We start from the raw sequence: 72,089 nt of genomic DNA, 5'->3' as shown, positions 1-72,089 counted from the left end.
TTGTTGGAGGATAGCTCAAAGTGAGATTTAAAGGATGGATAAGGGTGGGTGGATGTGGTACCTGGATGGGAGCCAGAGGAAGATCACTGCCAAAAGCACATTGAATGTCCTTGCCAGCTACAAATCCCATCTTCCTGAGAGTGGAAATGTCACATCACCCACACTGTAGCTCTAGCCAGGCTACTTTCTGGCCTTCACAAGAGTAACACCTTGGCTGTGTCTGCAGCCAGCCTGTGTCCACCTAGAGCCATGCCAGGTTGCTCCCCTAGCCCATGTTCTTCCACTGTCCAGTTGCCATGTGAGGACAACTGTAGACCAGTGGGACACCTGCATTCCTATCAGAGTGATTTCTAGGGGATGGATTGTGTTCCCTCCTGTTGCCGATGGGTTTTAGTGCTGGACAAGTTCACTATGGATTCAATGAGGCTGAAAAAATGACAGTGGAATGTTTTTGGGTTAAAAGGGTTTATACCCAACTTTATTCCCATTGTCTTGCCAATGGATTTCAGCCTCAGGCAAGTTCACTATGGATTCAGTGAGACTGAGGAATGACAATGGAACATTCTTGGGGTGAAAGGGTTTATTACCTGGCTTATTCTTCTGGCGATAGGTCGAGCACTAGAATTACATCTGCATCCAATAGTCTGCAGGTCTGTGATCCTCCTTTGTCTCTGCTTCCACCCAGAACACTGGGCAGAACTCGCTATATATAGTGACTCAGTCAATAATAGTCCATTGCCTATGGGTGTGGAAGCAGTAGCCTAGTAGCAGGTCAGTTACATCAAGTAGTTTAGGTTCAGGTGAGGACCCTGGCCAGAGGAACCCTCACTTTATCCACACCCATGGTGGCAGGGCAAGCACTAGAATCCCATCCACTCAGAGCAAGTTGGCATGCAGCAAGCTGGTGTCTGTCCCTGCAGCCATCTCAGTTTCTGTCCTCAGTGCTGCCACCACTCCAGTCTCTGCTCTCCTGCAGCCTTGAAGCTGCGCAGCTGTGCAGCCCAGAGCACTGGGAAGAGCTCTTTACATAGAGTCAGTAACAATGTATTGCCCATACATGTGTAGTAAGCAAACCAACCAGGGCCAGGTGAGAATCCTCGGCATAAGAACCTTCACTTTCTCCACTCCTCTCCTTATTCTCAGAATAAGACATGCTGCAGTCTTAATTCCTGGTAACTGAAAACTTATTTGGAAATAGGGTCTTTGCAGTTGATTAAATTAAGATGAGATCATTACAGTGGGGCTTAATCCAATATGACTGTTGTCCATGTAAAAAGAGGAAATTTGGACACACACAGGGAGAATGCTGTGTGAAGACACAGAAACACACAGAGAAAGAAGAATAGCTATGTGAATGTAGGGAAAATGAAAGTGCCTGTGGCCAGGATCCTCACCTGACCCTAATCTACATGATGATGTGATTGGCCTACTGCATAGGCTAAGGCTTACATACCCGTTGGCAATGAGCCATTATTGTCGGGTGTTACTATATAAAGAGCTTTACCTAGTGCTCTGCCTGGAGGCAGAGACAGAGACAGATTGGAAACACCCCAGAGGCAGATGTGATTCCAGCGCTCGACCTGCCACCCTGAGAATAAAGCTTGATATAAACCCTTTTGCATCTAACATTCTGTTGTGATTATTTGGTCTCACCAAATATAGAGTGAACTTGCCTGGGGGTAATCCCCTCAGGCAAGACAGTGAGGATCAAGGCAGAAACTGGAGTGATGGGGCCATAAGCCAAGGGATGCCTGGGGCCACCAGAAGCTGGAAGAGGCAAGGAAGGATCCTCCTCTAGAGCCTTTAGAGGGAGTGTAGTCCTACTAACACCTTGATTTTAGATGTCTAGTCTCCAGAACTGTGAGACAATTTTTGTTGTTTTTAGCCATCCAATTTACAGTATTTTGTTATGGCAACCCTAGGAAATTAATACAGTGATGTTGCCATCCACAGAGCTTCTTTAGGGATCTAAATGAGCATCCTGGGAGGATGGTTGCAGGGTACTACCCTGCCCTAGATCAAGAGTCAATTAAGATGAGGTCATTATGGTGGGGCTTAATCCAACATGACTGTTGTCCATGTAGAAAGAGGAAATTTGGACACACACAGAGAGAATGCTGTGTGAAGACACAGAAACACACAGAGAAGGAAGAAGACAGCTATACGAATACAGGGAAAATGAGAGTGCCTATGGCCAGGATCCTCTGCTGTGGGTGGAATGGAATGTAGAGGGCAAAAGTGGACATTCGGACATTGGATGCCTGAGTAGCAGTCATGGATTCATTAGACACTAAGGAGGCAACATGGACAGAATTTGATGATTCATATGGCAGAAGAAGATGGAGGTATCAAGGGTAACCCCGTTTTGGGTGTAAGGACCTGGTGATAGCAAAAGCAGAGAGGGTCATGTGGTTTCTTTCTGCCTACCCTCACCAAGGAAATTCATTATATTCTCAAAACTCTTTGGGCTCTTCTCTCTCATTTGATGGGTAATTTAAAATGAAAAATGCTTTCTCATTAGAGAAGGCATTACTCAGACTGACAAGTTGAAAAAACAACTAAGGTCACATCAGCTCCTTTCTGTCTTTGTCATCCCCTTCCCTAGTCTGTAGTTCTCAAAGGAGGCCAGGCAGGGTTGTTGTGAGGCAGAATTCTAAGAAAAACCCCCCACCGCTGTAGGATCTCCTCCCTTCTACAGTGGGTGGGCCTGACCTAATCAGGTGTTCCCTTTAAAGACAGTCTAGAAGTCAGAGATATTCTGCTGCTGGCCTTGAAGAAGCAAGCCATCAGGAATCCTATAGCTGCAAGGTACTGAATTCACCCAACAACATAAACTTGGAAAAAGACCTTGAGCCTCAGATGAGAACCCCCAACCCCAGTCAATATCTTAATTTCAACCTTGTGGGACCCTGAACAGAGGACCCAGTCAGGCAGAACCACACTCCTGACTGGAAACTCTGAGATAACAAGTGGGTATTGTCTAAAGTCTCTAAGTTTGTGGGAATTTGCTATGTAGCAATAGCTAACTAGTGTGGTGGTGATCCTGACTTCCCCCAGCTGGATTTAAAAAATGGCTTCAGCCCTTCTTTATCTTTTTCCTGTCACATTACACCCACCCATGAAATGTACTCGATGTGGTTGAGGTGTTGTGGTAATAATAACAGCAGATGCTGGAATGTTTGGTTGACGGTGTGACCGACCAGCAAGCAGTGAACGCTTAATAAGACCCCAATGGAATTCCTTTCCTCTAGGATGAAAGCGGACTTTTCACTCCTCTATCTTCTGCTGGTGAGTGTGGGTCTGGATATTCAGGAGGGGTGACAAAGACCACAGAAGAGAGAAGCGGCTTGCCATTCAGGGACCCAGAAGTTGAAGAAGGAGAAATGGTTGACTGTGCCTAAGGGAATACTTTCAGCTGTGGACCTTCTGGCCTTCATGGTGGAGTGGGGAAGCTTATAAAGCACAATGGGCCTGAGAATCCAGACATCCCTTTGTGGGCAAGGCAATGCTCCACGTGCAGAGCCTGATCTGGGCCTCTGGCAAGCTTTCCTCTGGTGTTGGTCTGTTTATCCAGAAAGCAGAGCTTGAGACAAGATGCAAGAAGTTTATTTAGAGGTGATCCCAGGAAGTAGGAGTGAAGAAGCAGGAAGAGTGAGACAGACGGGAAGCCAGCTGCCATAGTGCCTTCCCGCAGTGTCACCACCATCAGGAATGTGATCGTGCAAGCGCTTCTGTGAAGTCTACAGAGTGCCTGCTGGAAGAGCCCAATGGGGAGTCTGGACACCGGGCATTGATATGCTGACTTCTGCCCTGGGGGGGGGATCATCCCCAAGGTTGTTAACTCCCCCACCCTTCCAGGCTGTTCCTTCAGGTTTCCATGGCTTCAGAGGCAACTCTGAAGTAGAAAAATGGAGGGACACATAAAGTAGGAGGGAGCACATTCACAGGAACTGGCCTCCTGAGCCTCACAGAAGTCAGAGGGGCACCATGGGGATGTGACACAGGGTACAGAAAGCATCTGCTACATCTAAGACAGTGAGGGAAACCCGGCAGCCAAGCAGTTAGTGAGCCTTGTCAATCTAGTTAGTGAAAATTCACAATTTTAGGAGTTTCACAGAGCTCACCCCTAAGTGCACTTAGGGACCACCAAATTTCAGAATTGAAATGTGGAACTAATCTAGAAGAAAAGTGGGATTTACTTCCATGTTTCACTGTTAGAGGAGCTATCTTGATGCCACCAAATTCTGACAGACTTCTTTGTGAAGGCCTCTGGGAAAGTCAGACACCACTGAAAGGTGCTGTGCCCACAGTGCATGGCCCTGTAGTCCAGAGAGAGCTCCAGCTGTGGCCAGAGAAATCATTTCACTGTGTTTCTCAGAGGTGGGGGTTAGGCACAGCCCTAGGAGGAAGTAGACTCCAGATTGGATGGTCCTAGAGACTTTAATGAAAGGAAAACTCACAGAGATGTGGAAAGGGTTATGGGAACTAACACAGAATGGTGAGACACCCAGAGACTAACAGCAGGAATCAAGAAACAAGAACAAGAGAAATAATCAGTTATTTGAACCCAGTGGGACCCAGAGCTACAAAGGAAGAGCCACAGAAAAGAGGCCATTCAATGGGTGTTCGTGTTTTCTCTTATTGCTGCTATAACAAATTGCCTAAATTTAGTGGTTTAAAACAACGGAAATTCACTATCTTACAGTTCTGGAGTCTGAGATGAATCCTACAGGGCTAAAATCAAGGTGTCAGGAATGCTGTATTTCCTTGGGAGGCTCTAGGGGAGAAACCATTTCCTGGCCTTTTCCAGCTTCTCAAGGCCACCCACATTCCCTGGCTCATGGCCCCTTCCCTGCATTACTGCAGACTCTGCTTCTGTCCTCACATCTACTACTGATTCTGATATTCCTGCCTCCCTCTTCTAACATGACCCTTGTGGTTACTGTGGGTCTATCCAGATAATCCAGGACCATCTCCCTTCATTCTCAACATCCTTAAATTAATCACATCTGCTCATCTGAAAATGCAGGCTGGAGTGAGATCAAGAAGGACTTGCATGCAAGCTAAGACCTTATGATGGCTTCCTATCCATAACTGGAAGCCATGCAAGTTTTTCAGCAGGTGAGAGTGGAATGATTAATGTTCGTTTTATCAGGCTTCAGCAGGGCGACCAGGTACAGTTAAAAGTCTTGGTCAGTTCATTTCCAAGTGTTCCTAGAGTCCAAGATTCCACATGACAGCAGGCTTAGTGCAGGAAGAGGGTGTGCGACACCTTTTCCTTTATCCAGAGCATCAGCTTGCATCAGTTTGACACCTTGGGGTTTTGTACAAAACTCTTTTGATGGAAGTGCTCTGCTTTAAGATTAGTTAGATCCCACTGTGATAGGAGAAAAGGGATGAGGGCCTTAGTTAAATTTGCCAGTGAAGCTAATGAGCAAGCTGAGGCCATATCTGAGCCCCTCTTCTGTGATTGGTTGGTGCCAGACTGGACATGGGGGAATGAAAGAGAGGATTCGAACATGACAGGTGTTCTGGTCCTGGTTAGTTAGGTCTGGCTTTAGGGACAGGGGCTTGTTTAATTCTGGCGTTAGGACTCCGGTTCCCACAGGAGTGGGTACTGTGACATCCATCCATTGCATTTGGCTCATTGAAAGTCAGAGGCCTGTTGCCTCTGGGGAATGCTTTGGTGTTAGAGACATTAGATCATGCATTCATTTGTTTATTTGATAAACATACCTTGAGCACTGCTAGGGTCTGAGGACTCAAAATATGTCAGACACAGTCCTTGCTCTGAAAGGATTCACAGCCTAGGTTATTATGGTCTGCAGCAAGAAAGCAAGCAGCGGGGGAGGTTGTGAGTGCTCCTGAAAGGAGCTGCAGCCCCAGACAGCCTGGTTGCCAGGGGTGAGGCCACCCACTCCCCTTTGTCAGGGTTTCCAATCCTCCCCAGTCCTCTCTAGTCCTTGCCAGTCCTCAGCAGTCCTCCCCCTGCAGCAGTGGCGGCTCTCAGCTCCCTTCACAATGAGGAGGGCTGGGAAGAAGCCAAGCCCTGTCCTTGCCCGAGGCAGGGAATGTGCTCGCTCAGCTGGGACTCAAACCCAAGACAATCGTGGGCTTGTGGGAAGCTTGCCGGGAAGACTCAAGAAGGGTTTCTCTTTTCTTTCTCTTTAGCCTTTGAGAGCCACTCTAAAAATGTTTGCTACTATATTAGAGTTCTCAAATTAGTCCGTATTTGAGAAAGTGGAAAAGAGGAAAAATAAAATATGTAGATTTTTGTTATGGCCCCAGATGACCAATGAAAATGGCCTCAAATTTTAAAGTAGCACAATCTAAATTGCAGACGCTCAATCAGATGGAAGGTCCCCAGCAAGTGAGAAGGGCTATTTAGCAAACCAAGCAAAGGTTTTGTAAGCTTCAGGGCAAGAGACTTACAAAGAACCCACAAAAATTGAACAATTAAGCTGCCCCCCCACCCCTTTTCAGCACAAGTCTCTTCACACCGTGAATGATTGGAAGGCTGCATGCTTTTGGATTGCCCTGGTGAAGATTTAGTTTCCAGCTCAAGAAAATCCATGTCAGAAAATCGTCCTTCAGCATTCTCAGAGGATAAATAAAAATTGCTACTGAAAGAGTCCAATTTTGGTTTTTCAAAATATATGTGCAAATAGACATAAAAAAGATGGGAATGATATAATCAAAATATTATAAATTGTAATTTAGATTGAGGGATTATAAGGATTTCTATTTCCTTTGTTGAGCTTTTTAATTTTCTTGCCAATTAACATTTTTTGTGTGATTATAAAAAATGGTGTTTTGGGGGGTAAGAATGCCTGTGAAAGTCAGTTTCCTTATCTGTAAAAAGGGGATAATCGTGCTTCACCTAAGATTTGTGGGAATTCAATGACAGGGCGTAGACTGCTCCTGTCATAGACCCTGAATCACGGGAGACAACTAATAGATCAGTAACTATGCTGTGGTAGCATCAATCTGTGGTAAGCATTTTTAAATTACCTTGTTTTTTAAACTAAAGCACAGAGCACAAGTTTTACACAAATGTGGCAGGCTAATTTATTAAGAAATGAATTTTCAGCTTGCTCTTTCTGCTTTAGGCATTTCTCCTTGTCCTCAGCCCCCTGTGGGAAGGTCAGTGAGGTCCTCCTTTGCCTCAGAAGCTCTGTGTGGAATGTTCAGAATGAGAGTTGCCTGTCTTAGGACATGGGATGGGAAGTGCAACGCTAGTCTAGTGTTTCCCAGAAATGTAGAGCCACTAAAAAGAATTGCCCCTACAAATTATGCATCTGTGTGTGTGTCTAGGGTTAGCTATGGGGAGAGAGGAGGAGGCGTGAGGCAATGGAAGAGGATATTTGGAGTTCAAGGATTTTAAGAGAGAAAAATCCCCCTTAAGAGGGAGGAGAGATAAAGACTGAGACTCTGACGAAACTGACTGGGTTCTCGCACGTCCTGTTTGTGGTGGGGACCCTGAGCCTTGTTCCCACACACAGTGACTGAGTAGGATCAGGTCCTCCAACAAAAGGGCTCTGGAATAGCAAGTATGGTGATGTCTGTAATTCACCCTAGATGATTTCAGCATAGACCATGCAACTTTACATCTGTGATATTTAAGCTTCAACTCTAGGGCCATCAGTTGCCAATTGGAGACTCCCCACTCCAGGAGTCCTCAGCTGACATTAGATCAGAAAAGCCACCTTCTGGGGGAGGATTCTCCTAGCCCACCATCAGTAGATTTCAATCACCACTTGAGGCTTTCCCAATTAGTATATAATGAGAAATGGGTTTCATTGGTGGAATTAGTGACCTGCGAGAGGAATGCCAGAAATGGGCTTTCTTACCACCTATAGCAGAAACTGATGGCATGCCACTCATGTCCCCTCACCTTTGCACTTGGGGGCACACACGAGCTCACTGCCAAGTGCCAGCAGCTGCACTGCCTGGCCTATGGCTTCCTGTAATCACTGGAGCCCACTTTGCTGCCTGTGGGATTAATTAATTAATTAATTCCTCTTAGGAGCCCTCAATTAGTGATTAACCAGAATTGGTGCATAAATATCCCAGCTCCCTTGCCCCTTGAACGGGATAACTCTGGGGCCTGTGTTCCACACTGGCTCTCAGGATTTTTCCTACAGATTTAAGCTCTAGTGACTCACAGTGGTAACTGGCTTGACAATAGTTTTTACTTTTACTGGCTGGCCTTTCTTCCTGAAGCTCACTTATCCATTTCCCATAAAAAAGAGTTAATAAATGACCATGCAAGTGGCAGAATTTGTTCAAAGACTTGCTTTCTGTTGGTGAGGTTACAAGAAGAGTAGCTAATGCTTCCCCATCTCAAAGTTTCTGGTGGCTACCACTGCCTACCAAAAAGAGTGTAAGAGCTGTGCATGTTGGCATAGATTGCTTTGGAATTGCAAGAAAACAGGTTACTGAACACCAAGATATATACATATATATATATATATGTATCAGTAGTGACCAGTGAGCCCTGAACATACTCCAGGGTCCTTCCTCAAATGTCATCTGTATAAAGTTCTCAGACCTTTCACACAGCCTTGGGAAGAGTGCAGGTAGAATTAGTAGTAACTGAGATTGAATTTCCCATCAGCTCAGAGCACATTAGTTAAATTTAGTAAAATAAAAGTTTATTTCACTTCTTGCACCCAAATTTGTAAATTAGAACTCATACTTACATACATTGACAGTTTACATTGTCCATGTTCTTCTACAGTTAACCAAACCAATACTGTGTCCTTAGTCACTGGATTTTCTAAAATGTTCATTGACTTAACCTGTTCTTGAATTCTTCCCACCTCCACTCAAGACCAAGTGTCTGTGATCTCTGTCTGGGACCCTGCCACACTTTCTAACTGGTTCCCTTTATCACTCATTCTTGCAACCCTCCACCCCATAATCTATCCTCCTCAGTTGCACCAGAGCAGTCTTTCAAAACCAGCTCTGAGCATGTGACACACCCCGTCTTCGTCCATTTGGGCAGCTATAACAGAATACCATAGAGTGGGTGGCTTACAGACATCAGACACTTATTTTTCACCATGCTGGTGGCTGGGACGTCCAAAATCAAAGTGTTGGCAGATCCAGTGTTGGGTGAGAGCCCACGCCCTTGTTCACAGATGGCCACCTTTTGGCTGTATCCTCATGTGGTAGAAGGGATGAGGGGCACTCTCAGGCCTCTTTTATGATCTCATGCATGAGGGCTCACCCTCATGACCCAATCACCTCCCAAAGGCCCACCTCTTCATACCATCACCTTGGGACTAAGATTTCAGTATAGGAATTTTGAGCAGGCATAAACATTCAGCCTATAGCAGCCTCCAAGTTCTTCTCATTACTGTAAGGGAAATCCTTACAACCAAATCCTGTAAAATGCTTCCTCATGTGGCCCCTAATGACCTCTCCTGGCATCTCTCAGCACTCCCTCTAGGCACCGCCTAGGCCCTAGACACATCATCCATCCTCCATACTCATAATGTGGCATAGACTTTTCCAACTTCTGGATTTTTGCCTGAGCTAGCCCCCTATCTGAGTAGATCTCACCTGTCTTGCCAACCCTTTCATCTAGTTACTCTTCCTTCAGTTATCAGCCCAAAGCCTCCTCCTCAGGAAAACTAGTCCCTAGCCTATCACCACCCCCAGCTCGGGTCAGCGCTCCTGGTCACTGTGATAGGGTGGAAAATGTCCCTTCAAAAAATATCCACATCCTAATTCCTGGAGCCTCTAAATGTTGGCCAAGACTTTTCAGATGTGATTAAATTAAGGATCTTGAAATGCAGAGATTATCCTGGATTATCCAGGTGGGCTCTAAATGCCATCAGTGTCCTTGTAACAGAGAGCCAGAGAAAGATTTGATACACAGAGAAGGAGGCCATGCGAAGACAGAGCAGAAAGATTTGAAGATGCCGGCCTTGAAGCCCGGAGGGATGTGGACACCAGCCAAAGAATGATAGCAGCCACCAAAGCTGGAAGAGACAGGAACGGATTCTGCCCCAGATCCTCCAGAGGGAGCATGGTCCGCTGATCTTATTTTGGACTCTGGGACTCTAGAACTGAAAGAGAACAGATTTCTTTGTTTTGAGCCACCACATTGCTGGCAATTTGTTAAGCAGCCTTGGGAAACTAGTATATTCACATAGCGGGCATCACAGTTTGTTGTTATATATTGGTGCTGTGACTTGGTTGATGTCTGTCTATGCCCTAGACCAAGGGTTATTAATCTGGAATCCATGACTACAGAATCCAGAAGATCCATTGATTTGGGAAAGAGAGAAATCACATATCTATTTTCACTAAAATGTAGCTTTTCCTTTCTTAGGTATGTAGACAATAAAGCATAGTGGTATTAGCTGTACCTGCGACTATGTCATGGAGAAAAATCACAGGTATTTGCATAATACAGTTTTTGCAAGCAAGCATCTTAATGTGTTCTGTTGACGGAGCATTACCTCAAAATTTGTTACACTCACCATTGCATGTTGTTATTTAATGAAACACATGTATGATAATAACACAAATGTGTTTTTAAAAGGAATTTTGGTAACTACTGCAATATACTTTGTTTCTGTCAGAACATTTTTACATTTTATGTGCTTAAAAATATTATTCTGAGAAAGGGTCCACAAGATCTCAGTAGATGTTAAATGGCATGAGAAAGAGAGCTAAGAGCCCTGCACTGGACCCCATCTCCAGAAAGACTGAGATGAGGTGTGTTTTGCTCACTGTCATACCCTGAGCATCTAGAAGAGTACCTGCTACAATGGATAAACAAATGAATTAGTGAATGAATCATCAAAAACCTGTATAAATAGAACAGAGAAAGGAAATAAAACACTAAGAATTGGTCTTTCTACTAAGAAGTCAGCACACAGAGAAGAACAATCTAGAGCTCCCACAGAGAGGCTTGTTCAGTACTTTAGCCAGAAGTGCAGAACAGTTTGCTTGTTTTGAAGAAATGTAGCCTCTTTGACCAAGCCAGTAATTTCTCATGGACCTAGGAAAGGAAAAAAACCATTAGCCTAGTCAGCCAGTGTTCCAACTATCTATCGCTGCATAACAATCACCCAAATATAATGGCATAAACAACGGCCATTTTGTTGTGCTCATGAATTCTGTGGGTTAGGACATAGCAGGGATGGCTGTCCCTGCTCGACAATGTCCTTGCTTCACAATGTGCCTCAGGTAAGAAGACTTTTAATGGCTGGCCGAATCCAAGGCTAGCTTCTGGAATCATCTGGAGACTTCTTCATTTACATACTTCATACTTGGGCCAAGATGATTCCAAGGCTAGGCTTCTCTGGGATGGTTGGCCAAAGCATCACACATGCCCTCTCCCCGTGGCTTGGGCTCCTCTCAACATGACAGCTAGGTTCTGAAAGGCAGCATCCTGAGAGAGAGTGTTCAGAGAACAACCATTTCAAGAGACCATAGAGGAAGCTGCACAGCATTTCATGACCAAGCCTCAGAAGTCACACACGTACTTCCACCATAGTCTATTGGGCAAAGCAGTCACAAGTCAGCCTGGATTCCAGAGGAGGGAACCCAGACTCCCATCTGTAAATAAGAAAAGTGTCAAAGAATTTAAAGCTTTCTTTTTTAAACCACTGCAGCCAGGTTGGGGTAAGAGGTGTCAAAGGTAAATCATCTATGCATTTGAAATCCTACAGGAACTTCCCTTGAATGAGCTGAACCTTCATCGAATGCAGATGAAGCTCCGGATGTTTGATATCGACTCAGTTCAGGAATGATTCATGTGATTGTTGCTGCCACATCCAGAGGATGAAATGGAAGGGAAGACAGCTGAAATATTAATCTATGGAGGCCTGTCTTTTCATGGGGTCTTATAAATTATACAAAGCGAGTCACTGGTTCTAAGTGGATTAGCTGCCCATCATGTAGGCAAGGTCATGACCCATGCTCTAGTTAAGGAAGATTGTTTCCCTCCAGTTTAAATGATAATATATCTAGAGAAACTTTGAACTCAGATGCAAGCAGGCAAGCTAAGCTGAAATTTCTTATCATGAAACCAAATAAATTTCTTCTCTTTGAGGTGAAGCAATAGTTCCTTAAACTCTAAAGGAAGTAGGAACTGGAAAATAAGCCAAAACTTAAGTGAGTTTCCATCCATAGAATTTAAATTTAACTAGTTGTCCAAATCCTTCCAGGAGCCTGGATTCAGTGTCTTCATGGTGGTGTATCCTGGTCTTTGAAAGTTATTAGATGATTAGCATAATGTTATTAGCATAATGATGATTTTCATAAGTATTTGATCATATATTATATCTGAAAATTTCCTTTAAATTTTTAGAGGAATCTTAATAGCTATTATCTCATTTTATCATCATAATCACACCATAAGATGGGAAAAGCTAGAAAGTCCATCTTAAAGATAAAGGCTTCTTCACTTACATAAAGAAAATGAGGCATTAAGAGGTTTAACAAATTGTCCTAGTTAGCCAACAACATCTTGGCAGACCAGACCCTAGAATCAATGTTCCCAGCCTAGTTCCCAGTTAACCAGATATATTAAATCTGCAATTGCTTCTGTGGTGTTTGAGTGAACACCAGCTCCATAATAGTTATGCTCATGGTTCCTACCCGGACACAAATCCCTAGAGATCACAGACCAAGAGCTGAGAAAGAGAAGGCTAGAATTCCTTCGCACTCAGCTTGCCTCCCAGTGTCCTCTCGCCATACTCTAAAGCTTTTGGGCCCATGGCTCTTTAGAACTCCTTTCAACTATCATAAAAGGCACCAAAGAAATATTCCTTCCAGCCGCTGAATTTATAAAACTAAGGGTGATCTCAGACGTCCCCCTGCACACTGCCCCTTTAAAACTCACAATTAAACTGAGGTCAATGCCCCCTTCTTAGAGTTCTTCAGTTAGTTGCTGGCACCATACAGTCATCTTGTGCATCATTTCAATCCTTGTCTCTCTCCATCCTCCATGTCTAACTCATCATCAGATCCGCCCTAGTGTTTATAAACCTGTCTCTCAGCCACGGGTGTCCTGGTAAATGTTTAACAACTGACTCCACCAGAAACAAAACAAAACAAAATACACACAGCCACTTCAGATTTGTAGCATTTGCCAATTTCTCTGGTGTAAATACCTTCATGCCACTGATTTCAAACCACCGATATGATGTGACTGAACATGGAGTTGGGAAGAGATGGACACAATCCACTTTTGCAAGTCGGTTCAGCCAGCTGTAGCATACCACCAGCTCATCCCTTCTCTCCTCTAACTCCTTGCTATAATTTAGTGATTTTCATTCACACTCAATCACTTTCCAGTAGGATTTATGCAGTAACTTCCCAGCTAGTCTGTCTCTGGTCTTGTAATTCCATCACAACTACCACCCATTTCCCACCTATTTACCATTCAGTAGCCAAAAGAACTTTCCAAAACCACACATCTGACCATGTCTCCCTGCTGCTTGAGGCCCAAGTTTGGTGCCTTTGTCCAATGGAAATCCCAAGATCCAAGGAAGACACCCAAGTTCCTTCAAGGTCTAGAGCAGTGGTATTCAATGCTCTGCACATTAGAATCACCTGAAGAGTCTGTATTTAAATTTTTTATATTTTATTCATCACGAAGTTTTTACACTACTTTTGAATTTTTTAAAGTATTGCATTGCAATATTACTTTGATTACTCAGTTTTTTGGTGTCCCATTAAATTTTTCACCCACTGGTTTCCCTCTAGTCCAGGGCTACCTTGTCAACTGGAAAGTTTTTTTAAATCCCCGTGTCAATGTAGCAACCCACGTTTATTACAGCAGAATCTCAGACGCCAGTATTTTTAAAGCTCCCTGGTCGATTCTAATTCCACTTTGAGAATGACTGGTATAACTTTTCTAGCTTCTTGGCTTCATTTCTTGTCATGTACACCAACATTCTGCAATGTGGCCACACTAAACTGCATGTAGATCCTGGAACACACCACACAGCTTCACACCTCCAAGCACCACTTGCAATATTCTTGTTCCCTTTGCTACCTACCAAAGCATTATTCTACAATGTTTTCCTGGGCTTCTCCCACCCAACATTGTTGATCACCCACTGTATTAGTCATCTATTGCTGTGTAAGAAATTACCCCCCAAAGCAGCAGCTTAAAGCAACATGCATTTCTTATCTTTCAATGTCTGTAGGTCAGGAGTCTGGGCATGGCTCAGCTGGGTCCTCTGCTTCAGAATCTTTCATGAGGTGTCAGTCAGGCCTCATCTGCAATGAGGCCCCTGTCTGTTAGGGGACTCCTCTGAAAGCTCATCTCTCTTCCTTCCCCTTCATTCCTTCTTAAGATCAAGTTTATTGACAGTTATTTGCCTCTCTTCTCTCAACTCCTCTCCTGCCCTTCTCTGCTCTGCTCTATGTGGCTCAGGATTGCAAGCCTGCAAAAACAATTTCCTGGACTCCTTTGCTAGCTGGCTTCCAAGCTGGTTTTTCTAATGGGAAGAAGTGGTAGGTGACTGGGAAGTTGAGAAGGAGACAGAACATGCTTTTCTTTTTTCTACTTAGAGTGGCATCTTTATCAGCAGTGGGTAGTTCCAGGCTCCATTGACTGGTGATTCCAGAGGGGTCTCTGGAGTTTCAGCAATGGCTCTATTCCAGCAAATGCTCCAGCCGTGTCAGTGGTGAGCAGGCCCCTGGGCTTTGGTGACATGTCTCTTGCCCTCTGCTGCTCAGTCTAGGGGTGTCTGTGACTTCCTGCAGGTAGTTACTAATCTCTGTTTGGGATGGCTAGAAGCTGATGCTAACAGGGAGTTTGGCACATAGGATATCTCTGAAGGACTGACATCTGTGGGAGGGAGCAGGGGCCAGCAAGATTGGGTAGAGGGGTAAGTGAAACTGTGATGCTGGTCCAACCAAGCTTTAGCCAATCCCACAGGGAGATCAGGAATAGATAGGGCTCTTCAGAGTTGTCTGACAGTGAGTGGGCCACCATGGTGCTTCTGGAGGGTATGGCCTTGGGCAAGTGCTCTCAGCAGCTGAGGTGACCCTGAAGAGGACTGGCAGCTGGAAGCAGTTTACTCCTAGCACACAACTCTTCCGGCAGCTGGGGCAACAAGTCTGTCCTTGAGGGGTGTTCTGATTGGAGCAGCGTGGTGCCCACCACACATCTCCCATGCCCATCCAACACTTTTGAAAACAATTCCATGTATCCAATATCCTGTTTTGAAAGACCTAGAGTGCCTTGTGCTGTCTTGTCTATACATGCACTGATACAAAGGGCATAGCACCATCTATGAGATGAAATGACCATGATCCAAGGGCAGTTGCTACCAGAGAGGAGGGACAAAGGAAAACTGCTCTTGTAGTGATGGGAGGAGGAATCTCATTAAGAGGGAGAAGGGCCAGAGGTCAGATGCCAGCTTGCTCACTGCCCTCACACACCTACAAGGGTCAATCATGGGGAGGGCAGCAGTGGAGGGAACTAGAAACACCAAGAGAGATTTGGAGAGTTCCAAGCGCAGAGCGGGCCTGGTGCTCCCCGCTTCCTAAAAAAAGTTGCAAGCCCCTCAGACTGAGCCCCGTACTCAGCATGATGCTGGTGCGCTGGGGTCCTCCAGAGGTGATAACTTTAAGTTGGAAGCAGGAGCGAGAAGGGAGAGAGAAAGACACATTGAACCGGCCAGCCCCCTTTAGGAGTTGTCCCAGATGGTCTACACAGTGACTGGAAAATGTGGTTTTGATTTGGCCATATTGTCATGGCAAACAAAATAGCATTTGTTTATCAGGAAGAAGGGGAGAATGGATACTTGGTAGGCAATTGGCAGGCGTTGCCACAGATAGTGATGGTAAATTGGCAAATCTTGAGTATATTCTTTCTTGACAAAATTAAAAGGTGACATCTTTATGGCAGTCTCTTGATTTTTAAAACACTGTATTGGTCTATGAAATCCAAAATCCAAACCCAGCAGTCTCAGTCATTTTGCTACAGAAGCTTGGACTGGGATACGTGACTCTTTGATAAAAATGAACAAATGTGGCAAACTCATGCAGGCTGAACTGCTGATGGGAGAAGAGTCCAGGAGACCCACCCACCATCCACGTGGCCTTACCTCCTGCTTCTCCGAAGCAACCATGCTTTAACTGTGGCCTTTGGGGACACTTCTGCTGTTCCAAAAAGAGGTCCTTTGGCCTCCTGGGGTTCTCCAGACTTCTGCCCCACCTGCTGCCTCCTTGCTCACTTTGCCCCATATTCCAGTCATCCTGAGTGGGCCGTCCTTTCTGGTATTCATCTGACATCTTGCCCCCAAGCCCTTCCATGAGCTGGGACTGCTGCCAGTTGTAGTTTCTGCCAATTTTCTATGGCCATGTGGGAAAATTCCTGCCATATCTCCAGGCTCAACTCAAATGCCACCTCCTCCACAAAAGTTTCTGAGCTCCCTCCAGCTTGACATAACCCCTCTTCTCTGAATATCCAGAGAACTTCACTGGTACCTCTATGAAAACAAGTATTGTATTTAATCCATATTATGGTTATTTAGGTATGTGTTTGATTGTTTTAAGTGAGCATCTTTGTCTTATTTATCTTTGTCAGCTCAGAACTTTGACTAGTATCTGGTACATAGAAGATACTCAAAACATGTTTGTTGAAAGAATAAATCAATAACAAATGCAGAATGCGTAGATACTAACATTAATGGATGCAGAGTGAATGGATGAACATACAATAAAAGAAGTGGAAAATGAATGAAGACACAAAGAAAACAAAAGGATCACTGAATGAATGAATGAATGATCCTGTAGCTGACTGCAGCTGACCGTCCGCTGTCCTAGGTGTTGACGGCCCCCAGGAGGCAGAACTCACAGACTCAGCAGTCCTCACACCTTCTCTTTGTCAGATTTTCCCTGCCAGGCACCCTCCCTTGGCATTGCTCACAATCTTTGCTATCTCAGAGTTGGCTTGTGTCCTCCTCCCCACAGTTAAAGAAGGGAATCGGACTTTGCAGGCTCAGCTGGTTCCTTCCAATGGCTAAGCACAAGCCTCAGCTGTCTGCAGCCGGAGGGCAGCAGGACGGACAACCCAAGCACAGGTCTGTCCATGGTGGACAAAGACAGGAACAGAATCCAACAGGGTCCTGGCACGCTGGGCCTGCCATTAACATGTGGGCAGGCCTGCACCTTCCACTAGCTGGCCAGGCGATCAGACCGCATCACAGACAAAAAGAAAAAGCCACCTTGGCAAAATATGCAAGAGTCATATTTTGTGGGATTTTAAGTGAAAATAAGAAAATTCAGCTAACCAAGCAGCCATGAACCCAATAAGCAAACAGTTAAAGCAAAGCCAGATGAAATAAGCCCTGAATCCTTAACTTGGAAAAGAAGCTTGTTTTGAAGGGTAAGCCATATCTTGGGCAAAACTACATTTGTTTTCAGCAGGTTTTGTGGAAATATTAAGGGTAAGCTATGACTTTCTGATCCTGATAATAATTGGAATTCTCTGTCTCTCATCTCCGCACCCCACCCCTGCCTCCCTCTTCCTCTCTTTATGCCCCCTACCTTCCCATCCCTCGCGACTGGGCAAGGCTCTGATGCCATTTCCCCTTTCCCGTGTATCATCCTTTGATTAGCCCACAAGAAAAGACACACTTTGACAGCTGTGATGTCAGCCAGGAACTACATTTCCCTCCGTGATATCAGACCTAGGGCTATAATCAGATTGAGTGTTTGGGTACAGGAGACATTTCATTTGAAAGCATTTAATAGGCATGAACTAATCCATCCTTGCTGGTGAGGAAGGGAGGTGACTTCCTGCTGTCACAAAGGGCCTGCGTTCTCAGTCCCTTAGCACATACTGTGCTTCACTTTGTGAACTGGAAGTTGGCAGGCAAGGCAAGGAGAGGACAAATGTGCCTGCCATGCTGAATTGGTGTTCCTTGTGTAAGGCCCATTTCTGGAAAGGCAACTCCTTATCAGATTCTAGATCTGAATCGTACCTTCTTCTATTTGAGGCTTGAACTACACAGAGGTAATTACATCCTCCCATTTCTCCTTCCAGCTAATGGGCATAAGAAAAAAAGGAAGGTATTTTCATACTGAGATTAATAAAATAAAAACCCAAATCTCCACCAACACGGGGATGAGGCAGGGATATGCAAATGACATAAAGCAGGGAGAGGACTGATTGGTGCTGCCCTCCAGATATGATGACGTCAAGTAGCAGGTTGAGCTCTGAGTGGTTGAGAAAGCATGAGAAGGATGATTGAGATTAAGACTCGGAAAGAACATGTGTCTGTGTGTGTGTGAGTGTGTGCGTGTGTGTGTGTCTGCGTGTGTGTGTGTGTGTGTGTGTGTGTGTGTGTATGAGAGAGAGAGAGAGAAGGGAAAACAGAAGGAAGGGTGCATGAGAGCATGAGACCAACATTGCATGGGGATGTGTCCTAGTCCACCATTTCAAGAACAACTCCAGTCATCCCCACAACCTTGTGCCACTTTTAACATAGGTAACCAGTTTTACCCCCATAGCTGTGCTGTCTTCTTGCACAAAGTTCTGCTTTGTAAATTCTCCAGGTAACCTTGGACTATACAAGGGTCAAGGCCATTGAGCTGCTTCCAAGGCTCTAAATATCTGGATCTTCACCCCAAAACATAAGACTTTTGTCCTAAAAGCTGTGGCATCATGGTTTGATTGCTCTCAAGGCCAGTCTCAGTGTTGGCCTCACCTTGCCCTTCCCCTGTGTACATGCCATCTACCTCCAGCACATGCTGGAGACCCAGGCCATCTAGTCATGCAATGCCAGGCACCACAATTCCTCGAGGATGTCTGGAATTGCCACCTCTGCTTTCTCTTTCCTTTACAGGCACATAATTTTAGAGCTAAGAGGGCCATTAGAGGCCACTGGGGGCCAACTTGGTCATCTTATAGATGAGGAAACTGAAGCCCAGCAAAGACTAAGTAGTAGCTCTCAAGAAGCCACCCAGCTAGAACTTGGCACGTGGTTCTTACTAAACTCCCAGTCCTCCAGTTAAGAATATGCCAGTAAAATGCTCCGCAGTTCTGATTCTTTCTTCTCATCCCATTCAAATGAACTGCAAGCTTCTTGAGGTTCAAGTGGTTCAAGAAGTTTGTTGGTTACTTTGCCTGCACTTTTCATACCTTCTCAGAGTCCCTTCTGAGTGGGGCAGCCAGCTCTATAACCCCATCAGCTAGCTTCTGTTGGGGGCACCAAACATGGGCAGCTGAGCTAAGATCTGCTATCTGATAATTCTCTTCCAAGAATTGGGAATTCACGTATCTGCTGTGCCTAAATGGAGAGGACATGTAAGGCCCTCAAGGGTACCTAATTTTTCCCCATGTACAAGAAGAAATAGAAAATGCCAGTTGTTGAGACAAAAGGTTTTATGGACCCGATAGACAAAGAGAGTCAGGAAAAAAGTGGCTCACAATCTGTTTCCCAGGGAATTTTATTTTCTGATTCCAGTTCTCATAAGTCCTGTTGCCCTTCCTGACCTTGAGTTCTGGGAAACAACCACAGCTTCTTCCAATATGCTCCTTTCTGCTTAAGATAGTTTGAATAGACTTCTGTTACTTGCTCCTAAGTCCATGTATTATTCATAGTTTCATTGCCAATTTCTAATGTAATGCCTTTTGTATCAGTTAGCCATTGCTGTGTAACAAATTACTTCTTAAGAACTAAAAAGACAAAAAATGTGTCTCACAGTCTGTAAGACTCAAGAGTCTCGACATGGCTTCACTGGGTCCCCTGGCTCAACGTCACTCATGAGGCTGCAATCAAGGTGGCCCTGGGACTGCAGTCCCATCTAGAGGCTCAACTAGAAGAGAAGCTGCTCCCAAGCCCACTCTCATGATTGCTGGCAGGCCTCAGAAGATCCACTTCCAATCTTGCACACGTGGTCCTCCTTATAGGGTTGTCTCCTGATATGGCAGCAGGCTACCTCTACAGCAGGCAGCATAAGAGTGAGTGAGAGAAGCACCCAGAAGAGGAGCCGGTCTTTTTATAACCTAATCTTGGAAGTGACATCCCGTCACTTCTGCCATATTTTATCTGTTAGAAGTGACTCACTAGGTCCAGCTTACACTCACTCAAGGGGGGAGATGATTTCACAGGAGGAGAAGGAACATGGGGGACTGTCTTAGAGTCTTCCTCTCACACCTTAGCTGGGATTAATGTTCAAAGTTTGCTGGATGTGTATTTGCCACAAGCACTCTCTATTTTTCTGGGCCCCTTTTGTCTCCTCCTTATGTTTCTGGAGCACTGTCTGATTGAATAGGATACTTAAGCTAGTCCCCTTTCTTGCAAGTACCTATGATAACAAAAGAGCAAACCTCTCTCATCATCTAGATTGCAAATTATTTGAAAAAAAGGCATTATGTCTTATACTTCACAATGCTCTGAATACAATATGCAGTCAATATATGTATAATCATTGGTTGAATGGATCTGTGTGATACAGCAGGAAGACCTCTGTGCCTCTGGCAGCCAAGTTCTATGTTTGTCTCAGTGTCTAACCATTTTGACCTTGGATAAATCACAACTTCTCGGGCCTCTTTAAAAGAAGGATATTAGACCAAATTATTAAGGCTGCTGCAATGAGTGACATGTTCTAAAACTTCCTCCTTGTTTGATTTCCCCTGGGTGAAGTGTGTCAGACACCTCTGGTGACCCTCAGCATCCCCTGGACCACCTCTAATTTCAGAAGCAGCTGCAGGGGGCAGACTCACATCAAGCTGAGAGTGTCTATCTTCTTTTTGCCCCTGGGTGTTCTTCATCCACTGGGGATTTGCCTGCTCTATGTGTGCATGTGTACAGCAGAGAAGTGGGAGGGGGTTAGCACTCCCAGGGGCAATCCTCAACCAGGGTCGGATGGCAGCTGGTAGAGAAATGCCCCGCTCCTGTCCTTTCAGTGTACAATTCTGCAAGGCATTCTTTATGCTTCTATGAACTCAGCCTCTGCTGCCCTCCATTATATTTGCATTTCTTCCTTCCCCGTCTCAAGCTCTCTTTTCCCTCACACCTAATTGCCAGGATCACCTCTCAAGTGAATCATCTCCTCCCAAGTCCTCTTGTCATGCTCTGCTTTCAAGAGAATCCAGACTAGACAGGCAGCCATTTCGTTGTCCATCCTGCCACTAAAGCTAAACCACAAGGAAACTAGGTCAGAAAGATTAAAGAAAATGTGACGTGGGTGATGTCCTAACCAGATGGGAAAATCCTGCTCCTTCTGACCTCTCTGGATCAAAGCTTCAGAGTAGGGAGTTGCCTGATGGGAGTGAAGGCAAAAACGAAGAGCAGAAGCCCAGTTGCCTGCTCTCTGCCCAGGACTCCCCAAGGAGGCCACCCAGCACAGTATATGTGCAGTAACCTAGGGCAGCTATTGGTTAGGCAGAGAGCAGGCCTGGGGCAGCATGCCTAAGATATCTGTGCTAGTCTCTATTTGGAAGGCAAGAGATCCCAGAATTACCTGCAGGCCCCTACGAGAACACAGATGCTGGCAAGACACTAGCTGGAAAGCTTGCCAGAGGGAGTTACCAGCATGGAGCAAAAAGGATCCTAGAATCAAGGGAACTGATTGGGCCACCTGAATGGGAGACTAAATAGGAGTCATGGCTGTGCCCCACAGGGTCTTCAATAACAGCCAGGTCTGGGAAGGGCCAAGTCAGCAGGAAGGACAGCAAGGCCCTGGCAGAGGACACCACAAGATCACGAACCATCAATTTCAGCAGTTGCCAGCATTGCCATGGAGATATGAAGGATCTGGAGAGTGGAACAGTGACACTGTATAGATCCCCAGCCCCCATGACTGTAAGGATGTGGCATACTCCCACCCCATACCCAGGTGCCATCTTGGAAAGGGTCAAGAGAAGGAGAGCAAAATGGAAAAAGTAACTATTTGATGCAAAAGAGACTGAATTTCCAAAAGAGACTATTTAAATTATTGGAGACCTACCTAATCAGACCCAAGTTTAATACTCACTCCCAGTTCTGTGGCCCACTTTCGTGTGTGTGTGTATGTGTGTGTGTGTGTGTGTGTACGTGCTCCCAAGGGGACACACACACACACACGCCTGCAAAGGCATGTGTCAGACTCATGGGAAAGTTGAATCTGCTATAGAAAATTCCTTTGCACATCTGAGTGGAGCATGGAGAAATCTTTAAAGTCTTTGTGGGTGGTGGCGGGGCAGAGAATAAGGCTTCTGTCTTTTGCAGAGACCCAACCACAGATACAGGTGTCCCACCTGGGGCAGCTTTCCATGTCCAAGCCAGGCTCTTTGGGCTGGAAATGCCACATCAGCTGCAAACCCACCTCCCAGTGTCTGGTTTTACCTGGGAGGCAGAAGTCAGGGATCTTAACACACTCAGCAAAAACGGTGAAGGGAGGGGTGGGGATGAGCAACAGCGGCGTTTGCCTCTTTCATCTCCTTGGGCAGTCCCAAGTTCCCTGCCCCCCATCTCTGCGGTACCAAGGCTATCTGTGTCCCCCTGTCTTTTCTGGCCTCCTCTGGGATGCCTCCTCTGCCATGACAGTTGCTGAGGGTTCCCCAGGGCAGGTGGAAGCACGATTTGCTTTTCAAGCTCTACCCACTTATTGATCTCCTGTCTGAGAAATGTCAGCAGCAGCCAGGAGCTCTCCCCGCTAAGGCACTTATCTTGGAAGCCTGTGGTATCTGTGTGTATAAACTCTCCTGCCTCCTGCCTCTCTGGCTTTAGAACTATCCCCACCCCCACCTTGGGAAAAGTCTTCTAAGATGAGATGGCAAGAATCAAAGAATGACGTGCTTTGAACACTGGGACGAGAACCAGATTTAAATTGGCAAAAGCCTGTAGCTCAGAGAGAGTGCATTTCACTTCCTGCCATCCCTCCCCCTCTGCAGCTGGTTGCTGGGAGCAGGTAAGGCAATCTCCCGGGGGGAGGCTGGCCAGGGGCAGGTGGTTGACCCAAGGGTCAGAAAGCAGGGCCAGGGTCCAGGACTTGGGCAGAAAAAAGCAACGCATTATTTCAACTGCCATCCCCTCTCCCCACACCTCAGCTCCAACACAATTTAAATGCAGCATCAGGAGGAGGGGAGGGGAAGAGAAAGAGACTGTGTGTTTAGTGGTTAAACCTTTTAAAGTTTAAGTGCATAAACAGGGCCTTCTCCGTATCTGTCTATAGCAATTCCCATGACAGTTACAGCAAAATTACAGAAACTGGGTCGTTTATATAACCCTTTGTATTGTCAAAGCACATTAAATGTCTGCTTTCCGGCACCCTGCTGAGCTGTCATCAGCTGTCAAATCCCCATACTGCAGCTCCACACACTGAGGGTGGGGACTTTGGCAACGCCCACACAGGGAATGCCGGACCCTCAGGTGCACACTCAGACGTTTGGAAAGGGAGATTACATTTCCTCAGAGTGCAAGTCCCACGGCTTAAAATATATAGAAATCTGTTTTCTGGCCAAGTGCTTTGTCACCCGGCTAGAAAGTTTTTCCCCAAACGGACAAACACGACATTTGTCTTTTATCCTGGACAGGGTTGAAAGACTCAATCTTCTGTTCATTCATTTGATGATGAAGGATTTAGTGAATGTTTTCTAAAACGCTAGCCCTAGGAATAATATGTATCAGCCACCATTTTAAGGGCTTTGTATATGTTAACTCTTTCAGTCCTCATTTTAACCCAGTGAGGTAGGCACTATTTATCCCCATTTTACAGATAAGGAAACTGAGGTATAGTGGATGTCGTGGTGTGCTGCCCAGATATCCTTCAGGACTGAGGCATTCATTCTCTCAGCTGTTGGGAGCATAAGCAGCAGGCAATTCACAGTTTAAATTTTTCTTTTAAAATAAAAATAAAAATTGTATATATTGAAGGTATTCGACATTTAATGCCCCTCCAGAATCTGCCCTCAAGGTCACATCCCCTTTCTGGAGGCAATTCACATTCAATGGCAGGGTCATGCAGGCATGTGAAGGCCTGCTATTTCACCTCAATTCTTCAGAACAGTTCCGCAGGGCCACCCCAGTGACACTGCTCACCAGGGTGGTGGGCCGGGGTGGTGGGGGGGACACTGAGGTCTCCTGTGTGACTGCAGCACAACTCAACTACTCCCTCAGCCCAGGCCTGCCTCCTTTCCCCTCCCAAAGGCTCTCGTCCATAAATGTCCTGCACTCACATCTCCATTTCCATGTCAAAGTGTGGATCCCTGAGACCCCACCTGAGGTAGGAGGAGAAGTAACCTGGAACTCGTCACATGGCTAGTGGGCAATGAAGGTAGTTTTAACCTTGCTCAGCTGCCAGTACCTCATGTACGGAGCAGCTCCTCTCTGCCCGACCCTGGGCCTGGCGCTTCATCCCCATTCTTTGGCTCATTTAATTCTTCAACCCGGGAGACATCGTTGCCCGCCTCCTACACATAGGGGCCTGAAGCAGGAGATGCTAAGCAGGGGAAGGGGGCTTCAGCAGGATTTGCTTCTGGGTCTCTTGGCTCACTTGGCAGCTCCAGGCCAGCCACCGCCTCCATGGCAGCCTGTCCACATGGCGCCTGGGCCTCTGTCTCACACTGTTCTTTAAGCTCTGGGAGAGGCGCAGAAAGGAAGGTATTATCACTCCATTGCGCCAGCGAGGACATTTAAGCTCAGGGAGGTTAAAAGGATTTACCCTATTTGTTGCTAACCCAGCAAAGTCTAAGACCAAGGACTCTGGTCTCTAATGTCCACGCCAGTGCCCCCCTGTCTAAGGCTTTAGGTTGGAAGTAGGCCAGGATGTTCTTCCATGTGGGACATTGCCCCTGCCCAGGAAGGGGTGCCGTCCGCAGCTTCACTCTGCCTCCCTGCCTGAGCCCCAAGGCTGCAGAATTCTGAGAACCTGGGCTATTGTACTGGCACCATCAGCACCATTCCACCCCCTGCCCTTGGTCAAGTCCTTGCTCACGTGGCTCCTCTGCCAAGGTTAAGCCTCCTTGTAACCCTATAAATCAGGTAGGGTGGGCCTTAGGATCCCTGTTCCACTGATGAGAACACTGAGCTGCAGGCTAAGGGTCAAATCACCAGCTGGCCAATGACAGACTGGGATCCAAACTTAGATCTTTTCAGAACAAGTCCAGTGCTCTTTTCATCCTGCCTTGCCTTATTTAATCCCCTCACAGCTTCTTCCTTTTCCTGGCTCCCTTCTTGTTGTGCACATGTGTATCAGAAAGCACATTCCTGGAGGAGGCAGGACACCAGCTGGAAGATAATTCATGTGGTGTGAGCTGTGGGAAAACTCCAAATGCTCCCCTCCACCACTAGCTCTGAAAATTCCTCCACTCCAGTCAGCCCTGAGAAATGAATCCTGGCCTTTTCCCTAGAATCTTCTCTTGACATGCAAAAAGCAACTGGAACTTTTCTACACTGCTAGTGGGAATGTGAAGTGGTAAAAAAAAAACAAAACTTTGGAAAAGTCGGGTAGCTTCTTAAAAAGTTAAACATACGCCTGTAATTCCACTCTTGGGTATTTACCCAAAAGAAAACAAATCATACATCCTAATATTTGTACATGAATGTTCAGAGCAGCTTTACTTGTAATACCTCAGACCCAAAACTAACCCAAATGTCCATCAACAAGAGAATCGATAAACCAATTCTGGTACATCCACATTCTCAACAATAAAAAGAACAAACTAAAGATACACACAACAACATGGATGAATCTCAAAAACATGGCAAGTGAAAGAAGCCAGATACAAAAGATACTGTATGATTCCATTTACATGAAGTTCTAGAACATGCAAAACTCATCTGTGGTGGTAAAGGTCAGAATCATGGTTACCTTAGGGGGAGGATGTTTTAACTGGAAAGGAGCACAGGGAATTTTCTTGGATGATGGAAATTTCCTTTATCTTGATGGGGTAACGGTTATATAGGTGTATACATTTGTCAAAAATCATCAGACTGGACACTTAAAAGGGTGCAATTTGTATGTTAATTATACATCTGCAAAGTTGATTTTAAAAAATAAGTCAATGACAAAGTAGATGTGGTATTCTTGACCTGGGCTCTCCAGAGTCTCTGGCATCCATACAGTAATGTACACCATTGTGAGCTCAAGTATATTTTATAAGAAAAGGGCTCTCATATTCCTCAGGTTCTATTCCTACAATAGTGCCTGCAACTCACTTAACATAGACAGACAGGAAACAAGGCAACCTCAAACAACCATTCTGTGCAAGAGACCCAGCAGTTTCCTGCACAGCTCAATAGCTCTTGGAGGCTGGGTTTCTGAGGATGCAGGGCCCTGGTGGAAAGAGGAGAGGAAGAGGGGTACATGGCCAATCTTGCCCTGTGGAGGGAAAGGAAGGGTTGAGAGCCAGGTCTCAGCCTGAAGAATCACCAGGCTGTTTAACCTTGACTGCCAATAAGATAGAAGAGAAGCCACAATTAGCTGTCTACAACTTAACATGGGTTTGAAATCACAATCTTGTCATGCCTGTTTAAAACACCACAATGCAGTGAAATCCTATTATCTGCCATATATTACTGTGCTGACAGATGTGGGAGGGAAGTGCGGGCATCATCAGACACACCTCATTCCCTCGAGAACCAGGGAGCTTGGGAAATTCTGTCTTGGCAAAAGCCTCTGTGAACAATTGTTTGAGCACTCCAGACTTAGGCTGGGATGGGGAATGGGCTGTGCTGGAGTGTCACCTGGCACAGGGGAGCACATGAGTTTGCCTGTGTGTACATGTGCAAAAGCTGGGCTGGTGGTTTGTGAGATATTTCAGAAACTAGCAGCAACAGCACTTGGGAAGTTGAAAAGCTGAAACCTGTGAATCAATCCAAGTACAAACTCTCAGTTTCTAATTTGGTACCTGTTCCAGCACCTTACAAAGAGTCAATCTGTGCAGAACCTCACACTCTTGGCATTTCTGGTACTAAGTTCTAGGAGGCTGCAGGAACAGCAGGTGTCTAAACCATTGATTTCTTTTAGAAGATCTTACGCCATCAATGACATTGAATTGTCTTTTGCAAATACTCAGGAGCTTTTCAATGTCCATACTTGGAAACACTCAATAAGAAACTGAAACCTCTGTTTTCTACAGGCTACAGTTGAAGCAGACCAGAGGGACATTTTTATTCATTCTTTCAACATATATTTATTGAGGATCTACTTTGTGTCAGTCTGTGGGTGCAGAGGAGGAAACAAGACAAACAAACAATAAAGTCCCCATGGAGCTCACATTCTAAAGGACTGGTGAATAAATAAATTATATATTATGTTAGATAATCTGGTAGAAGAAAAGTAAAACAAGGAAAGGCAAAAGTGGGGCTGCAATTTTACATAGGGTGGTCATGGAAGGTCTCACTACAATGAGGAGAGCTGAGCAAAGACTTTTAGAGCTAGGGAGTCAGCTCTGTGGATAGCTTAGAAGACAGCCACAGGGACAAGACCAGCCAGTGCAAAGGCCCTGAAGCAGGAACATGCTGGAGTATTAGACTAACAGCAAAAAAGCCAATGTGGCCAGAGCCAAATGAGCAAGGGGGACTAGAACTGTGAGATAAAACTAGTGAGGTAATAAAGGCCAGATTGTATAGGTACCTGTAGGCCAATGTAAGGCCTGGCTTTGACTCTGAGTGAGATTGAGGGTTCGGAACAGAGGAGAGATTTGCTCCAACTTGGGTTTTAAATGAATCGCTTTGGCTGCTGGGCTAAGAACAGACTATAATAGAGGTCGAGGGAAAAGAGTCTGTGAATGTGAAGACAGATCAACAGAAACTACTCAATCTGAGTAACAGACAGAAAAAATACTGAAAAGAAATTAACAGAACCTCAGGAATCTGTGTGGTCTATCATTTATGTCACCTGTGTGGCCTATCATTTATGTCATCAGAGACCAAGAGGACAGGAGAAAGCACACAATGCTGACAAAATATTTGAAGAAATAACAACAATGTCAACAAAAAGAAACAGACTTATAAATACAGAGAACAAACTGGTGGTTGCCAAAGGGGAGGAGGATGAGGGAATGGCTGAAATAGGTGAAAAAGATAAAGAGGTACAAACTTCCAGTTATAAAATAAAATAAGTCACAAGGATGAAAAGGTCAGCTTAGGTAATAAAGTCAATAATACTGTAATAACTTTGTATGGTGACAAATGGTAACTACACTTCTCATGATGAGCATTTCATAATGCATATAATTGTCGAATCACTATGATATATACCTAAAACTAATAAAATATCGTACATCAACTATACTTCAATGAATTAATTAATTTAATTTAATACGGCCAGTCACTCAGGGTAAATAAATAAATTAATTAAATATATTAGTCTAAGGACAAAAAGAAAGAAAGAAGGAAATAGTGACCAAAAGCTTCCCAAGTCTGGCTAAAGACATAAACCTAGGTATTGAAGAAGCTGGATGAATCCCAAATAGGATAAACCCAAAGAAATCCATGACTAGACACATCATAAACTGGTGAAAACTAAAGATGAACAACTCCCAAGAGCTGCCTGAGAAAAACAATGCATTATCCACAGGGGAACAGCAATTTGAATGACTGCAGACAGCTTACAGAAATGTTGGAGGCCAAAAGTAAGTGGCACAGCACTTTTAAAGTGCTAAAAAAAAAAACCTATCAACATAATTCTAAATTGAGGAAAAATAAACTCCAGGAATGAATGAAGGTGAAATAAAGATATCCTCAGATGATGCAAAATTAAGGGCATTTTTAGTCAGCAAATCTGCTCTAAAAGAATTGCTGAAGGAAGTTCTTTAAGCAAAAAAGAAATGATAACAGAAGGAAACTTGGATTATCAGAAATAAAGGAAGAGCAACAGGAAGATCAACATCTGAGTATATGTAATAGATTATTCTTCTGTTTTGACATATTTAAAATGTGTTTGACCATGGAAAACAAAAATTATACCACTATTTTCTGGGGATTTTAATATACATTGGTGTAATATGTAAGTCAAATACAGCAAAAAAATGGAGAGGGTAAAGGACTCTAAACTAAGGTAGATTTTGTACATTCCAATTGAAGTGGCAAAATATTGATTCTAAATTTATGGTGAAAAGTTAAGTATATGTTTTGTATTACCTCAGCAACCACTAAAAGAACTCTGAGATAGAGTCAAAATCACAATAAATAAATTAAAAATTAAATTTAAAAAATGCTCAAATGACACTATGACCAGATACAATGTGGTATCCTGGAATGAATCTTGGAACAGAAAGATGAGATGAGTAGAAAAATTGGTGAAATCCAAATAAAGTCTGAAGTTTCAATTATTGGTTTTTTAAATTTTGACAAATGTATCATAGCAATGTAAGCTGTTAACATTAGAGGAAACTGAGTCATAAAAACTCTGTATCATCAGTGCAGGTTTTCTATAAATGTGAACCTTTTCTAAAATAAAAATTTTTACTTAGAAAATGTTCAAAACAACAAAAATAAGGTAAGAAAGGGGGGGACAGAAGGACCAAAAAACAGAGGACACAAACAGGAACCAAAAATAAGATGGTAGCATTAATCCAAACATATCAGCTACATTTATATAAAGGTAGTTTATTTAGCTAAACTGAACCCACCAACTACAAGAAAGATGATCAGAACTGATCAGTAAAAGAAAAACGTAACCCGACTCTATGCAGTCTGCAAGAACCCAGTTCAAATATGACAATAGAGATACGTTAAAAATGAAAGGAAGAAAAAGATATACCATGCAAATGCTAATGGAAGGAAAACCTGAGTGGCTTATGAATATCAGAGGAAAGAGACTTCAGAGCAGAGAAAATTACTAAGGATCAAGAGGGACATTACATAACAATAAAAGGAGCCAGTCACCAAGAAGACATAACAGTGCTAAATGTGCCCCACCTAACAAAAGAGTTTCTACTACATGAAGTAAAAACTGACAGAACTGGAAAGAGAAATAGACAAACCCACAATTATAGTTAGAAACTTTTCAACACTTGCCTCTCAGTGATAGATGGAACCGGTAGGCAGAAAATCAGCAAGCAATGATGTCAACCAACTGGATCTGATTGACGTTTATAGAACATTTTGCCTAACAACAGGAGAATACAGTTTTTTCAAGTGCACAGGAAACATTCACAAAGATAGACAATATTCTACAAATCTTAACAAATTTAAAAGAATTGAAATTATGCAAAAGAGGCTCTCAGGCCACAATGGAATTCAATGAAAAATCAATAATTGAAAGGTAACAGGAAAAACTACAAACCCTGGGAAAGTTAACAACAGACCTCCAAATAATCCTTGGATCAAAAAGGAGATATCAGGGGAAATTTAAATATATTTTGAACTGCATAAAAATAAAAATACAACATATTGAAATTTGTGTGATGTTCCTATAACAGTGCTTAGAGGGAAATTTACAGCATTAAATGCTTACATTAGAAAATGAAACTTCTCAAATAAAAACCAACAACTTCCATCTTAAGAAGTTAGAAAAAGAACACAGTAAATCTAAATCAAGCAGAAGGAAGGAAATAAATGAAGAGCAGAAATAATGAAATGGAAAACAAATAAGCAGTAGATAACATCAGTCAAACCAAAACCTAGTTCTTTGAAAAGATCAGTATAATTGATTAATCTCTATAGCAAGACTGACAAAAGAAAGGGACTAAGAGAGAGAGAATATAAATTTCCAATAGTAGGAAAGAAGATGGGAATATCACTAAAGACCCTGAAAACATTTAAAGGATAATAAGGGAACAATATAAACAGCTCTGTGCATACAAATTTGATAACTTAGATGAAATGGGCCAGTTCCTTTCAAATCACAAATTAGCAACACTCACCCAAATACATAGATAACCCGAATAGTCCTTTTAACTATTAAGGAAATTAAAGCTGCAGTAAAAAGCCTTCCAAAAGGGAAATCTCTAGGCCCAGACGGCAAATTCTACCAAACATTTAAAGAAGAAATAATATCAGTTCTATAAAATATCTTGCAGAGAACAGCAGAGCATGGAACACTTCCCAACTCATTTTGTGTGGCCAACATTAGTCTGATACCAAAGCCAGACAAAGCCTACAAGAACAGCAAACTACATAGTAATATCTCTTATGAACATAGATGCAAAAATCCTCAATGAAATAGTAGCAAATTGAGTCTATCAATATATAAAACCATAACACAACCAAGTGGGATTTATCTTAGAAATGTAATATTCAAAAATGGATAGATGTAACTCACAATATTGACAGTTAAAGAAGAAAAACCACAAGATCCTATCAATTGATGCAGAAAAAGAACTTGATAAAATTCAGAATTCATTCTTGATAAAAACTCTCAGCAAATTAGAAATAGAAGGGCTATTCCTCAACCTGATAAAGGGGAATCTTCAAAAACGCTGCATTTAACATCATACTGAATGATAAAAAAATGGAATGCTTTCTCCCTATGATCAGGAACAAATCAAGGATGTCCAATGTGTACAATTACTGCTATAATTCAAGACCAGTGAGTTAGGCAATGTAATAAAGCAAGAAAAAGAAATAAAGGCATATATATTAGAAAGAAAGAAATAAAATTGTCCCTATTTTCAGGCAACATGATTGTCTACATAGAAAATTCCAAAGAATCTACAAAACAAAACAAAGTCTTCTAGAACTAATAATTTTAGCAAGGTTACAGATATAAGGTCAACATATAAAAAAACCCTGTAATTCTACGCACTTGGAATGTACAAGTGTAAACCAAAATTTTAAAAAGCAATACAATTTATGATCATTCCAAAGAATGAACAACTTAGGCATAAATACAACAAAATATGTACAGGATCTAAGTACTGAAAAATACAAAGCAGTCATGAAAGAAATGAAAGAAGGCCTTAAAGAATTGGAGAAATGGAATGATACACCACAGTCATGGATTGTTAAAGTTCAACATAATAAATATGTCAATGCCTACTAAAATGACTTATAGATTTAATGCAACACCAGTCAAAACCCCAGAAGGACTTTTGTACACATAAACAAGGTATTTCTAAAATTTACACAGAAAGACAAAGGAGCTAGAAGAGCTAAACAAATTTGAAGAAGAATAAAGAAATAATACTACCTGATTTTCAAACTTACTTGATAGCTACAATAATCAAGATAGTATGGTATTGGCAAAGGGAAAGACACATGGATCAACAGAACAGAATAAAGTATCTGGGAAGAAACTCACAGTAGTATGGTCAACTGATTTTTGATGAAGTTGCTAGGAGTGGACACTGACCCCTTTTGACATTCTGTGGTCAGGGCTGAGGTGGGTGCAGGGAGCCCTGCACTGAACAGACTCTAACTCTCCCCCAGCTCTGGACAAGAGAGCTATAGAGCTCATCCCACAGCCCATAGCCTTTTCAGAAGCAGGCAAGAAGGTGGGGAAAGGTGTCCTGCGCGGAGGAAACGGAAAGCCGCTGACATGTCTCAGGAAGTAGGTGGACAGTGTGGTAGGAGCTCAGGAAGTGAGGGGAAGGATGGGAGGCGAGGACAGAGGTCTTGGGGGTGGAGGCAGACATAGAGAGCCTTGCTGGCCCCTGGGAGGACTTGAGCTTTTCCTCTGAGGTGTGCCATGGAAGGGGTTTGAGCCAAAGGGTGACACAATCTGATTTAACCTTTTAATAGGCTCATTTTCACTGCTGGGTTTAGAAACGGCTGAATAGGAGGAAGGGGGGAAGCAGGGAGGCCAGTTAGGAGGTGCTGGGATTATTATCCAGATAACAGATGATGGTGGCTTGGTCCAAAGTAGAAGCAGTGGAGGTGAGAAGTAGCCAGTTTGAGGCATAATTGGAAGATGTGGGTTGTAGAGAGTCTGTGTGTTGGGGGTTGTGATGAGAATTTCTTACCTTGAAATGTAAACAGTCTGAGAAGCACTGCTCTTGGAACAATTACACTTTCCTTCCCTTCTGCTCACTTGAAGGCTGACTCAGAGATCTTTTAATTGCTGCAGGCCTCTGGATGCCAAAGAATTGAGAGCCTGTGCCTGCAATGGGTGAGGTAAACAGAGAGCCACTGTCGTGTGACTTCATGGGAACCTCTGACCTTTCCCCCTGAGGTCTTTGGAAGAAGAAGCCCCCTCAGCTGGCCTGCTGGATGGCTTGACATCATGAGTCCATTCAGACTATGGCTGGCTAGACCCATTCAGTGGCATTTCAAAGTGTAAATGGATAGATTTCCTTTTCTTCGTTTTATCAATAAGAACATTAGGCCTGGAGAACTAAAGCAATGTTTCTCCGATCAAGCTGAGGGCAGAGTTGCAGCTTCTGTCTGCTGCTGCAGCCTGGAAGGGGAGGTGCTCAGGGCTGGTGGCCACTTGCCAGTTCCTGCTTCCTTACTGTCTTATCTGTCTAGACAGCCCAGAGGACTTCCCCCAATGAACCAGTCCCACAGGTGGTGGTGCAGGGAGCTGATGCTCTCAAGTACTTTGCTTTGCAAGGAGCCCTTCAAGCTCTGGGCTTCCACTGACCCAGGCAGGGAAGGAGGACAGACAGCAGAGGGGCCTAGACTGCTGCTCTGAGGCACAGCTGAGGGTATGTGCATATTGTTGTTTTAATTTTTAGGCTACAGGATTGTTATGGGCTGAGTTGTGTTCCCTCCAAGCTCATATGTTGAAGCCCTAACCCCCAGGACCTCAGAGTGAACTGTATTTGGAGACAGTCTTCACGGAGATCACTGGGGCAGGCCCTAATCCAATCTGACTGGTGGTGTCCTTATGAGAAGAGTTTGGGTTTGGACGTAGACCCACAGAGGGAAGGCCATGCGAAGACCTGGGGAGAAGAGAGCCTTGTACGAACCGAGGAGAGAGGCCTGGGCCAGAGTCTCCCTCTCCGCCCTCTGAGGGCACCTCCCTGCCCACAGCTTGAGCTCAGACTTCCAGCCTCTGGAACCGTGAGACGGGACATCTCTGTTGTTTCAGCCACCCTGTCTGTGGTACCTAACAAACTAATACACAAGTCATCCTGTATTCTTAGGTTGCAGGATAAGGCATGGCAGGTATGGCCCCTCCTAGTGAAGGCCTCATGCCCCCAATTAAGGGGCAGCCACAGAGGCAGCAGGAGCCATGGTGTGGGGAGTGGAAGGGCCAAGCAGAGTATTTCTGGCAGCTTCTACTCCCAGCATCCCTCCTCTCTCTTCCCTACTGCCTCACAGGGCCAGTCACAGGGCAGTCTGTGAGTGATTGCAGAAGGGACAACTTCCCAGGCCTTCTGTACTTCCTGGAGGAGGTACCACAGCCAGAAGTTGTTCCCCAGGCTCTAGTGCCTGAAGCAGGGGACAGAGGAGGGGCTGCCCCAGAGGGACAACCTTCTCCGCGGGGACCCCAAGGCCAGGTTCTCAAGGGGCTGACCTCACCGAGGAACCAGAAGAAGCTCTAGCCTGTGGGCCCACCTACTTGGTCTCCTAGGAGCTGGGGGCTGTTTTTAGCACATGTCCCCCTTCTCTCTTTCTTTCTGTCTTTTTTTTTCTAAATAAGAGAAGGCAGTTCCTTCGGCACCAGGAGCAAAAAAGAGGGAGGGGGCCAAGAAATGAAAGACTCAGAGAGTGTTACACATAACAGTGGGCGTATTTTCTGGAAAGCAGCCGACAATCAGTGTTTGCAGACGCCTTTTATTTTATATTATTTCCTCATCTGTTCAGCTTTCTTGGGCAGGAGCCAGCAAGTTAATATTCTCAGTCAAAGTCGGTCTTTTATCTGTCAGGTTCAAAATGAAACTGAGTCGCTTGGGTTTTAAAACGTCTCAGCCAAAAGGCAAACACACCTTCTCAGCAGCTCTAGCCCAGGGGCAGTCACTTGGGCTGCCACCTCTGTGAGCAGCTCCCACTGAGGCACTCTTATGGGGCTTTTGAGTGTGAGTGGCTTTGTGTCTCCTTAACTAGGACATGGGTCACCCCCTGGGAGCCTGGCCTGGCTGTGGCCTTTTGGTGTCATGGTCCCGAGCATGGTCCCGTCACCCAGGGCCCGGCTCGCCTCAGCAGATCATGCTGGAGCCCAGGACAGTTTGGCGGGTTACAGGAGGCAGGCGGGAGGAGAGGTAGGGAGAAGGTGGTAACCCCTGCCTGAGTCCTGCTTAGAGTATTGAGAGAACAGAGCTGTGGTGGTTTTGAGACATGCCCCCAAATTCTCTGGCAGTCCTTCCATGAAAAGGTGGCCCCCAAACTCCCTCCGCTTGAGTCTGGGCTGGCTTTCATGACTCACTTCTAACAAACAGTTAGAACAAGAGTAACAGAGTGATGCTGTGAGATTTCCAAGGCCACATGAGAAAAGGGGATACACCTTCCACCTGGCTCTTTCTCACAGGACACCCACCTCGGGAGCTGCCATGGAAGAAATCCAGCTGCTCTGAGGCCACCGTGCTGGAGAGGCTGTGAAGGGACCACACAGAGAGACCAGGGCCCCAGCTGTGCCAGCCCCCAGCTGTTGGAGACTTCCCAGAACGAGCACCAGACTTGTGAGAGAAGAGAGAGGTGGGGATGTCCCCTCCTCCAGCCATCTGACTGCAGCGGCATGAGAGGCTCCCAGGTGCAGCAGGCTCACTGGGCTCAGTCACCCCAGAACCCTGGGAGGTAAGGATAAAATGCTATGGCTGTGCTATACCATTAAGTTCAGGGGTCTGCTGTGCAGTAATAGATAACCAGTACACTGGCCTTCTCCCTTCTGATGTTGTCTTCTCCAGAGCAAAGCTGTGGAAGGTAGGTGCCTTTCTGCTGTACTAATCCTCCCTTGGCAGGACAGCCTGAAGGAAAGAGCCGCTGACCTTGGGTCTAAAGACCTAAACTCTAGTTCTGATTCTTCCTAACATACGGCCTTGCTCCACTCTCTCAACCCTCCTGGACCTCAGCTTCCATATCTATACAATGGGGATGATGGATAAGACAAGCTTCACAGAGCACAAATGAGATGGTGGGTGTAACTACCAGATTTCTCAGTGCTCTGAGATAAAAGATCTGTAAAGAACACATTTCTCCACATCACAAGGGTATGGCACGAAGATATATACAACCTGTAACAACTGTAACTTACATGCAACTCCAAGAGAAAAGGGGCCCTTTGTCAGATGTAAGAAGTACTCAAAGCTCCTTCTTATTTTTATGTTGTGTCATAGTTACAGGAGAGCAACCAATGAAGCTGTTTGGCCATGAAGATTAATTTCATTCTGGGAAGCCCATGGCTTTGTGACCCCAATCAAAATGTGGTTCTCTGCAGTCAATTCGGGGCCTCCCCTGGGTTTGGAAGCCATTCAAAATGTAGTGGGATGTCCCTGGGGCTAAAATTTCAGAAGTCCCCTATATCAATAACTCCCCACCCAACCCCAGACCCAGCGGGACTTGGTAGGATATTTGGGGGTCAATTGAAATTGGAAACAGGTTTTATGGGAGGAATGAGGAGCGAGAATTTCCCCTCCTGCTATACTGCCCCTGCACTCAGCTTGTACCTGGAGTTCTGCTCTCCTTTCTGAGTGTTCCTCCCTCGGCACTAACCCCTTGGCACTTCTGGGGGCCTCTCCCTTCCCTACAATATGGCTGCTGCTAATAAAGGCATAAATGCTGCAAAGCACTTATTACAGTAATATTATCTTTATATTATCCCAGCATTACCAGGCCGGGCGCGGGGGCTGGGGAGGCGGGAGAACCTCTTTGGTGCTGTCAGTAATCGGAGGAAGGCAGTTTAGTTTAATGATAATGACTTACACTTACATAGCTGCCCTCATCCCAGAGGACCCTGGAGCACTTTACAAACACACTCTCGCTCTGAGCCTTTCGAACAAACCTGAGCTGCAGCAATGCTTATAAATAATATATACTCTGAGTGCCTCTATATACTGCAAATGTATGATATAAATATGTATAAATGTAACAAATATGATTTTTGCATGTTACATTTATAATCTTTAAAAAAAGTGGTGACCCATCATGGGTGTGCAGCCACGAAACAGACTCATAGGTTGCAAAGTCCAATAAATATCAATACTGCGCAACCATTTACAACAGGTACCAGCCCAGGGCTTTTAAAAGCTAAGGAAGTCATTCAGGGTCTACATTCACTGGGTTCCTCTTTCACTGGGAAGGTCATTCTCAGGTCAAGTTTGTTCAACCAGTTCCAGCTTGGGGTGTGGCAAATGCACAGATATGGACAGTCCTAGATGCCCACCAGGGCTGATTTGTAAGTGTTGACACTGATACTGTGTGATCACGGACAAAGCAGGAGCCTTCTCTGGGCCTCAGCTGAATCCTTAACATAACTGGATATAAGGTTCTATGGTAGATTGTGGTATTGCTCCTGATCGTTCAGGCCCTTGCTATATTAAAATTATACATTTATGCCATTTGCCATGTGACTTTGTAATACTTCACAATAGAGTAGGTAGAGCTTACTTCCCCACCCCATGGATTTGGGGTTTGGGCATATTTTATGATTGCTATTGTGTAACAAACTGCCCCCAATTTACATAAAGAAATTGTTTTACATTCAGTAATGTAAAGCAACAGCCATTTTATTATGTCCATGGATTCTGTGGGTCAGAGATTTGCTTAGCGCACAGTGGGGATGACTTGTCTCTGCTCCATGATGTTTATGACCTCAGTTGGAAAGAACTAGAAGGCTGGAAGTGACTCAGTGGCTGGATGCTGACATCATCTGAAGGTTTGTTCTCTCACATGCCTAGAGTCTGTGCTGGGCTAGCCTGAAGATTAGGACAGCCAATCAGAGAGGTTGCATGGAGCCTCACAGCACAGAAGCCTGAAGAGTCAGGCTTCTTACATGGCAGCTCAGAGCTCCAAGGGCAAGGGATCCAGTGACAAGGTGGAAGCTGCATTACCTCTTATGACCCAGTCTTGAAGATCAGTGTCACTTCCACTGTCCTCTAAGGTTGAAGGAGTCACGAATCCATCTGGACTCAAGGTGAGGGGAATTGGACTCCACCTCTCAATGGGAGGAATGTCAGGGTCACTCACATTGGACGGGAGAATGTGGGATGGCATATATTGCTGTGGCCATCAGAATGAGTTGCTGCATAACAAATTAGCACAAACCTAGTGGCTTGTCACCATGTGCATTTTCACCATTTCTGTGGGTCAGGAGTTTGAGCAGAGCTTAACTGGGTCCTCTGCTGGATGTCATAAGGCTGCCATCAAGGTGTCAGCCAGATTGCATTCCTTTCTGGAGCCCGGGATCCTCTTCAAAGCTTGTGTGGTGGTTGGCAGAATTCAGATGAGAATCTGCGGAAGGTTCGTGCTAAGCATGGTAAGCATCACTGGTAAAACCACGTGAAGGTGCATAGGCTACCAAGAAGAGCTTCACACATGGTCCTTGTTATTCTCCAATGACATTGTAAAATTTCCAAGGTCAGGGACACTGTGTTATACTCACTCTGAATGTATCATATGACCTAGAGCAGAACTAAGCACATGGCGAGGCAAGACATGGCTGGCTGGCTGGCTGGCTGCACTGAGGGATGGATAGATGGACTAGGGATGAAGACTTAAGATCCAAGGAGATTCTGAGAGCGTATCAAGGAATAGGAGAGGGAGATATCTGGTGTGTCTCTTGAGGACAGTGTGATGGCTCTGGGGGAAGGTGCAGTATGGTGGCTACAGCAGGACCTTTGAAATCAGACAGACTTGGGTTTGGACTCTTGGTCAGCCCCTTTCTAGCTGGGTGACCTGGGGTAAATTACTGGACCTCTAAACCTTCAGGTTCCCCAGTGGTAAAATGAGGGCTATGGGAAGATCATGGTAAGCTGCTTGCATGGCCCATGTAGATGCCTGTTTAGCACCCGCTGATGCTGTGAGGGGCATCAAAGTATAGTGTGTTTGAGCTCAGGTTCCAGAACTGTGTTGCCTGGTTTGAAGCTTGGGTCTACCACCTCCCTGTACTCAGCTGTTCAACCCCAAAACCAAGGAACTGAAGCTGAGACCTTTCTCTCCTTCACTCCTTGCTTCACTGCAAACAACCACTGGGTCCTGTCAGCTCTCCCTTCAAGATCTATCTGGAACCTGTCCACAGCTCTCCACCTCCATCTGGTCCCAGCTGCCATCATCTCCCACCAGGACAGAGCCACCCATAGTCCCAAGATGCTGTCACCCATGCCCACAATCTGCCCTCCACACTGCAGCCAGAGAGATCATTGTCGCTTTTCCACTGAAAACTTTCTGGTGACTTTTAACTTCACTGGTCCTAAAATCCTTGGCACAACTCTCAGGGCTCTGCACCCAACTCCTACCAACCTTGCCCTCATGCCTTAAGGAACCAAGGCCCTTCCTGCCTCAGGTCTTTTAAATCTGCTATTTCTTCTGCTCCAAATGCCGTCTCCATCCCCCATTGCTCCCAGAGGACTCTTCATCCTTCATTCCTCAATTAATGTCCATCTGAAGGAAGACCAACACCCTTCCCCCCATCTAAATTAAGTACCTTTGCATCTTTGACACTGCTGTGTCCCTTTGGAACATCATAATTCATAGTTAAATATTTGTGTGTTTATTGAACATCTGTCCATCCATCCCCATTAGACTCTCAGTTCCATGAGGGCAGGGAGGTTATTTCTAGCCTGATATATAGTTGGCCCTCAAGAAATATGTAATGAATGAATGGAAACATTTACAATTTCCTAGATCCCTTATGAACAGTGGCATCTAATACTCATAACAATTCCTACTGAGAAGCAGGCTCAGAGAGGCGGAGCAAGATATAGTCAATGTCACCCAGCTGGTGAGTGGCAGAACTAGGGATGAGGCCCATGGCCCTCTGACCCTGAAGGCTTTGCATTTTTCAGCAGCATCTCTGTTGGATGCTGGCCGGGTACAAGATTCCTGAAGTATGCAGACGGAAGTGAGAGATCTGTGCCTCTGTGTAGGGTGGGAGTGAGAATGGGGGCTCACTTGGACTTCCTGTTTACGGGTAGCAAAAATATTATACAGTCCAGGGTGGTGGGTGCTGTGATGCAGCACCCAGATCCCCTTTCAGGGGAGGGCTCACTGTCTAGTGCTCTTTCTAGCCAGCTCTTAGATCTTGACCTCTTTAGAGACAGTCCAAGCTGCTGAGAGGTGCCAAGACTGTGACCATGTTCCTCCCAGCATGGCCCACATCCAGTGACTGAGGGGCATGAAGTCCTGCCTCAACTCACTGCAAGTCTAATGGGCCATTGGAGCACCAGAGCTCCTTGTGGGACAGCCAAGGCTGTCCTTGTGCCTTCACCACAGCCTGGCTTCCCCTTCTGATGGCTTCTGTTACCCCCACTCCCTCCCATAGGCACTGATCCCAGGGGCATTCCCTAAGGAACAGTCCACATGCAGAAGTCCATCTTAGAATCAGCCTTCTGGGGCCTTCGGCCTGTGACATTCAGTGTCCCAGAGCTTCCCATCACCTACTTAGCTTTAGCACACAGTTCATGCATTTGTATCAAGGTGATGCTGGGGCTGCTGTCCAGGGACGGTGCTGTGAGAGCCACTGGTAAAGGGAAACCGCAAATAAAAAGGGACTCTGGTTCTCTTCTTAGTCCTACTCTTTGTGGCCCCTTGGCAATGTATCCCCACCAAGTTCCCTTCCAGCTGGGAACTTACATTTAATTATGTTGAAATCATCAAAAAGATGTCTGGCCTGAGTGGACCCTTGAGTAGTGGAAATAGGCCAGAAGACTGAACATGAGTGAGTTGTCCTTTCCCTCTGGCTGCCACCTAGAGCCCTGACTTTTGGCTCCATTTGGCTCCCCTCCCTCCAGGCAGCCAGCTGTCTTGCACCCCACCTGCTCAGGGAGCCAGCTCCCCAGGCACGTGTGCTCCAGACACTCTGGGCAAAGCCGCTGAGTGTTCTAATCTACTCTCCCTGTCCCTCAAGCTGGAAGTCTCCAGAAGAGTGACGCAAAAGCAGCCAAGAGGTTGGGCTGAGGCTCAGGGAACTAATTGAAGAACGACTCCTCTGCGGGGTGTTAATACCTTGCAAAGAAGTGAATCTACTGGCATTTTTTTAGAGTTTAATAAAAATATATATGCACCATGAGAAAATCATAGCAATAATTCCTTGCACCTTTGTTCCAAGAAGCCCAAAGCACTCCCCATATATTATCATATTCATTATCCTATTTTCTTCACGTTTCTCATTAATTTTTTTCTGAGGTGATATATTAATATGAAATTCTAAATCACATTAAGAAGACCACGAGCCCAACTCGTTCTCCTCACCCTAACTCCACCTTTCTCTGCCCCCCTTCCAATCCATCATCCTCACTGCCCCCTCCTTCTTCCACCCAGGGGAGGGCAAATCAGAAGCTAGTAAGCAGCTGACCTGGGTGTGGTGGGGAGCAGAAGACTGGAGAAGGGCAGGCAGCCAAGTGCCACTTTGCCAGTAGCTGCCTTCCCATGCCCTGTCTCCAGGACGCCTCACTCAGACCAGGACACTGATGCCCCTCATGGAAGGAAACCTGCCTTGCAGCCCAACTCCCCTTAATGGGTGTAAAACCTACTCCCCCCGACCTCGCATGCAAGTGGGAAAGAATCAGGCTCATTACAGATATTATCATGCAGCACTTCATATTTCAAAGAGCCTTATAATCGCTAATTAGTTATTGCCAGAGAATATGGAAATGGCACCTTGCTGGAATCCCGCAGACCCCGCCTGCAAGCACGTCAGCCTCACTCTGGTGGCCTGGCCTGGTCTGCCCAGGCATCCGGGAAGTGTGATCAGCCACGGGGCAGAAGGCATGAGTCCTGGCCAGTGCTGGTCTGCGTGGGGGTTTCTGGGTCACCTGACTGCATTCTGTCAGCTTAGGAGAGCCCAGAAATGTGGCAAAAGAAAAGAGGCAGTAGAAAATTAAAACAGATTCTCAGAAGAGGCGATGAAGCATTCCCTTCCCACTGTGATGAGTTCAGTTCCCCATAGGACCTGATGGCTGAAAAGGGCCTGGGGCTCACACCCAGTGTAGGTGCATATGCATGCCAATGGTGAGCCCACTCCATAAACCTCCTAAAGAGCTCAAGAGCACACAGGTCTTCTGATCAGGTTCTGAAGCCCTTGTTCCTATTCCTTTTTAGCTAAGGATAGGCAACCGTAGGGTTTGAACGGATGTCCGGGGCATCTCCCTCTCCCACCCAGGGCCTGTATCTACTCCATCCCATCTAACTTCATTTTCAAAAACAATTCTTGAAGAAGGTGAAGAGCTACAGTCTGCAGTCCTCTCCAGAGAAAGGAGGGACAAGCAGCAGCCTCATTCACCCTGGATAACCTCAATCTCATTTGAATATCATAAATCCCAAGAGCAGCTGGAGTCAGAAGGGGCCTCAGTGGGTGGGCCCTGGCCAGGTTGACTTAGTCTCTTGGACAGATGCTGTTGCTGTCTTGGATGAGAGTGGAGGATGCAGGGAGCACTTTCCTTTACAATTCCATACCTCATCTTTCCTGTAAATGGGGACTGAGGAGGTGTGAACTGAAAGAGAACTATGAGCAAGGGCAGCAAAAGCATTCGTTCCAGCAAAGCTTGCCACACAGGTCACAGAGGGCAGGTGGGACAGAGGCTCAGGAGGCTCTCCTGGTTTACACATCTTTGGTGGGGACTCAGCTGTGGGAAGTTCCAAAAATGCTTCGACTCCCAGGGAGTGATCAGAGGTTGCAAACACATTTCCCTGGCTTTCTTCTCTTCCTGGCACCAGGACGTGCACAGGCCACTCAGTCGCCTTATTATCTTATTTCCCCTAATGACTCCACTGTTTGCTCCAGCTTGCAGAGCAAAGATGAAGAGATGGAGATGCACGTCTGCTGGAATTAGTCCTCAGTCTATGTCTTTGGAGGCTTGTGTCTACAATACCCATGCTTTCCCCTTGCTGGCAGGTTACCTAGCAGAAGCTGCCTGCTCTCAGCACAGAAGTGTGCTGCGAAAGAACCTGATGTGCTGCTGGACCTAACTTCCAGCACTCCAGTGGGAGCAGGAGCCTCAGCCTCGCCTGCACTGTAGATGGCAACCCTCACAATGAGAATTCAGTGAGGTCCGGCCTGTCAGGCAGCGCCAGGGGTGTGGGGGCAGGGGGTTGGACCATGTAGGCAGGTTCCCCAAAGCCTTTGGGAAGAAGCACTTAAGTGATCCGGATCCTCCTTGGACATGACAACTGGCCTTCCAGCTTCTCTTTCCTCCCTTAGTTTCAGGCTGAGGCAACTGGCTGGGAGGTCCTAGCCAAAGCCTTATCTGCCTCTTCAGTCCTCTTAGTGCCCCTCCCACCGCTATCTTGCCCTGCTCCTTTCCTGAGGTCCCAGAAGTCAACAGCATCTTCCCTCCCTAGGGGTTGTGGAGCCTGCCTTTCCTCACAATTCCTAGGCCCAAAGGCCTCCCTTTCCCTCCTGCTCCCCGAAACTGCCTTGAGGTTTCCCAGTCCTAGCCCGCCTTTTCAGTCCCGCACCTTGCTGAAATACCCCACAAACGCAAGAGAGCTCCAGTTTGAAGGCCACCCAGAGCTCTGCTTCACAGCACTGAAGGTGGCTGGAAGATGGGCTCCATGAAGCTGGGGTACACACAGCCGGCAGCCACCTGGCTCCCTGGCTTTAGCTATCCACTAAGTACATCACCATGAGAACAGGCTGCCGAATGAGCACACAGGACATGCCTTTCCTAATCTGCTGAAATCTACTCTGCTCCTTATTACAGATACTGAGTGTGCATGCACACACGCACACCTACACATGCTCACTCACACGTGACTACACCGCACCCTCACACACATGTCTGCTCACTCACACAGGCACCCATGATCACATGATCATATACACACTTCCTTGCACACTCACATGTGTGTTCCGGCTGTGTCCTCAGCCCAGTGAAACCTCTAGCTTGAGATTTTTATTACAACACGGGAGTTAATTTTGAGTCAGGACTGGGAGTGCCGGGACAGAGAAACAAAGGGCCCATTTCCTCCACCATCCCAATTGCTCCCCCTTCAGGCTGTAGCTGGGCAGGCAGGTGGCAGTGGAAGTGGAACTGGAATGTGGGAAAAAGAAAGGAAGGAGACGGGGCAGGAGAAGGTAGAGAGAGTGGTGAGGAGGGCTTTGGGTCTGTAAGAGACTCAGAGCCTCTGCTGAGGGTTAGAAAAGCAGATTGGAAGGTGCGAGAAGGCAGACCTCCTAGTTCTTCTCTGACCCCAGCAGAAAGATATTGTGTGGGGAAAGTAGAGAACCGGGGGTCAAGTGACCTGTGGGACTTTGGGTCAGGAGGTCACATACCTTCTCCAAGTCTGTTTCCCCACCTCTAAAGTGGGAATAAGGATATTTGCCTTTTAGAGGTGCTGGGAGGAGGAGCAATAATGCTTGTAAAGAGCCTGAAACAGGGGAAGGCCTCCACAAATCTACTATTGTCACAGATGCCTAAACTGGAAGGGATCTTGGAAGGTGACAGTTTCTTGGCCCCACTCGTAGAGGGTTTACTTGGGACACATGGTGATGGACTTCCTTCCCTCACTGCAAAGCTGTGCCTCTCGTGTGACTCATGCCAATTGTCCAGTCCCCTGGGCCATGGTGTAAAGAGTGGCACTGTCACCCACAGGGAAGGAAGAGAGGGCCGGATATAAGGTTCATGCAGTAGGGTGGGGTGGCCCCCAGGACAAGTGCCAAGGAGAGCAGAAATGCACCTCTTTATCTTGTTCCTGGGGAAATAGATTTCCAATGGCTTGAGGTTTACCCAGAACCACCATACAGGACCAAAAATTCGGGAACCCACAGGCACGCAGCCCATCGCTGCAGGGAAAGGGTAGAGAAAAACTCCCAGCTTTGTGGCTACCTGCCCCAGAGAAATGGCACTGCTTCTCTGGCTGCTGTCTTAAGAAAATGGTACCAAACTGATCTCTCATCTGCTCTCTGAACCTCTTGGGGGCATCCTGAAGAGCAAAACACTGAGCACAAGGAGGCTGTCAGGGTAGGGGTCAAGGGCCCAGATTCTGGAGCCGGACCTTCTGTGTTGGAATCCTGTCTCTACCACTCACCAGCTCTGTGACTTATTGTGCCTCTGTTTCCTCATCTGTAAAGTGGGGAGACTTTAGCACAGTGCCAGACACATGGGAAGCCCTGTCGCAATGTCGGCTCTAATAATTCTGGTTCCACTCCTCAGTCAGCTGCTCTGAATGGGGACTACTTCTCAAGGGGAAGGTGGGTTAGCTGTGGCCTTCCTGCCTGTACGAAGGGCCACAAGGTGGTGAGTCTGGGGCCTATGCATGGAGCACCCGTCGTCATGGCGATTTAGTTTCTCTCAGCCATGTGGACCCACAACATGGTCCTCTGTTAGGCACATCTAGTCAGGGCTCCCTGGTGGCAGGCTGCTCCCCCAGTCAAGATAAACTGATCCCTTCCAGTCACCATCTGCTTCCACCCAGTGTCTCCTGGGCGTCCTTATTGAGCTACACTGCCACATACAGGTAGACCCAGGTTCAGCTCAGGTCTGCCTCGGCCTCTCCTCTCTCAGTCCCCAGTCCAGGCATGGTCCCCATCCCCCTTCCAGCTCTTCCTCTCCACTGGGCAGGGGTCCCTAAAATGAGGTGCCACCTTCTCCGTGCTGCTTATCTGCCCTCAGCCACCAGGGCAAGACCTTGGCTTATCTGGGGACAGGGGCTGGGGGTGGGAGGTGGCAGCCCTCTAGGAGGCAGGAGAGGAGGGTGAGGGGGTGAAGGGGCAGGCAGGCAGGAAGGGATTAGGAAGTGGAGGAGAGCAGGGGGAAGGAAGGTGATGGGGTAGAAATGGACGAGGGGAGAGAAAGGGGTAAGGCAGGGCCGAAAGGTACCAGGAAAGGAAGGGGGAAGGCGGTTGGGAGAAAAGGAGGAGGTGTGGGGAGGGAAGGAGAAGGAAGGGAGGCTGGGAAGGAAGCGTGGAGGGAGGGAGAGGAAGCAAGAGGCAAGGAGGGAAGGGAGAGAAGAGAAGTTAGAAGAAAATGAAGGTGGGGGAATGGGGCTAAGAAAGGAAGGGAGGGAAGAGGGAGGCATGGGGTGGGGTGAGGAGGGAGGCGGGAAGAGGAAGCGGCAGGAAGGGAGGGTTCAGAGAGGATGGGACTGCTTTCTCTCTGCTTCTTGTCCCCTCTGACTCCAGTGTACACCACCCACTCCCGCCTCTGCCGCGCACACATTCTATGATAGGTTTTGTAAAAGAAGCCATACAAAAGGGAGAATAAGAGAAGGAGGGCTCTTGAGAAAAGCTACACATGTAAGGGTTCTGAATGGCACATCCTGACCTTGGACATCTGAGTGGCTGGAGACAAAAGTCCTGGCCCATTGCCAGGCAGGACAGGATGGCAGGAAAGTCAGTCCAAGTTCAAATCTCTTCTCTGTCTAGCAGGTTCCCTGGGCAGAGGACCTTGGAAACAGGTGGCAACCTGCCTAGAGTACTAGTTATCACATTTATAAAATGGGCATGATTGAAAAACCTGCTTTACAGGGATGCTAAGGTTATGTTAGGTTAAACAAACAAGCAAACTGAAGAAATGTAAAGGCCTTGGTCCCAGGGGCTGTGACCCAGCTCTTTCTTTAGTTCCGGTAGGAAATGTTGTTGGTGCCCTACCTGGGCTGGCACACCCCTCTGCCAGCTGCTGTGTGTTGGCTGACCCCTTCCCAGATGGGAGACTACCCATTGAGATGCCAGGGAGATTACTACCCCCTCCCCTGGGGCTCCTGGCAGCCCATGCCTGTGTAAGGGAGGAGATGTAAAAGCCCACCACCCTGCCTCCAGGTGGGCACTACCAAGCTCCCCAAGAGATCAGGCAGAGTCAAGACTTTAGCTGAACCCACACCTGTTCAGCTTTTCCTCTATTTTGCTTCCCTCATGGGCTTCTAGTAAGAGTCCTTCCTCAAAAGGTCACCTGCACCTAGATACCTGTCTCAGGCTCTGCTTCTAGGGAAGCCCACCTAAGACAGCACCTTCCAGAGGATTAGTTGTCAGTGTGCTGGGACAAAGACTAGGCCTAAGGTCAGTGACAGAATGCTGCAGAGGCAGGAAGGCCACACACAGCTCTGCCCTTACCCAGAGGGGCAGCATCAGGCCAGCTCTATGAGCCCCTGGCAGGTTCCAGGCTGCCCTGGGCTGGTCTTACCTGTCCTGGGAGGACTGGAAGAAGCTGATGAGATTCAAATGATGTAAAATAAAAACAGACTTGAAGGTGTGACCCCGAACGCTAGGGTTTGCTGGGACACCAAGCAGCCACCAACCATGGCAAATGTTCCAAAATGGCCACTGAGAAGCCTGCAGGTGGGGAGACTGGTGGAGGGGGAGGCTGCTGGTCTTGGGCACACACAGGGATGGGGGGCTGGGATTAATTTAAGGGATGAGAAGGAGTCAGGGCACACTTGAATGGGGGAGGTACCCACAAAGCTTCCGTTCTGTGTGCAATTAGTCTAGGGATGCCCTCATTTGCATAAGGTTCATAAATTTGCATAAAATTGCTGGAGGCCCTAACCACCAGTACAGAAAATAAAATAACATGAATAAATTAGCAGAACTGGCTGCGATTGGAGCAAGCCCGGTGTTTGGGGATCTTCTTCTAACTGAGGAGCACTGGAATGGCAGGAAAAGTGGCAGGAGTGTGACCCTCCAGAACAGCTCAGCTGCCCGCTGGGTGCCCCACCCAGCAGCTGGGCCCAGGAGCTATGAAATCAGGGCCTGAGGGGGCAGAGGCAGCCAGTGGGCCCTGGCTGGTAGAGGAGGCCTGAGAGGACCACAGGGGTGACAGGACATGTGAGGAGCCCGTGGGAGTATGTGAAAGGAAGCACGCTCAGTGTCCAGCCCCCATGTATATGGAGGCCTTTTCTCCCTCTGGCCTGAGCCATACGCTCTCTCATTTGATTCTCATGACAATCATCGGGAACTGTACGATTACTCCATTGAGGAGCCATGGAAACATAAGTTTGGAGGAGTTACAGATGTGCACAGGGTAACAGCAGCAAATGGCAAATCTGGGCCTGCCCAGCTCCAGGGCCCTTAGCAACCTCCCAGTGAGACTGTAGCCCAGCATCTGGCAGGCATGCAATAAATGTTTGTTGAATAAATGACAGTGTACATGGGGATGAGATTTGAGCGGAGGCAAAAGTCAAACCGAGGATGCTGTGAGGCAGTTCTTGAGGGAAAGCAGTTAAAAGTGAACCTCAGGATGCAATGTCCTCAATTGAATAAACAAAGCAAGCCCTGTCAGTGATCTTGGCAGGCGGGGAAGAGGCAACTAAATCATATTCCTCCCCACTCATGATTTCTGGGACCTGGTCTTTTCGTTCCTCTATAGCACTGACCCATCTTGCCCTCTTGCTTGCCTACCTTCAGAACCCTGCCTGACGCTCCAGGCACACCTCATTTTCAATGCTGATCTGGAACCTGTGGTCCTGGGTGAGGAAGCTGAAGCCATAGCTAACCACAGCTAAGAAGCTGGCACCATAGGCCAAGCCCGTTTCCCATCCCTGAAAGTGCACGGGCTCTTATCTTTGATTCTCATCCACTCGCAAGCCTTCACTGATGAACCGCCGATGTCTCTCTCCATTCTCTCTCCTCTTTTGCACTGACCCTGCTGGTTTAGAAGAACTCTCAGGGATTTTTTTTTTTTTTTTTGCCTCTGCTCTCTCTCTGAACCTCCTCCTCTCCCAAAGCCACTGTTAATGAATCAAATTGCCCTTCGACTTGAATTACAGGGAAAGCAACCTCACCCACTACTTGTGGCAGATGGGACGGCTGCCCCCACACCCACACTGGCCTCACTACAGTGACTCAGAGTGGATGTTTATTTTTGAATCTCACATCCTTTATCTGAGAAAATGGACTACCGATGGGAAACAATTACCTACCACTTACCCCAAAGGGCTGATGGGAGCAGATGGCACGTGCGATGGAGAAGCAGCACAGTGCATTAATGTCATCAGGAACGATCACAGCCATAATGAGTCCACATCACAGGGATTGAAAACTGAAAAGAGGCAAGAGCAACAGCTGGGCACTTCAGCCAGATGTGGTCACAGCCACCCAAATGGTTTGTTCCCATTTCACTTAATGAGCAGACAATGGTGTGAAGCTACAAGGGGACTCAGAGAAAACAGCCCCTGCTTTCAAACCTGTCCATTATCAGGGAGCCACTCACAGGGAGCACGTGGCAACTCACTGTTTACCTGGGCCTACTGAACCACTTTCTTCTGCTCTGACTGTATAAACGGTGTGTGTGTGTGTGTGTGTGTGTGTGTGTGTGTGTGTGTAGGTGCGTATGTGTCTGTGACCACACAGTGCCTCTACTAATTCTGCCCAGAAAGAAATGCAGGACACAGTGTCATAGTAAAGTCTATAGAGCTAGGAGTATTGTTCAAAGATAATACATAATGGATGTGAGAAAGATTTGCAAGGACACTTCGTAATTTCCTGAATTTGGATGCTGTGATATCAGGGACTGTAAAGACAGATGATAGATTAATTTCCTAGCTATAGAAAGGACAAGGATGAGGACCAATGATCCAGCCAGCATCCCTGACACTTCAGAGGGGTTTGGGCAGAAAAGGAAAAACTACCCCAGTGCAGAGTCCCCCTGACGCCTGCCCTGTTCAGCTTGCATCACAACCCCAACTTCACTCCTCACTCACACTCCCCCACCCCCTTCGCTGTAGGCTTTCTTGAAGCCCAAACCAGCTCAAAGATGCCTTCAGATTCTTTCCTTTTCCTCCCAGCTGGACCATGAGATGGGTTCCATACCAACAGTGTGAATGTGTAGGGTCTTAGCACACATTCTGGGTCCTAAATGTTTGGGGGGCAGGTTTATCTTACTAGATGTAACCAAGTGAGAAGGTTTTTGCTGGCACCTTTCTGCAGGCAATGGATGAGCTCTTGAAGATGCACAGCCACAGCCAACAGAGTTCAGTGACTTCAGAAACATCACACCATTTTTGGAAGCATCAATATTTACAGTGATTATTTAAACCTAGAATGTGAAAGCTGGAAGTAAACACAGAGAAGAGATCTTGCACAACCTCTTCATTTGGCAGACAAAGGAACAGAACCAGAGCATGTGGTGACTTGCCTAAGGTCACACAGCTTATGATTGCCTGGCTCCGCTTGATAATCTAGGCCTCTGAACTCAGACTGATACATTCTCTACAACACTATACACTTTATCGAGTTACTAGCTGTCTTTATCCATGTCAAAACATAGATTTTTGTTAACTATATTATGTAAACAAAGAGATGTTATCAATATAAAGCCTCAGCATGTCACGTTTTAATTAATCTTTGCTTCCACATTTTTTAGTTGCTGTGAACGCTGCTGAACTCATCAACCAACTTACTTGGTCTGGCTTCTATCTCAACCACTCCATTGAAACTGCTCTTTGCAACTACATATTTGTTGCTACACACAGAAGACACTTACCAGACCTCATTTTACTCAACACCTTGGCAGCATTTGACACTGCCAACCCCATCTCCTTCCCAGAATGCTCTGGCTCAGTGCTGCTCAAAATGTGTGCTTTGTGGACCCATACCAGTAGCCAAACTATTACTGGTCTGCAACAAGGTAAGTACAGAAACTAAGAAGAACAGAAATACTTTTATAGTAATTTGACAAGTGAATTTTTATCTGTTGACTCTATTCATAAGAAACGGAGTTTGTATTTTGAATGTCTGGTAATTTTTGTTAATCCATTTGTATTGCATTGTATTGTAAGAGTATTTGTCTGCAACACATTGCAGGGGACAGGAGCAGGGCAAGCTCTAGTCCTTCCCCAAAGATAGTGTATGACATGGTGCTAGAAGACTTTGTCTTTTCTGAATCCAGCTCTCCAGGGTTTCCTCCCACTCCACTCTCTAAAGTTTACATGCTGTCTTCACCGTTCTCATGCCTGCTGAACGCCCTTTTCTGATGAACTCCTGTGCACCTGTTGAATCTTAGCAGAGAGGTCATCCCCCAACCTCTGCCACCCCAGGAACTCTTTCTGTGCTGCCATCGAGCCCTTCACCATCCATGTGGCCCATGTAACCGTCCTCATCAGATACCAAGGCTACAAAGCCTCATTGTTTCTCCAGCCCCTAGTCCAGTGCCTGGCACACAGGGAACCCCCATCAGCCTTTGCAGTATGAATAACTTTCACCGGAGGTGACCTCAGCAGCACACCATTCACTGACTTAGAAGGCATTTTCCATCCACTCATTTCTTCTATTTTCCTTTGTCCTGCCGAACATTTGCAGTAGGCATCCTGGTTGTCAAAAATTAACCGTGAATAAAAATGTAGTACAATTCCTCCCTGGGGCCAAAGGCAGAGTTAGAAAACCCCAGGTTGCAACCATCCTATGTATTATACGATTTCCCTTTTCTGGGTTGAGGGGAGAGACAGCAGTGGTGTTTAATGCAGAAAATATACCCTGATGGTCTGAGTGCATCCTGGGAATCTGCCAGCCTATGTGTAAGAAATTGCCTAACCTTGATTCAAGCATAGATGGGGAGTTAGGAACTTGGGTTTAAGTCTTGGCCCGGTAGAGTGTTACCCACCAAGTGAATACCACAGCCTTTCCTGCCCTGTACCTCAGTATCCTATAGGGTGAATGAATTGCAGCCAGGGTGACCCTGCTAAGCTAAGGTATGTGTGTATGTGTGGGGGGGGATGCTAATTAGTGATCCTATAGCACACTGAAAATAGAAATGTCAAGTGTTACTATTAATAGTCATCTTTCTTCCACTCTGGTTTCCAAGGTCCCTTATGCTTTCACTCCAGAAACTCTGGATAATAAGGAGAAATGTGATTTGGAGGGAGAGCTATAACTACAGTGTAACTCAGAATGACTGGAAAAATAAAATGCAGATAAACATGCTGGTTTTTTGGAGTGACCCTGAAGACTGAAACACTAAAGAAAAGGTTAACTGATTTAATTTAAAAAATGTTAAACTTTGGCATTGCAAAAAAAAAATCCAGAAAAAACTAGACAAATGGAATACTGATAATATTTTTTTACATAGACAGCAATTGAAAGAAGAGTATCCTTAATATGTAAACTGATCTTGCAATCAATAAGAAAGTGAGAAATACCCACAGAAAAAAATGGGCAAAAGGCATGAGTAGGCAATCCACAAAAGAAGAAATACAAGTCAACTATATGTGAAGACTAAAGAAGTGCTATTTTATTTGGCTTCTCTTTGACTACCAGTAAGACTGAACCTATAGAACATGATTTTTCATTCATCAGATTAGCAAAGATTAGACATATTGATCATCCCCTGGCAAAGTGAGGGGAAATGGGCCATTTACATTTGTCACTAATGGGACTGTAAATAGGTCAGGGCTTCCTAGACAGCAATTGGGCAATGCATAACAAAAGCCATGTCCTTTGACTGACAGATTCCATCTCTAGAAATAAATCCTAAGGCATAAACAAGCAAGTACAGAAAGATGTGTATGATAAGTTATACCAGTGAAGTTTATAGTGGCAAAACAGGAAGCTATCTAGGTGTGTATCAATAGCTGAGAAGTTAAGCATGCAGTGGAAGATTACGTGCAATTTAAAAAGACGAATAGCTTTATATCAAGTCATATGGAAACGTGTCCATGACATGGACTAGAGATACCACTAAATGAAAAAACAAAGAAGCAGGAAGTGTAGAATGATTTGATTTTTAGGCATGTTTTTTAAAACATCTGGGTAAAAGTGCTCTGCAATCTTACTTTTTGAATGATGAGGTTACAGGTGATTTTTTTCTTTTGTACTTTTCCATAATTTCTTGGTCTTTTTATAATGCAAACTTACAGTTATCTCCATTGAAAAATACGTATTAGGGAGCATTTGGTCTGGTTATTCTGGCTGTTTTATGGAGGTGGAAGAAGCAACAATAAAGACATAAGCACAAAAATTAAAATAAGGAAATGAAATTTTTAACTAGCAGCAAATTTGTTTATTTCTCCCTGAAATCTTTATTTCATTACTCATTTTGGAACCCACTCACTTTATTCATGGAAGCTTCCCACCCCTAGCAGCCCCACCTTTCTCTTTTGAAAATATCCTGGAACATTCTATCACATTAGCTATCTCTGAAATCATTACTGAGTATAATACTTCTATTTTTAGTTTTTAAAATCACCAATAAAAATAATTTCCAATAAACACTGCTAAAAAGGATCACCTCTCCCTAGGGACATACATGATGACCTCTGAGTGAAGCTGTGCAGAGGTCTTGCTGGGGCCCAACCCCACTGGGATTACTCTCCCCAAGTGTACAGGGCACCCTTCACCTTTGCTGGGAGCCAGAAGCCCTGCTAGTGCCTCTAAGGGACCTTTCCATGTGTCAGCTTCTGATTATATTCTTACAGCATCCAATCAGGTCCCATTTCCATGTTTAGAACTGTAACCTGGAATGTCAAAGGGTCTTCTGTTAATAAATCTTATCCCATCTTATTCTAAGTGATAGGATAGGATTATGAAGATATACCAATCTTGCACTGAGAAAATATTTGCTAGAGAGACAAGAATATAGAAGAATCACTCTGGACTGTATTATTATTATTATTATTAATTATATAAAAAGGCATATATACATGCCTTTTGATATAATACCTATATATACCTTTGATATACCTATATATATGGTATATTAGATATATACCATATATCTATAATATTAGTGTGAAATGTAAGAAATATCTTACATTCAACTCTTTTTGACCTACAAAAATGGCAATTTCATAAATTCAATCTTACATATTATCATTCTATTGGACAGTTTATACCATTAGAAGAATTAAACAAATGCTACTGTTCTGAGATTGTTCTTGTTGCCTTTGTAGGGCAATGAAAACTTCCTTCCAGGGAAGCAGAAAAGTGAGCATTTTAAGTGGATTTGCCTCTGACCGAAGTATACTTAGGCGTGTATGTATGTGTGTGTGTCCTTAGAAACTAAATAGAAAACCATTCACACACTTTAAAAAATTGGTCTTAATCTAACTTCATCCTGTGCCCTGTCCAACAATTGCTTTGTTGAAATTGCTTGTTGAGTCTGTTCCTTTTTTCAGAACATTCATCTTTTAAAAAGGAGAAAAAAAAATCTTCCCAGGTGACATTATTATATGGCTTTTGATTTTGCACCTTATGGATCTGCTGTACCTCCTTAGAGAAAATTGCATCCTTTGATGGCTGGCCAGAGATGTTAAGCAACTTATCCAAGTTCACACAGCTAATTAGGCAGGGTGGGGAGTTGACCCCCTGGGCTTTTCTACCTGTCCACCCTGCAGAGGGAGTAAGGGCTGTTACCATCAACTTCCGTCATGAAGGACAGGTCTTTGGCTAAGTTAAATAGCAGGGCCAAAAACCAAGAGCCTGGAAGGTCTGAGGGAAAAGATCATCAGTTGAAAAATTATCAGGATCATTAGTAATGTTATTATTCATATGCTATGTCAGTGGCAGAAAACACAGGTTTATTTAAAATGCACATAATAATTTGAGTTTGCTCCAACATTTGGTTTCTGTCTAAATTATCTTTTAACTGATATGAATGCAAAGACTTGAAGACAAAAAGCAAGGCTTTTAAAAAAATCCATAACCATAAATTAAGACCATATTTACTATTCACACTGCTGCTTGCATCCCAGAACTTTCTCCCTTTTAACCCTTCACATCAGCAAGCCACATTTTCACCTTTTCTGGCCCAGTGTTTATTTTTTCTGGTAGCAATTGCATTTGGAGACCAAAGCATAATGCATTTCACAGTAAGAATCCTAATGGGATTTTTCGTAAACTGGTCCAACTAGCCCACTTCCCCGGTGGAAAGATGCCTCTAATTGATCTCTATGTAGAAACAGCAGCTGGTGATGAGAACCACTGTGCTCTGGTGGATAATTATTTTATCAGGACAAGTACTTCCATCATGATAAGAGAGAAACAGTAGGACCTGGGGAGAGACCCACAGAGTGCTCCAAACAGACAGACAGACACAGATAAGACTCAGCAAGAACCTGATGGTAGGACCCACAGCCAGGCAGCCTTAAATGGAACATTTCAGATCATGCATGATGGATTGGAGTCAGGTGGAAGCAGGGGGATGCTGGGAGGAGGGAAGTTGCAAGTGTGGCAGGTCAACAAAGGCCCGCTCCCCAGAGCGCTTGCCCCGGTTGGGAGCTTTGTTAGGGGGCGCTGTAGGGCTGCGGCTGCTGACTCCCCGCCCTGCAGAAGCCGCAGTTTCAGTCGGCCTGCCTGCGGTGGTTGAAACCCCCATAGCTCTTTTGGCAAAGAGTAGGTGTGTCCTGGCCAGGTTCCAGTTTGGGTAATTACAGCCTGTCAACCTAAATTCCCCCCAGGATTGCAGTTAAATATGGTACCCGTCTTCACAATTAAATTTTAGCTCTAATAGGACACTCGATTGTCATGTTACGTGACAGTTAAATAGCAACTGCATCATACCCCAGAGGTAGCTGCACTTTTGTGGTGACTACAAAGATTTCTCTGGGTGTAATAAATGACCTGCATGGACAAAATTGGAGGGGCTCTTTCTGCTAAATTAGAGTTGATAACTATAGGACTTTGCTCATCATTAAATTTTTTTCTCATATTCAGGGGAAAAAGAATATGGGGAACACTTAACACTCCAGTATCATTTCCAGTCCTTTCACCTGGAAATAAAAACCAGACTGCCAGGTTGCTGCTGGACAGATGAGGAGTCCAACTACCTTTCCAGCCTCCTTTTATCCAGGTCCCCTCCATTTCTTTGTTTCCATGGCACCAGCATCCTTGTCTTCCTCAAAAGGTGTCATGTACTCTGCCTCCCAACCGGCATCCACAGTTCTTCCACAGTCTGGAACATCTTTCTTTTGTTTTCTGCTTACAGAGACCATGTATCTGAGCAAGGTGTGGGTCAAATGCCACGTCCTTCATGAAGCCATCCAATCTTTTACTCTAAGCGTTTCTTTTCTTATGCTCCCTATACAGTGTTACTATTCTCCTTCCTCAGCATTTATTAAAATTTGTCTTATATCATAGTAAGTTGCTCATATATTGGCACTGAACTATGAGGTCCTTGAGGGCAGGAGCCTTGATTACTATTTCTTACACTTCTGTACAATGCTTAATAAATATTTCTGAAGGAGTGAAAGAAGACATCCCCTCTTTCTTTTCCAAGGATGTAAATAAGAATACCTGATATTTTTGAGCATTTGCTGTATGCTGATTATTGTTCTAAGCACTTCATATATACTATCTCATTAGACTTCAATGTTTATAAAACATTATTATTACTGCCCCACTTTTATGGATGAAAATACTGAGGCAACAGAGAGGTTAGAGAATTTGCGCAAGGCCACACAGCCACTAAGTGATGGTGCCAAGAGCAAAAGCCACCAGGCTTACCCCTAGAACCTCACATCCTTTCACTGCTGTATCGTATAGGATTTTTTTTTCTTATCCTAGTCTAACAGTCTTCCTTTTCAAAAAATTTTTATTTTGGTATCATTAATATACAATCACATGAGCAACACTGTGGTTACTAGATTCCCCCCATTATCAAGTCCCTACCACATGCCCCATTACAGTCACTGTCCATCAATATAATAAGATGCTATAGAGTCACTACTTGTCTTCTCTGTGCTATACTGCCTTCCCCATTCCACACCCCCACCACGTTATGTGTGCTAATCGTAATGCCCCTTATTCCCTTATCCCTCCCTTCCCGCTCACCTTCCCCAGTCCCTTTCCCTTTGGTAACTGTTAGTTCATTCTTGGGTTCTGTGAGTCTGCTGCTGTTTTGTTCCTTCAATTTTTGCTTTGTTCTTATACTTCACAGATGAGTGAAATCATTTGATACTTGTCTTTCTCCACCTGGCTTATTTCACTGAGCATAATGCCCTCTAGCTCCATCCATGTTGTTACAAATGGTAGGATTTGTTTTCTTCTTATGGCTGAATAACATTCCATTGTGTATATGTACCACATCTTCTTTATCCATTCATCTACTGATGGACACTTAGGTTGCTTCCATTTCTTGGCTATTGTAAATAGTGCTACAATAAACATAGGGGTGCATATGTCTTTTTCAAACTGGGCTCCTGCATTCTTAGGGTAAATTCCTAGGAGTGGAATTCCTGGGTGAAATGGTATTTCTACTTTTAGTTTTTTGAGGAGCCTCCATACTGCTTTCCACAATGGTTGAACTAGTTTACATTCCCACCAGCAGTGTAGGAGGGTTCCCCTTTCTCTGCATCCTAGCCAGCATTTGATGTTCCTAGTCTTTTCTATGTTATCCATCGTAACTGGTGTGAGGTGATATCTCATTGTGGTTTCAATTTGCATTTCCCTGATGATAAGCGATGTGGAGCATCTTTTCATGTGCTTGTTAGCCATCTGAATTTCTTCTTTGGAGAAGTGTCTGTTCATATCCTCCACCCATTTTTTAATAAGGTTATTTGCTTTTTGGGTGTTGAGGCATGTGAGTTCTTTATAGATTTTGGATGTTAACCCCTTGTCAGACATGTCATTTACAAATATATTTTCCCATACTGTAGGATACCTTTTTTTTTCTGCTAATGGTGTCCTTTGCTGCACAGAAGCTTTTTAGCATGATGTAGTCCCATTTGTTCATTTTTTATTTTGTTTCCCTTGACCAAGGAGATGTGTTCAGGAAAAAGCTGCTCATGTTTATATTTAAGAAATTTTTGCCTATGTTTTCTTCTTAGAGTTTTATGGTTTCATGGCGTACATTCAGGTCTTTGATCCATTTCGAGTTTAATTTTGTGTATGGGGTTAGACAATAATCCAGTTTCATTCTCTTGCATGTTGCTGTCCAGTTTTGCCAACACCAGTTCTTAAAGAGGCTGTCATTCCCCACTGTATATCCATGGCTCCTTTATCGTATATTAATTGACCAAATATGGTTGGGTTAATATCTGGACTCTCTATTCTATTCCACTGGTCTATGGATCTGTTCTTGTGCCAGTACCAAATTGTCTTGATTACTGCGGCTTTGTAGTAGAGCTTGAAGTCAGGGAGCATAATCATCCCAGCTTTATTCTTCCTTCTCAGGATTGCTTTGGTTATATGGGGTCTTTTGTGGTTCCATATGAATTTTAGAAAGATTTTCTCTAGTTCGTTGAAAAATGCTGTTGGTATTTTGATAGGGATTGCATTGAATTTGTAGATTGCTTTAGGCAGGATGGCCATTTAGACCATATTAATTTTTCCTATCCATGAGCATGGGATGTATTTCTGTTTATTGGTACCTTCTTTAATTTCTTCCATGAGTGTCCTATAGTTTTCAGAGTACAGGTCTTTCACTTCCTTGGTTAGGTTTATTCCTAGGTACTTTATTCTTTTTGATGCAATTGTGAATGGAATTGTTTTCCTGATTTTTCTTTCTGCTAATTCATCATTAGTGTATAGGAATGCCACAGATTTCTGTGTATTAATTTTGTATCCTTCAACTTTGCTGAATTCAGGTATTAGATCTAACAGTGTTGGAGTGGATTCTTTCAGGTTTTTTATGTACAGTATCATGTCATGTGCAAGCAGTGACAGTTTAACTTCTTCTCTACCAATGTGGACGCTTTTTATTTCTTTGTGTTGTCTGCTGTGGCTAGGACCTCCAGAACTATGTTGAATAGAAGTGGGGAGAGTTGGCATCCTTGTGTTGTTCCCGATCTTTGGGGAAAAGCTTTCAGCTTCTCTCTGTTAAATATGATATTGGTTGTGGGTTTGTCATATATGGCCTTTATTATGTTGAGGCACTTGCCCTCTATACCCATTTTGTTAAGAGTTTTTATCATGAATGTATCATATAGGTTTTTAATGAAATGTACCCAGTAACCCCATTGCCTTTAAAATTTCAAATCAACCCAGGTTTATGAAAGCACCACTCGTTTTCTAAAGGCTAATAAGTGTGAGGATGGAAGAAGCTGATAAGACTCAATGTACCTGTCTCCATTGTACTTAGGCTATCCTAAATACCAAGTGGGCTACTTTCTGAAATCTGCCTTCGTATTTGTCAGTTTCCATCCTTGGGCAATTATTTCACACCGAAAATGAGAAGGTGAGAATCTCAAGTATTCGCAGCCAGTCTTGCGACAGAGGTGTGAGCAAGGAGGAAGATAGCATGTTGTGATTAGAAAGAAAAGAAACAAATTCCAGCGATTGCAAAGCATAAGGAAGGGGTCAGCCTCATTATTCTAATGTATAGTTTTCTGTACCCATAGAAATATTTTGGTCCAACAAGCTAATTCCTTTAAGTGGTGAACACTCAATGCGGCAGACACGATTATCTTCCTTAGGTTTCTTGCCACTTTCTCCCCACCCGGCTGGGGGAAGGATTTCTGCAGCTCACCTCGTGCAATTAGAAACAGCCCCACAGGGCAGAGGTGCAGCCTGCTTTCTGAGATACTCTTCTGCCGCTGAAATAAAAACAGCCTTTGAGAATATTCTCCTGCCAAAATCATTTTAGCATTTCACTGTCACACAGTGGAAGGCCGAGAGAGAGAATGGGTGGGGGTGGGGGGGTGGCGGTAGAAAGAGAGACAGAGAGAGACAGAGAGAGAATCCTTTCCTTGAACGACTGGCAAGACCTCGTGAGTCTTTCCGTGTACCAGGAAATTAATTAATTTCCTTTTTTATTTTTGAAAAAGGGGGCCATAAAAACATAGTTCAAGATGTTACATTTTCATAAGGAAGAAGTCTCAATTGTAAATGAGTTCTTCTTTTAAGACAAGGCTGTAATTAGATTGCCCGTGGCGATGATGAATGGGGAGGGTGAAGGGTCCTCGCTTCTTTCTGGAGAAAGAAACAGCCTCTAAGGCGAGGCCAGGGCTGCCTCCGACAAGCCACGCTGGAGCTGGCGCCAAAGACTGTTCTGAAGCTGGAAGAAGAAAGGCTGCTTCTAAAACTAGGAAAGGCGATTGAAAGGGTGAGCCAAAGTAGTTGCTAAAACAGAGACCAGGGTGCCAACAGGGGGCGCCATACAAGGCCCGGCAGCCTCTGGTTCAGGGGCAGATCTGTGCTTTTCGCACAGTCTCTTTCAACCTGGGTATTATTTCTCTCTTGCACTTACTGAAAAGAGCAGAGAACTCCGTGGCGTCTGCTGCCCCTGCACAAATGTCTCTTATGGGCTGAATTGAGTCCCTTCCCCAAATCCATATGGTGAAGCACTAACTCCTGGGACCACAGAATGTGACTGCGTTAGAGGCAGGGCCTTTAAATACTAAGTCAGTGACAATGAGGCCATTGGGGTAGGTCCTAACCCAATCTGAGGGGTGTGCTTCTAAGAGGAGGAAATTTGAACACACAGAACGACCTCCAGGGTGTGCACAGAGGAAGGCCACGTGAGGACACACTGAGAAGCAGCCGTCTGCAAGCCAAGGAGAGAGGCCTCAGGAGGCACCAACCACCCTGCCAGCACCTTGGTCTTGGACTTCCAGCCTCCAGAACTGAACAAACAGAACAGAATCGATTTCTGCTGTTTAAGCCACCCAGTCTGTGGTACTTTGTTACGGCAGCCGGAGCAGTCTAATCCCCAAGTATTTTTCACAATGTAGTCCATGGACCACTTCCATCAGAAATGGATGAGCAGATTAAAATGCAAATTCCAGGGCCCATCCAGCCCTACTAAATCAAATCTCTAGGGCCTAGTAATCTGTAGTTTTTCCAAGTGCCTCCGGTCATTCCAGGGCACACTGAAATTGGGGAGACCCTGCAGTGGGACTTGGCTTAGAGAGTGTCACTTCAGTGGTGATCTGAAGGGAGCTACCGGAAGGCCACACTGCCTGAACCCCTCCTCCATTAGAAAGACATTCTTTGCAGTTAAACATTGCCCTCTCCCTGGTGGATATCTTTTCACTGCAAATAGCTCCTGGATGGGGGTGACAAATCAAGTCAATAACCTTCGAGTATGAATTCATTTATCAGCTGAATTCCAGTGGGATTGGAAGGATGCCAAACCTGAGAAAACCCGGACAGCAGAAATGAGTAGGGGGTTCAGAGATGGCAGCATGGTCCACACAGGAGGAAGGCGCAGCCTTGACCACTTGGTCCCAGCTACCCACCTTGGGAGTGGGGGTTGCAGCCCCACAGATGGGTAGTGCAGAGCCCACAGAGCACAGCTCTCAACAGGAAAGGGAACTGAGGAACAGTGGCAGGGCTTCTGGGAAAAGAGAGTTGACTCCCTGCTGTCTACTGTTTTCCAGTTTGCTGCTTGAAAGCTGAGGACACAGAAAGGCCTGCTTCTCTTCCCCACTAGGGGTGAGGTGTGTAGGGTGTGCCGAGAATCGGAGAGCGGCGATGGGGAATGGCATAAGGAGTGGATATTAACAGGGGTGAGGCACAAGATACTTAACAAGTGGCATGGTAGGGCTGAGGCATGGACCCATGAGAACAGAAGGCAGCTGGAAGCTGGAGCAGGATCCTGACCATCTCCTTTGTTTCAGCAGTTCAACTTTGAGAGCCCCTGGCCCTGTGCTTTGCCCATGTCAGAGCACAGGCCTGAGTAAGCACAGAAGAACAAGCCAGAGCATCAGAGAAGGAGGCTGGCTCTTTAGTCCTGCTTTGTAGGACAGTTGCTTTCATTGTTATTTATTTGCAAAGTCAGAGGCAGCATGCCTCCCCTTCTCGACAGGGCACAGGCCTGGCTTAATTCACTGCTGCACGATTGATTCAAGGTCAGTGTACTCCAGGCCAACGCAATTCCTGTGTGATTGTGGGGCACCCATCTCCTGAGGCTTCCAGCAAACTCTAATGGGCTGGGAGCATCAGCCAGCGGGTCAGGGCCAGTCTCCTGACTGCTGACAAGTGACTGACTGCCTCAGAGAGGGCTGCCAGGGGGCTGAGACACTCATGGCACTGGGACTTATAAAGAGCTGGAACTCACAGCCCTTTGTAGGCCTGGATGGATGCCTCCCCACCCCATAGCGCATCTGGGATGTGCCTGCAGCCAGGGCACATCACAAAGCATTGGGTGCTCAGTACCATGAAGTGCTCTTTCTGGCTTCTCCTTTTCTATGGAAAAGGGTGAACCTGAAGTGAAGTCTGCCACAGACACGGGCCCAGAATTCCACACTCTGTTCCTCAAAGCAGCAGATGGTTGGCAGAGGCTGAGGATCAACCAGGCCAGAGCACCCACTGGCAAGCCACGGTCCTTTCCCAAGACTGCTCCTGTGACAGCAGACAGTGTTGGTGCCCCACCCAGTTCCCCTTGGGCCCCCTTTGGTCCTTTGTGTGTGCACCCCTCTCCCCTCCTGAGCGATTCCTTCACCCGGCACCAGCACTCTGCTTTGGGACGACAGCCCTTGGACTCAGAAAAGGGAACCACTTAGCGGACCTGGGCTGGACTCTGACCGCAGACCTGGGGGATTGCCCACCCTCTGGTGGCTCCTCATCATTGACGGACAGGGACAGGGCTGTGAAAGCTTGCCTGTTTCCTTTCCTTCTCGTTTTCCTTTTCCTGCTTCCCTTTCTCCCTTGCAGGTCTGCCTCAGCAGCACTTTCTTACTAAATCGCTCAAACACAGGTCCTCATCTCAAGGTCTGCTTCTGGGCAACCCAACCCAGGTCACCCATAAAAAATAAGTTTTCCTGCCGTTAATACCTCATAACCAAAAGAAACATGTATGCTCTCTCTCCACCTCCCTCCTCGCAACCGGCTCCTCCTACAGATCCCTATTGCTGTTAGAGGAGTCACCATTCTCTTTATCACCAAGTTCAGAAATGTGGGGCCTTGCATTGTCTCTCCTACCCAGCCTTGCTCCCTACTCCTGCCTCCACAGCTCAGGCCCCTTCCGTGCACCTCCGCGACTAAGACAGTAAGCCCGGACGTTATTACGTCTCCACCTCCTACCTTGGGCTGCTCCAGAATATCTAGTATACTGCTAGCATATGGATCCTGCTGAAGCCCAGATCTAATCTCTCCATCACCCGCCAGATGACCAAGGCTTCAGGGACTCCCCAGTTCTTGCCAATGTAAGCATACCTTCCTAGTCTGGGCATTCAAGGCCCTCCCCAACATGCTTCTAGCCTTTGTCCCCAAATTTTATAAGAGCTCCAAGATGGGAAGCCAACTCCCCCTCTTCCCACTCAGCACAGTCACCAAAAATGGGCCATTTTAATATGTTGAGATCATCACGAGGTTAAGACCATGATGGAAAGACAGCAGGCGATGGAATGTGGGAGGTGGATAAAGAGACACGTTGAATAGGGAGTCAGAGAGCATCTGGGGCCATTGTTCTCTGATTTTAGAACTTGCCTTCACTTTTCCTTACAGGTATCTTACGAGGGGGATAGAATGTTTTTGGATTCTCTCTCACAACACCTATTTAATGAGATCTTTACCTAATCGAGGCTGTGTCCAGTCTTGAGGACTTCAGACTCACCAGTGTGCCACACAGCCAACCCCACGTCTATGGCCCTCACGTTAATCAGCATATGAGGCCTGCTTGCCCTGGCCCCACTTCTCACAGGTCCCTGGCACCCCAGGTTTCTGACCTTGGGCTTAACCTCCCCATGTAGGCCTTCACTGTGGCCCTCCAATGCAGCATGGCACACCGTCTCTCAAGGACTCACTTCTTCCTGTACCAAGGCTCTGTTTGCCCAGCGATGCTCTGGGAACTTCTCTCTGGACAATCTGTTATCTGTGTTAGTCCTCTATTCATGCCTTCAGTCATTTATGAACTCCTTGAGCATGGGAGGCACTCAATGGCACTGCCCAGATCCCCACTCAATGGAGGACTTGCTGTCCAGCCCCACCCACAGCCTTCAGGTATCAGCCCTTTAGGGGGTGCCTGAGCTGCTGAGAGCTGCATTGCCCAAGGTCATGTCCTTTTGCAGGTGGCCCACATCTGGTGAGTGGGAGAGGCAGGGATGTGAAGGTCTGGCCACTTTGGTCCAAAGTGGGACAATTCTACTTCCAGAGCTCCCTGCTGGGCTGGCCAAGCATGTTTCAGGCCTGCCTCAGTTCCAGTTCTCCCTCTGTACGATTGGGCTTTCACCTTGACATAGACACTGATGCCCGACAGACAGCTCATGCCCTGCGCTCCTTCTCAGTGTCCAGAGCACAATCGGCAGCTCCAAGATGAGGGGCCATGGCTGTGCCTGTCTGTGTGCCCCACAGCACTCACCCACAGTGTCCCCTTAGGAGGCCCTCAGCAAATGTTTACTGATTTCAGTGTCCTTACTGCTAGTAGTTGCTAACATTTAAGGTGTAGATCCATGTGCCTGGCACCAAGGGTAACAGGCTTAGCATGGTACATGAATGTATCCTTTAGACCTCAGACAACCCCATGAGAAAAGCACCATTATTATTCCTGTTTTACAGAGGAGGAAACTGAAGCCCAGAGAATAAGGGAGGGAGGGAGAACTTGAGCCCAGGCAGTCTGACTCTTGAGCCCAAGCTCCTCACCACCATGCTAGAGCTACACGTAGAAGCAGCTGATACTTGACAGCGAGCAGTTAAGAGGAACCATATGGTGACACAAGGCAGCATCAGAAAGCCAGATGGGAACTGATACAACATTGGAGGGGTAAGCCTCCATGTGGGGCTGGCAGGCTCAGAAATTTATAAACCTTTGTCATCTAGGATAGCCCTCTCTGTTTGTCCCTCTTAAAATCAGAGCTTCATAGACTGCACGAGCCAGCAGTACCCACAGCCTAACCTCCCTGCAGCACAGGACAGAAGCAAGCACAGAGAGGTTAAGGAACTTCCCCAAGGTCACAGAGCTGGTTGGTGTCTAGCCCTCTAGACTAGCAGGCCATCTCACTACATCCTCTGCCCTCTCCTCCGCTCCAAACCACCACCCGAAGGCTTTCTGGTGATTACTTGGTGGATCTTGAGGCAGGAATTGCACCTCCCACTTGGCTAGGCCAACCTGGGGGTGAGGAGCCTGCTGGCTTCTCAGTTACCCACTCCCCACAACTGCTCATTCAGCCCCATCAGTATGCCAAGCACCTCTGGAATGTAAAGGCAAAGGGACTGAACCAAGGGCACTTGTCAGAGTGATACAACAATGCTCCCTCATTTTCACTGCCACCTTGACCAAGTTCTATTATTAAATTTCTCACTTCCCCTTAACATTAAAACATAACAGTACAATGGCAAGCAATGGCAAGTGGTTAAGTGCTATGAAATCAAACAAGCCTTGGTGTGAAACTCACCTTACCTCTTTCTAGCAGTATGACCTTGAGAAATCTACTGAAATTCTTTGAGCCTCAGCTCCTTCCTCTATGTGGCGAGAGAAATAATGCTCAAGAGTTGCCTTAGTGGGTGGTGGGAGGGTTGAATGAAATACTGAATGTAAAGGGCTTAGCGCAGGGCTCCTGAACATAGTAAGGCCACTGTAAATTGTAGCCAGTGTTATTTTTATTAAAGATACATAAGAGATAACTTATGTGGCACCCAGTAAGCATTAATCTGAAGTCCTCATCAGGGAAGAACAATTCAGCACATGCATTAATTAGGGCTTCTCATAACAGAAAGGATTTATCTGATATACGCAATGCCTCTCGGGATAGAGGCAGGTTCAGACTCACCATCTTCAGACCAGAATCTATCCTGACGCAGTTCCCAGCCAAAGCAACCCCTCTTCTCCAAATTCACCCCAGTATCACATCTGTAACCCCCGTGATTCAGGTTTTCTTAAAGTTAAAATGAAGGCAGTCTGAATGAATCATCAAGAACAGGGTAGAAGGTTGAGGTGGGATAGATTTATGGCATTTCAGTAACTTGGTGGACTGAGCTAACACGGACTATGCCCGCTGCATCCCCACGGCAAACACAGAGATAGCTGAGAAAACATAAGTAACTATACAGCTTGAAATGGAGGAAGGAAGGAAGGAAGGAAGGAAGGAAGGAAGGAAGGAAGGAGGGAAGGGAGGGAGGGAGGGAGGGAGGGAGGGAGGGAGGGAGGGAGGAAGGAAGGAAGGCAGACAAAAAGGAATTCCCAGGTTCCCAAGGGAATCCTCCATTTCAACCAGCAGCCTTTATTGGCTTAAAGCAGAAATGACAGAGCAGATAATTAGAAGAAAGGGTTTTAAGTTTTGAAAGGATGGCCATAAAGGTCACAGAGCCTAGACTTCCAAAGCCCTCCCACACAAGTCAGCATGGTGCTATAAATTCATGTCTTCCAGCACTAGGCCAGGGGCAGGGGACAGGGAGTTGTCAGAAGGCAAGGAGAGAGTCTGGAAGAGGGGAGGGATCCCTGAGCAACAGGATTTCTTGATGTGCTCTGTCCACCCAACTCCCACTCACCAGGCCAAACACCACATAAGCTCGGGGAACCTAAACGCTAAAGGATGTTTTTCTTGTCTCATTATCCCAGTTGACTTCCTATAGAACATGGGCTTGGGAATAAAATAGATACAACCTGGCTTTGTAACTTGCTACCTGTGTGGCAATGACAGGATTATATAATTGCTGTCTTCAGTTCTTCATATAAAAATGGAAACTATAGACACCTTGCTGTCAATTATGTAGAAATCCAATTCTCAATCATTCTCAACTTGCTGGGATAAACTCCCCCCACCCCCGACCACCACACACACACTCACATCCTGTCTCAGTGTATGAGTCAGCAATCTTCTGGTTGCAAGTGACACAGACACACTTTACACCATGAAAAGCAACAAACCAAGGAAATTTGTAAATTCAAGTAATTGATCTTTCAGGGCTTCTAGTCTCTCTGTCTGGTCTTTTTCCTTGCTTCTGCTTGCTTCTTATTCCTTGGCTTCATTCTCTCCTACCAAAAACAGCGTTATCCCTGAGCTAGGAAAATTTGCTTCAAGCAGCTCCGTTCTTTCTATCCTAACAACTCATAATCTCAGAATACGACCCCTGCTTTTCTCAGCAGAAATATCTCAGGGAAGACTCTGATTGATCTGTTTGGAGACACATGTCCTGCTCTGAGCCAATCACGCTGGCTGGGAGGATGGATGCTCTAACTAGGCAAGTCTAGTTCACATGCCCACCCCTGGGGCAAGGATTGGAGGGGAGAATTTGGGGAAGTTTTATGCACAACTAAATCCCAGTTTCCAAATGAAAAGGGGATTCCATTTCTAGTAGCAAGAAGAAAAAAGTCTTGGGAAGTAGGACTGACATATACCCACTACACTCCACCTCTTAGCAGTCCAGAATCCATACACACCGCCAGTAGTGTTCTTACACCATTTAACACATCAGGCCCACCTACTGTGAACACCTACCTATAGTCTCCTCACGAGAGAGAAACCACAGTCTTTTCCAGATAGTTCGACTCCAAGTCCTGGATTTCTGTTCCCTGAGACAGGTCTGGATGTAGCCTTTCATAGGCCAGTTGCATCCATCTAACTTAGGATTTCTTGAATTTTCTTGTACCATGGAAAGAATGGAGTGTGGTGGAGCCTCTGAACTCCTTCTTAGAATCATATATTTAACTGATGAAAATTAAATTATATTTGAAATACATTTAGCAAAACATTAGAAAACAAATCCATGATACAGAAATGTATCTACTTCTTTATTAGTTCGTTAAATAGCAAGATCTAGTGTTGGGTGCAATAACTACCATAATATCAAAAGTGATGTCCACAAATGGCATTTTGAAATATCTATCACAGCTCTCATATGATATAAAAAGATCTGTGATGTATTGGTGACAAGCACTGCTAATATTATTATGACTCTTACCTGCAATGATATGGGAAGGAGTTGCTAAATTTCAGTGAGAGAGTAGTGAAAGTAAGCACGACTTTTTCCCTTTCAAGTTTACAAGCCCTTTAAATACATAAACCCCAGGTTAAGAACCCCCATCTGAATGGTAAATGTAACCATCCTCAATGTGCCCCATATGCAGTCACGAAGGAAGACAAGAAAACCACAATAAAAGTTCCTTCCCTTTGAGGGGAGGACAGGAGGAAACAATAGACAAGGACCATAGCCAGGGTCAGATCTTCTTTTGGAGGTGAGCAGCAAGACTCTCTGCTCCACAGAGTGAGAACATGGCTTGGTCAGGATTGTGGCATCTGGGACACCTTCTTTTGACTATTGTTTTCCAGGCTCTTCCCCAAGGAAGGTATAAGAAACAATTCTGTTCTGGAGGACACATCCATTTAGCAGTTCAGTATCAGCCAGGACAGTTACAGGGGCCTGGGATTGCCTAGGCACTGAATGATCGTAGACCCCCACTTCCCCAACTCGGGAATACTTTAGCAATGCAGCATCATTAAAAATCTCAATTAGGGACCAGCTGTTGAATTTCTCAGTGCGAGAGCTGGTTAGTAATCAAAGCCAACAAGGGCCTTAGACCCTAGGAAAGCAGGACCCTGCTCTGATCTTCGTGCCTCCAGGGACCCCAGCTTTGGAGTACCTTCCTTGAAATGTTCTCAATTCCCCTCCAATGCCCAAACAGGCCCGGAATACTGTCTGGGGACTGCCTCCCATTCTGCCAGCCTGGTCCTGCATGAGTCCTGGCCAATGGAAGCACCTACCTACCTCAACATTTTCTATGTTCTCTTTTGGTGACAGAGACCTACCCGCCAGAGCTGGCAGCACCACCTGTCTGGATGAGGCTCCCTGAGCCCAAATCAGGATCCACATAGGCCTCGGTCTTCTTTTGTCCCCTTCAGGGTACCCTCCAACCACCTACATCCCTCCCAACACCGTGAGAGGGGCTAATCCAATGCTCTGAGAAACTCTGGGGCCCTGGCCTATGGGATTGGTAAAGGCCTGGTGCCAGGAGGGCACTCTGGTGAACAGACTTTTTCCACAGGCAGCATAGCATTTCTCTTGCAGGATCGCAGAGACGAGGCTGCCAGAATGGTGCCGGCACACTGATTTGGGTGTCTCTCTTTGACATAGGACACAGGGCTAGTTCAGGGCTCTGGGTTACCTACAGTTCCCTGCTGACCTTTGGGCTTGAGCCATGAGTGCCAACCATGTGTCAGCTATTGCTTATCCTTGCCCTGACTACAGTGCCAGCTGTCTACAGCACCACTGCCCTGTGTGCTTCCTGCAGCTGGCATGCAGAGTGGTCACTTACCTCTTCCTCAGGCTCTGCCTCCAGTCCTCTGGGAGTTGGCACGCCCATCTCCTGCAAGGGCTCCCTAGACTGTTGCTCCACAATGTCAATGGACCTTTCTGATCTCTGTCCTCCCTTGCCTCCAAACAATGCAACATTGTGCTCTCCTGGGCTACTGGGCTGGTCTCAAGCCATGCAAGGCAAGGAGTGAACTTCCCTTGTCCAAATGAGACTGCTCTTCTCTATCTTCTCCCAGGCCCTCTGCCTATCTTCCCCATTGGCAGTGATGTGTGAAAAGCAGGGGTAAGGTCATTGTCAAAAGAGCATGTTCTGGCAATGCAATGATGACAGCCTAAAGACATCAAGGGAATATAAGAGTGGAAGATGTTTTCTATGTTTAAACTATAAAATTCTAAACAGTAAATTCAACATGGCCAGAAAATGAATTCTCATTTGCATTGTCCTATGTACTCAGTAAGACTTTCATCTGTGATGATCCTCAAAGATTTACAGTAGTGATTGGTGAGAGAGTCATTGGGAGCCAGCACTCATGCGTGGCCCTATGGGTGATGCAGCATCCTGGGTAATGGAACCAGCTTTGAATAAATGGAGTAAGTGGCACAAGGGAACTGGTGAAGCAAGAAGATCTATGTAGTTTCAATATAAACAGGGTCCAAAAAGCCATGGCATTGTGAGTAATAACAGCATTGCTATCTTTTTCTTGTAGTGAGAGATAAGAAATTATCCCGGAATGACACGTTTGGCAATAAAGAACACAGAGAATGGTTCCTGGGCCTGAAACAGGAAGAGATGGTGCCAAGGCGCGGTGAAGAATCTCCTCAAGCACTGATTGGACAGTGAGTAAATATGTAAGTACCTCTTCTGTACCCATCATTCTCAATCTTCATCTATAAATCACTACACCTCATGAGAGCCCATGAATTCTGTAGCACATTTTGACAATTCAGTTGTTTCTATAAATAGCCCCCATCCCCCTCCAAAACAGTAGTTGAGAGGGTGAGCCCCCACACAACCTCAGGGTGACTCTAATCAAAGCTGAAGGCCTTGTTGAGTTACAGTGCTAGAACCTGCACACCAGCCTGTGGTTTCTCTCCATAACTGCTCTCAGTGTGTAGCAGGTAACCCCTCATTCTCAGTCTAACAGCTTCCATTCCGGCCTTCACATTTGGGCAATAAAAACAACCACCCGGTTGTGAAGCCCAGTTAATCTGCCCCTTGCTTCCAAGTTCAAAACACCCATTCAATTTGAGTGAATGACTCATTACAATGAGGATAATTATTACCTTTGCCAGGCAAAGAAGTGCTCATCTGGAGATATTTGGAAGGAGCCAAGGATTTCCAGTTTTCCACAGATGTCTTCCTGGGACCAATTTCATCCCCTACTGTGCCTCCTCCTCCTTGCCTTAGTGAGCTCTAACTGTAGCTGGGGACATAAAATTGGGCTTTTACAGTTCTACCAAAGGTCTGGACCATGTTTCTCAGGCATTTGAGATTGCTGGCCCCATTAGCCAGAGTCTCTCTTAGCAAAGGTATATGCTACTCCCATTTGGCCTCCAGATGGAATAGGCTTTCCTGTAGGACCTTGGGGAAGGCCACAGGAAGTAGCCCCCTCACTGTATCATCCTGATATTCTCCTCTTCAGCCCAGTAGTTTGTGTGGATAGGCATATTGCCTGTATCTAAAGATACAGAGGGTGACAGTTTAATCAGCTGCTTTGCCACTTCAAAATGAGGATTTACTCAGTTGGCAAGTAATAGACATTGACACTTAAGAGGGAAAATGATATTTGTCTTCATCTGCTCAGGCTGCCATAATAAAATACCATAGATTGGGCGGCTTAAAACACAAAAATATCTTTCTCACAGTTCTAGAAGCTGGAAGTCTGATCTCAGGGTGCCAGCATGGTTAGTTCTGATGCGGCCTCTCTTCCTGCGTTACAGACAGCCAGCTTCTCACTGTGTGTTCAAACGGTCAAAGGGTTTGTGTGGGTGGAGAGATCTCTTCATCTCTCCTACTAATAAGACCACCAGTACTATTGGATTAGGACCCTACCCTGATGACTCATTTAATCTTAATTACTTCCTGAAAGCCCCATCTCCACATACATTGGGGTTTAGAGCTTAAGCGTGTGAATATTGAAGGGGTACAATACAATCCCTAGCAGTTTTTATTAGACAGATTCTGGGATGCTCACAGAGCTGAATAATCAGAACTTGGTACTGATGGAAACTATGTCAGCTCTGGATATAAATAAAAGGAATACATCAAAGTATATTTTCCAGGCACTGACCATACAAAGATTCAGCTGTGGCTCCTTTTGACACTTGGTCATTCAACTCAAGTTTCAAATTTTCAGGAGTGGATGATTGGTTGGGCTTTTGAGTCATTTGCCCATCCTGGAACTGATCACTCTCTCCAAAGGAAGAGAAAATGTTTTTGAATTGGTCCACCTGGCCTGTGTGAGTGTGTGTATGTGTGTGTGTGTGTGTGTGTGTGTGTGTGTGTGTGTGTGTGTTGCATGTGTGCCCACGCATATGCATGTGCATATATATTGATGAGGTCAGCTTCATCCAAATCACACAGAATAGGTTTCCCATGGGAAATAGAAGTTCTGTTAGGTGGAGAAGAGGGAAAGGCAGATGGGTAGACAGAAACAATAGATATCCACCACAGAATGCCAAGGTTTTGCACAAAAACTGTTGAAGTATAATATTTTGCAAGAAAATATTGCTTGGCCCAAGGAGGGAAAAGTTGCTTTGCATTATCGACTTTGCCTTTTCAAGGCGACAATGACAAGAAGAATTGAGTTTAGACCTTCCAAGTCTTCACAGGTCCTTGGAGTTTGTTTTCCAGTTAGGTGTAAAAGAGGCAAGATGAACTTTCAATGCAAATCATTTGTCACCCCCAGAGTTCCCAAATTTGTCTTTAGGGCATGGCTAAAGGCCAGATATCAGTTGCCTTATCATAAAACACCACAGCTGACTGATTTAAAAAACCCTACAGTTGCAAAAGTAGAATAGCAAAGCTGGCAGTTACTGAGCACCTCCTTTCTGCCAGCTGTGGTCACCACTATTGAATGCCTTCACCAAATCTATACCACCCTTCCTCTTTCCAAACAAGATCTTGATCTTATTCAAGTGATCATCCCTTCCCAATGGAAACCATGTAACTTAGGAGATGACTCTTGCCTCCAGTAAAC

At 45.7% G+C, this 72,089-nt stretch overlaps 1 long non-coding RNA gene across 1 annotated transcript; it reads left to right on the top strand.

Moving 5' to 3' along the window:
* Positions 1-35,289: 35,289 nt before the first annotated feature.
* Positions 35,290-69,708, top strand: LOC118968939 (uncharacterized). Its single transcript, XR_005056823.1, has 3 exons — positions 35,290-35,540; positions 50,195-50,458; positions 69,597-69,708. It is a non-coding gene; the product is annotated as an uncharacterized lncRNA (long non-coding RNA).
* The last annotated feature ends 2,381 nt before the right edge of the window (positions 69,709-72,089 follow it).

This window comes from Manis javanica, chromosome X (assembly GCF_040802235.1).
Source record: "Manis javanica isolate MJ-LG chromosome X, MJ_LKY, whole genome shotgun sequence".
NCBI lineage: Eukaryota > Metazoa > Chordata > Mammalia > Pholidota > Manidae > Manis > Manis javanica.
Note: the sequence above shows the minus strand (reverse complement) of the source record. Positions and strands in the feature narration are given on the sequence as shown.